Source organism: Amblyomma maculatum, unplaced genomic scaffold (genome assembly GCF_055883805.1).
Source record: "Amblyomma maculatum isolate TAMU_Amacu unplaced genomic scaffold, ASM5588380v1 scaffold_42, whole genome shotgun sequence".
Lineage (NCBI taxonomy): Eukaryota > Metazoa > Arthropoda > Arachnida > Ixodida > Ixodidae > Amblyomma > Amblyomma maculatum.
This window is the reverse complement of record NW_028146767.1, coordinates 23,499-95,587: the sequence shown is the minus strand read 5'-3', so window position 1 is coordinate 95,587 and position 72,089 is coordinate 23,499. Positions and strand designations below refer to the sequence as shown.

The following is a 72,089-nucleotide window of genomic DNA, read 5'->3' as shown; positions in this document are numbered from 1 at the left end:
AGAATCGTAGCGACTGTTGCGGTCTTCCGGGCAGACTTCTGCATTGAGATGAGCACGATGACGACATCGAGCGACACGGGATACTAACTGGGCAGGTACTGATAATTCACATCAAATTAATTGCGGACGGAATTATTATTAACAATGCTTAAATTATTCTGTCGTAACAGGTAGAAGTGCAACGATTGGTTTCTGAAGGAAGTTTCTGGGAGAGCAGAAGTTTCCATCGAAATGAAGTCGCTTGCTCATGATTCTTCTTATCAATAAAAAAAGGTTCTCTATGAATATGTTTCTTTGAGTTTTGTGAGAGTAATTATGCATTTAGGAATTTTTGTGTCAGCCCTTAAACACGCTTGCATGCATCATACGCTGAAAATGAACGAAATTATTTTTGGATCATTTTACAGGGTAATATAAACGGGAAAGTAATTGCTCTCTATGAACAGCATGCGTGTTTCTAGCATTCCTATTTTAAGGCACTGTCACTTTCCTAAGCTTTCTAACGTTGGAGGATACGAACTGCAAAAGAATATTTAGCATCTCTGGCATTAAGCTGTTTTCTTGCGGAGCACAAAGACGGCATATGTCAGATTTTATAAATTGTAGACAGCGAAAATAAACGGCATGAAATTGTCACAGGCTGGTTTCTTATGCGATTTACTTTATAAGAGCGAAACGCATGAGCTAGGTGCCTTTAAGACAGCTGTGCCGATGATAACTGTAAACAAAACATGCTCAGACCTTATAAGAGCGTACATTGAGGCGGCAATCCACTCAGAGACTCTCGTAGGAAGAAGCATAGCCTTTTGCAATGAAGCGAACACAAGCACGAGCAGTTCTAGTTACTTTCGTTCTTGTTGGTAAGCCTCATTTATATCATTTTTCTAACTGGAACTCTTATGTATGAATTGCCTTATATAATAACGTCGTAGTAGAATATTTTAGTGTTTACGTACCAATGTCTAGCTTACGATATTATTGGAAAAATGTATTCGCACCTGTAAACGGCAATGATGCTTGACAAACGAAGGAGTTTGTATTCATATCACGGATAAGCAACAACTGATGTTAAAGCAGTCGGGTAACTGGTGATATATTTCATAATCTAGACCTTTTACTTTCACTCAGGCTAGTCAGTACGCAGAGTCTCTTGTGACTTCGGCCACAAGGGGGTCTTTGACAACTTTTTGCTACAGCGCATTTTCCTAGTCACGAATTCCTGCTTTAAGCCAGTACAAAAATGTAAAATGTAGCTAACAAAATATTTTAGATTCCGTGAGGCAGCATCGTTATGTCGATACGAAAGTGGTATGGGTGGCTGCCAATGTATTTCTTTTCTAAAGCATGACACAGGGAGTAGAAAATGGATATTGGAAAAATTCAGAACTACATGCTTCATGGCGAGATAAAATCGAGATGGCTTCTGAAAAAGAAAGCAAGGGCACCTAGAAGACATTTCTAGGCTGCTATAAAGTGGCAGCTGAGGACCCAAAACTACACAATATATACTAGCCCTTCTAACGTGTATATAGTGTATTGTAAGCCGAAATGGAAATCTAGGCTTGCATAGTGTTTCAGGGGTGATGCTAATGTGCTTCGCGCGGACCAGTGGGGTGCTTTATATTAAAGTCATTCTTCTATTCAATTTCGAAATTAATATAGAAGGTTCAGAATCGATACAGCGTACTCAGGCGAGCAAGTTGCAAATTGATCAATGAAATTGCAGCCGAAGGGCGCTAGTATGGTCTACGCCTGCACATTATCTGACAGTGTTGAGGGCCTCCAGACAAAATCAACTGGACAGTGAGAATTGATCGAGGAGTACGAAGCATTAAACTCGCAGAAACCACTGAGCGGACAACAGAGACATATAGACCACTTAATATGCCGTTAATATGCCGTTCATTGTAGGAAGTCGTTATTCGCCACAAGGAAAGAACGCAGGAAAGTCTTATTGTTCTTTAGCTTATTTTCGTAATGTATTCTTAATGACTACCGTTGAAAGTCGAGCTAGTTGGCCAGATGACATGATGCACCATGCAAGAGAGGAGGCGGCGAAACACAGGAGAGGCAAATAATACACAAATGCACATAAACAAGAACAATGCTGCAAGGACAACTGATTAAATTTAATACCAACATCCTCTTTCTTCTCCACCTCTAAGGACACTCACCACTTCTACTTCGATGGTCCTCCCAATGATCTAAAACGTCTCTTTCTTTCTTCGACAGGAGAACAGAATGCATGCTAACGCAGTCTTCACCAGCTAAAAATATCTCCCAAGCTTTGGAAAATCTGTCTCGTTAATCTGTCCTTGCTCTTCCTCAAAACTGCTACTTTATTAAGTTCCGTTCAAGACACTCCTTTTTCACAATGAGTGCAGTCCTTGCAGTGTATCGCAAGGTTGGTCCCGGACGTATCCAATATCGTAGAGGCATGTTCTCTAATCCTATCATTTATGCATATTCCGGTAAGGGCCATATAATTCTTGCCACAGGACAAGGGGATGCGATAACCAATCTCTTGGATGCACTATGAGTATTTTGTTCTATGCGCTCTTTTGCATCTCGATCGATTGTCATTCCCATTTACTCGTGCACACATACTTCTAGCTTTGTTGGGAGCAGTAGGAATGATATGAGCCCCGTACTTCTTCCCACTATTTATCATGTCGTGGGTGAAGCCATGGATAGAGGGCACCAATCAGCCCTTCTGCCTCGGCAGCAGACGTCCATTCTCTATCCTTTGTTTCTTATTCTGTGTCGACACGCTTCCGGCTATTTGGCATATGAATTCATCAGGAAATCCTGCGTCTATGAGCCTCTCATACTGGTGTAAGAAACTTTGTCTACTAGTGCGATTGCATGAATTCTTAAGAGCTAAAGCAAAGCATCCTTCTCTATGCCTATCTTCACTGTCTTTGAATGATATGACGTATGTGGCAGGAATTGCTTCTTTGCCCGGGGCTGATAGCTCCAACACAGATGTCCAGACAAGAATTCAAGCCCCAATGTAAGGAACCTTAGAACACCTTCTTCTGTGAGTTCCGAAATGAATCGAAGATCAGGGCAACATCTTCGCAAAATTCCCAGCGCTATGTCTTTGAAGTCTTTTGTGTAACTTCCCTCACACAGCACCAAAAACCGTCAACATAACGCAGGATCGTAACAAAACACTTGCCTGTAAATTCGTCCCTTATCCTTCTATCGAAAGCTACAAGGTACACATCACTCAAGGCCGGTACCACCCTTGACCCAATGCAAACTCCACTCTTTTATACATATAGTAATCCTTCATAGCTGGCAGCGGTTTATTTAAGGTAAGCTCCTAACAGTTTTAGGAACATGTCCACAGACAACCGGCTGAATTTTGGAAAGAGATGGCGCCATGATTCTCAGTCATGTCCCTTAGTTCTCTCAACAAACCATCTTGTGCAATCGAATAATACATATCTTCAATATCTAGTGAAAATCCAGATAAAGTCTTGTTCTCATATTTCTTAATGTCAAATATGAACTCTTCTGAATTCTTTATCCTAGAAGGATCATGCACTTGAACTTTGCCTAAATGCGTCACTGGGTAAGCAGAGATTACCATATGCCAAGTGTGTGCTTCAGATAAAATTGCCCTAAAAGATTATATCTGCTTGTGCGTCTTCGCACTAAAGAACACTGATAAAGTATCTTCTTTTGTACTTTTTCACAGCTACTTCAAGTTTCCTTCATCTAGTATTCCTATAACCATCCTCTTGGTAGCCTTCAAATCTTTTTTGTTTACCTCACGAAAGTTCTTGTTCATGGCATTCAAAGCTCTCTCTCTCCATAGTTGGAAGAGTCCAAACCTACAAAGCCCCCTTCTTTGTCTGCCAGGCACAGCTTCAGGTCCTTGCTTCAAAGTTCCTTAACAACCTTTTCCCAACTTAACTTGCACCTTCCCTTTTCTTGTGTGCGATTCAAATCGTCAGTGACTTCACCCAAAACTCTACTAGCATCCTCTTCCTCCGCTGTTTGGGCGATATGTCTTACAATGGCAAGCTTGCCTGCTGCATCAATCTTCGGGGGTATGGCAAACTTAGGCCCGGGCTCCAGAACTTCAGCAGTGTAAGTAGACCAATCTACCTCACCCACACTAACAACGTGATGTTTGCGCGGTAAAACTTGCTCTCTGTTCATAGTGCACATTCTTACCAGTGGTAAGAACCAAACATGCCACATATGCTCAGTGCCGAATCTTAAAGAATTAGAGTCTTCTATAAGACTTTTCGTCCCTACTTCTCACCTTAAGGAATGCATTGAATGGTCGAATCTGTCTCCATAACTCAGACCGTAGTGTTCTCATAAATTTTCTTGCATTTCCCCTTGAAGGCGAGGTTATTCCAAAGAGAAGCTTCCAATCTTCAGGCAAGACAGCTTTCTCAATGCAACGCGAAAGAAAACAGGTCCGGCAGGTGAAGAATGCCATCCAGTGGCATAGGTGTTGAGGATGTTAAAGATGCGGTAGACACATAGAAAGGCTCGAAGTAAAAAGAAAAGATACTACCGTTGAAAGTCGAGCTAGTTGGTCAGACGACATGATGCACCACGTAGCAGAGTAGGCGACGAAACACAGGAGAGTCACAAAATACACACATACGCATTAACAAAGACAATGCTGCACTGACAATTGTTGTTGTTGTTCTCCTCTAATTCGGTGGCACATACCCACACAGGGGGATCGGGCAAGAATTGGGGTGAAGAGATATTAGATTTTGAGATGTATAACTACATCGCAAATATAAATAGAAATAATTGCTAAGGAATAGAGAAGGAAATGTCAATATGAAAAATCAAAACAAAAAGGGTAAATACTAACGCACGCAGTAGGAAAATACTAAGATATATATGTAGAGAATAAAAATTCAAACCATATTAGCAAGGGAGACGTTTTGTTTCTGTTAAGCAGGTTTGAATGGCGTTAAAAAAAAAAGACCTGCGGCTGTACCCAAGCATGGTGGCACTGAACGATAATAAAATCTGGTTGCTCAAATTAAGACCCAGCTGTTGTAATGGCGTCTCCAAATACCGTTTTCTCATCATGGTAAAACGGTGGCAAAATATCAAGAAATGATCTATTGTTTCCGGTTCCCCGCTGAATGCGCAGACGGGATAAAGTGCCAAACCAGACCTGTGCATATAGAAATTTAGGGGCGGAATACGACTGCGTAGCCTTGTTAGAGAGACCTCCGTCTGCCTTGATTGACATGATTTCCTATTCCAGGAATACTTGAGATGCAGGTAGTCGCCCTATGATAAAACCGATCCCGACTGTGTGCTTAATAAGGAACGTCTACGAAATCGTGCTGCTGTTATGTACGCTGTTGATGGGAGGATGGGCAACACATGGACATTCAGAGATTATTTAGCTAGTCTATCAGCAACCTCATTAGCTCTCACATTACTGTGGCCTGGTACCCACACTATATGTATGAGGCGAAAATGTGAGGGAAGCAATGAAAGAAAGTTGTTTGATATTGGCGAATCCACATTCGAAGAAAGCGACAAGCACAAGGAATAATAGTCTGTAATTACAGTCACTGTTAAGTATGGTGGGTCTAGTTTGCGCAGACAAAACACCACCGCCAGCAACTACGCCTGGAAAATTGGAGTAAAATCCAGAAGACGGACTGAAAACGCGCAGTCTAAAAGCGGACAGTATATTCCAACGCCAGCTTTTTCGTGAAATTGAGAAGCGTCAGTTGCTATTATTTTGCTAACCGGAAGACATTGTAAATGATCTTCTAAAAATCCATTTAAAATTTGAGGTAAGTGTTTTGCATTATTTGGGAAAATGTCATCATAGACAATCTGAACCGTAGATGCACTTACTTTTGTTGGAAGGATGTTAGAAAGGACTACGTGCAAAGGTTGTAGCAGATTTTGCACTAGTATTACCTGCGGAGTATGAAACCGAGGCAATCTGACTCCATAAAAGCAGTCTGGCTCACATAAAAAAATTGATAAGGAGTGGTGGAATGGTGATTCATATATTTTTAGATACGTCTGGACAGTCAAGAATTGTAATCTAGCTAACAACGGTGGTATTCTGGCTTCAAGGTATAATACATTGTTAGCCACAAATTTGGGGAGCCCTAGGCATAATCTAAGCTCTGGCCGCTCTAAAAGAACAAGCGGACGAATTTTGTAAGCAGGTGAACCAGAAAACAACACAGATCAAAATTCTGTAATTGATCGGACACACATAAGTCGTTAAATGAGCGTCTCGCGGTATCCCAGACCTTCGATTGCTTAACCTGCCCATCATACCCACAGCACGAGCCCCTTTCGCTGCAAAATGTTCAATGTGATCCCTCTATGCCAGATAGTCATCGAAAATCCCCCCTTGATACTTCAAAGACTTAAACTGACAAATTATTTTCTGCTTAAATGTTAGAGAAAGGTTTACCGGATCCTGAATTCGGAAAACAAGGAAAGCGCACGTTTTAACGTTTAATGTAATTCTAAGTCACATAACCAATTCTGAAGGGAGCTTAGGTACGATTGCAGGCGCCTATAGAGGGATTGAATTTCAGGTGCTGCCGTAAAGGACGCGATGTCATCCGCATAGACATACGTGCCAACGTCTTGATGAGTGGCAATAGAACTGATTAAAATTTTAAAAAGCACGGGCGAGAGAACTGCCCCTTGAGAGACACCTCTGGTTTGCTGATATTTGCCAGAATGCACACCATTCAATAAACGGTAACATTGTCTGTTTTGTAAGAATGTAGATATCCACTCAACTAATATTGTGGCAAACGTAGAGTTTCGAATCTGTGCAGAAAATTCGGGGCTCTACACCATCTTAAGCCTTCTCTATATCGAGAGTCACCAATCTAGCATGCATGTTTTTGCGCCGCGCAAGAAGAATTCGACTCTCAAGGTCGGTACGCGCATTCCATATTGAAACTTTAGCGCGATATGCGATTTGACAGGGACTAAGGATATGTTTTTGTTCCACAAACTCGGTAACCCGTTGTAGTACGACCCTTCAATTAATTTTACCAAGTTTGATGTTAAAGATATTGATCTGATATTGTCCAAAGTATAGCCAACACTTTTATGTTTCAGTAAAGGAATCTCTTTCGCTAGTGTTCAGTCACCAGGTATCTAAGAATGAATAATTGAGTAATTTATCAACTCTAGCAAGAAATTTGGAGCCACCTCAAAGAGAATTTTTAAGATTTTTTGACGTTACTCCATCAGGGCCAGGCTCAGCAGCTGGCAATATCATTACAATCGAACAAAGCTGAGAATATAATTTTAGGGATATCCTTAACCGTATCTACTGGGCCTACAAACACAGGGGATTTGGGAAGTGTTGACAGAAAACGCTTTTCTAAACCTTTAGCAATGTTTACTACTATTTTTAGAGCTTCTTTAGGAGTCGAAACACATGAGGGTAAATTTTCTGAGACAGGAATCTTTTTCCGTGATTTTAAAAACCTGAAAAGTGCACGTTGGTTATTATATTGTGAAAGGTAATTGAAATGCTCAGTATCCTAACTATATTTCGCTTGTGCGACTGTGAGTTTTATTGTAGCTGCAAAAAATTTATAACCATACCAATTTTGGGGGCACTGGTTGTGAAGGAGCCTCTTCCATGCGGCCTTTCTTCTATAATCACGCGAACAATCTGCATTCCGCCATCTTGTTGATGTATTGCCTTTTAAAGCACGTAATAAGAATTTACACTTCTTACGACAGGATGCAATAGTCTGGCATAATGTTTCCGATTTCAACTCTTCCGTAACCTCAACCACTGACTCAAGAGACGAAATCAAAATTGAGTGAAACTGGTTATAATTAACGTTTGATCGCAACTGAGAGGTCAGCGGAGTTAAGCGGCAGTTAACCTCAAAAACAATAGGTATATGGTCGCTAGAGATGCCAACATCAAATGTCGACCAATTTAGTATAGAAACACTTGTGCTGGAAAAAGTTAAATCTATCGCTGATTGACTGTGAGCATGTACAAAAGTAGGTAAACCAGAATTCAGGCAATTTAGGTTATTATTTGAAAGCCAATCCCACAGACGCTTGTCGCAGGGATCACTCTTGTAACCCTCAAGAAACATGGTGTGAATTAAAATATCCAGCCAAAATAATTGAATTTTGACAATTAACTAGTAGGTGGTCTAGAGGTCTGCTGTCCAGAACACCATGAGAGAAATAAACATTCGGTAATGTAAACGGACTGAATCCTGGAATTTCAATATCTAGAGCCAATGATTCAGAATCTAAAGTAGAATATTGAATAGAAATCTTAGCCCTATGACAAACATTTGAAGAAATTAGAATTAGTAACCCACCACCTCTTGAATGCCGATCTTGTTGGAATGATCGATAATTTTGTAAATTAAAATGTTTTTCAGCTGTAAGCCAAGTTTCTTGTAAAACAATTAAGACTGGATTCTGTTTTAAAGAAAGATAAACTAAATCTGTAGTAGCTGAAAGAAGAGATCTACAGTTCCACTGAACCTTTAACGTTCCTATGGTTATGTAATCCGGGCAGCACCAACAGCCTGCCTCAAAATGGTTTCCTTTGGTTTAGAGCCTAGCTGTTGCTTTTTTTTTATTTTGCCTGTGGACGAGGTGGTGACGGGGTTGACATCGGGGATGCACTACGTTTTACGATCCTCGTCCTACACTTCAAAAGACACACACCACTTCTTCTTCGGCGGTCCTCCCAATGATCTAAAAAGAATGCCTTCTGTTCTCCTGTCGAAGAAAGAGCAAGACGTTTTAGATAAGACCTTTTAGGCAAGCTTGCCATTGTAAGACATATCGTCAAAGCAGTGGAGAAAGAGCATGCTAGTAGAGTTTTGGGTGAAGGCATGGACTATTTCAATCGCACACAGGAAAAGGAAAGATGCAAGTTAGGTTTTGAAAAGGTTGTTAAGGAACTTGGAAGCAAGGTCCTGAAGCTGTGCCTGTCGGATAAAGGGTGCTTTGTAGTTTTTGAGTCTTCAAACTATGAAGAGAGAGCTTTGAATTCCATGAACAAGAACTTTCGTGAGGTAACGAAAAAAACATTTGAAGGCTGCCAAGAGGATAATTATAAGAATACTCGAAAAAGGGAACTTGAAGCAGCTGTGCCTGAAGATAAAAAGTACAAAAGAAGATACCTTGTCAGTTTTTTATAGTGCGAAGACACACAAAGCAGATATACCTTCCAGGCTGTTTTATCTGAAGCGCACCCTTGGCAGACGTTAATGTCTGCTTACCTAGTGACGTATTTAAGCAAAATTCAAGTGAATAATCCTTTCAGGATAAAGAATTTCGAAGAGTTCACATTTGACATTAAGAAATGTGAGACAAATACTTTATCTGGATTTTCTCTAGATATTGAAGATATGCATTATTCAATTGCACAGGATTATTTGTTGAGAGAACTAAAGGACATGATTGAGAATCATGGCGCCATCTCTTTCCAAAATGCAGCCGGTGTGTCTGTGGACACATTCCTAAAACTGTTAGGAGCTTACCTTAAATCAACTTACTATATGTCCAAAAGAGTGGAGTTTGTATTGGGTCAAGGGTGGCACCGGCCTTGAGTGATGTGTACCATGCAGCTTGTGATAGAAGGATAAAGGCAGAATTTAGACAAGTGTTTTGTTAATGTCGTGCGTCATGTTGATGAAATTTCGGTGCTGTGTGAGGGAAATGATACAGAAGGCTTCAAAGACATAGCGCTGGGAATTTTTCAAAGATGTTGCCCTGATTTTCGATTCACTTGGGAACTCTCAGAAGAAGGCGTTCTAAGGTTCCTGGACTTGCGGCTTGAATTCTTGGCTGGAGATCTGTGTTGGAGTTGTCAGCCCCAAGCGAAGAAGCAATTCCTGCCACATACGTCATATAATTCAAAGACAGGAAAGATAGGCATGGCGATGGATGCTTTGCTTTCAGCTCTTAAGAATTCATGCAATCGAATCGCACTAGTAGGCAAAGTTTGTTAAACCAGTATGAGAGGCTTATAGACGCAGGATTTCCTGATGCATTCATATGCCAAATAGCCGAAAGCGTGTCGACACAGAATAAGAAACAAAGGATAGAGAATGGACGACTGCTGCCGAGGCAGAAGGGCTGTTAGGTGTCCTACATCCATGGCTTCACCTACAACATGATGAAAAGTGGGAAGAAGTACGGGGCTGATATAATTCCTAGCGCTCCCAACAAAGCTAGAAGTATGTGTGCGCGAGTAAATGGGAATGACAATCGCGAAAGATGCCAAACAGCGCACGAACAAGATACTCTGAGTGCGTCCAAGGGACTATTTATCGCATCCGCTTGTCCTGTGGCAAGGATTATATCGGCCAGGGCGGAAGATGCATAAAAGTAAGGACTAGAGAACATGCATGTACGATATTGGATAAGTCTTGAACTAACCTTGTTTAACTGCAAGGACTGCACTCTTTGGGAAAAAGGAACATCTTCAACAGAACCTAATAAAGTAGCAGTTTTGAGGAAGAACAAGGACACATAAACGAGAGAGATTTTGGAAGCTTGGGAGATGTCTTTAGCTGGTCAAAAATGCGTTAGTAAGCATTCTGGACTCCTGACAAAGAAGGAGAAAGACTGTTTAGATCACTGGGAGGACCGTCGATGAAGAGGTGGTGTGTCCTTAGAAGTGATGAAGGAATAGGACGTTGATATAGATTTAATCAGTTGTGTCAGGTCATCTTCATCATCAGCTCTTGTCAGTGCAGCGTTGTCATTGTTTATGTGTATGTGTGTATTCTGTGCCTCCCCTGTGTTTCGTCGCCTATTCTGCTGCGTGGTGCATAATGTATCCTTAATTTATCCCGTTTATAAATATTTGTATCTCCGTGGTGTTCAGTAGTTAGGAAAAATTCACCACGTGTCACCAGCGCCACTCTGATCGCATGACACTCGAGCGTCACATACGCAAGTCTGTGAACAGGGCAATTAGGGCGGCTGACCAAACTTCTGCTTTCGTCAAGGCATGCGTGCGATTAAAATAACTATGTGATCATCCATTTATGCTTTCAGATAACACTTGCGGTATATGGCTATTTCTTCAGCTCTGAAGTTTTCGGCAAACGGAAACATCGTATTTCTAACTACTTAACTAACCACCTATACAAGTTAAGCCACTCTAATAATGGTCAGCGGTAGATTGATTATTTCATCCTAATAAACTAAGTTGTTTGTGCCTTCTACTCCAATACATGGAATTTATGTACATTCAAGCTATATATATGCAGAGAAGATTACTGGCATCTCATATTTAAAACCCTTTGCAGTAACCGCAGCCCTACCATCAAAAATCAGTGGTCCCTGGCAGCAGCCCGTTGTTTTTCATCTCAAACTACTCTCAATTGCCAATACTACCGGCGATACTTAAAAAGCATAAAGACCTCATGTGTAGTACTCTCTTTGTTTCTACCAACAGCGAAAATTTACGAGATCTGTACATAATATCTATTGATCTTTCCACCATCCTCTGCTGACATATGTCTATGGATGTTGAGTTGCTTATTTTGAGCAGACAAAGCATCACGGCTTTTTTATGAGTGGTACCCTCAGGGTAGACCTTTACCGAGTTGAGCGGGTCAGGATCTGTCATTTGTATGTACAGCTGTAAAACTAACATATATAACTGAAAATACAGCAGTGTTGTACTATGCAAATATTAGTTCGCATTATGCAGTCCTTTAAAACATAATAATGAACTTGTCATGGCGCAGGGACACTGCATATTTCATATGTGCAAGGTAATCATAGTGAATACGACCCTATACTGCGCGCAGATTATATTTCACTTGCAGATAGCTGGCTATAACGTCTGGTAGACAAAAAGTTAGCTATTTTTCTCTCTGCGCCCAAGTTTCCTCTCCATCAGTAAACCCGCGAGAGAGCAGGTTGTCGCACAAGCTGCTATCTTCATGCTCCCTTGTGATCTACTGCATGTAATCATTATATTTAGGAATTTAACAAGGTTGTTTGTCCTACATTCTATATCTTGTTTCACGCTTTTCATTTTTTTATCCTTCTTTTGACATCTATAAGTTAGCTGCTGATGTCACCGAGACAACCTTTCATTTTTTTTTCTGTCGTTCACAAGTTTCATTCGTACTCTTTTGCACTTCTGTGTTGGTGGTCACCGCTTCAGCGAAATGGCTCGATTGATGCTAAATATTCAGAATCAGAATTAATTGATTCAATGCAACTAATGAATACAAATATTGGTAAGTACAGGAGGAGGTCCCAAAGCCAATGGCTGCACAGAGGACCTCTGAGTATTTTGCGATTGTCTTAGTCTGTGAAAGCGAATTTTGTTCTCTAGGGTTACGGTAGATTCTGATTTGCCAGGCCAATTAAATGACCAGTCTCCGCAATCGAGAATAGCATAAAATCGACATATATATGGCCGGAGTTTTCATTATCTCCACAGACAATAATAAATAAAGCTTATTGTTGGAAATTGAATAAAAGGGGCAAAATGCCGTGGGCACAAACAGCAGCACAAAGTAAAGGTTGAAATTTATTTTAGCATGCAAGTGTAGATGTTATACACCTGCAGCAGACAAAGTGGACGTCGCAGAGACATGCAGGCATGCCCACTGTGTAGTATGAGGCGGTGCGAACATTTTATATCTGGCGCTGCGGAAGACGTTGATGATCATGCAGGTTGGCTGGAGTGGTGACGACATTCTTGATATTGCTCTGAGCACTTTCGCGTAGCCTCTCGGCGTAAATATTTAGGTGTTTGTTGGACTGGGAGAGCAATGAAAGCACTGCCGTCGGAGCAGCAGTACCATTGGAAGGCACCGCCCACCAGGAACACAAAAAAGATTTGTCAGTAAACGCATACGCCGCTGAAAAAGGTTGTCGCTGTGCTGCCAATGTGCCCAAAGCCTAAGGTACATTTTCCGGCATTCACCTACTTCTGCCGCTTCATTGAATCGGTTCTTATGCCTAATAAAAGATTAACAGCACTTATGCTGTGCAAAAAGAATACAAAATTCGAATGCACGACCGCACTAGAAACCAGACGGAAAGAGCGGAAGCCACTGTAATGAATTTAAATGGATACCGCGAATGCTTCTGCTGACTGAAGCCAGCGCTTATGCTTGCGTTCACTTTAGACTGGATCGACAGGCACTAATATTTATTGGATTCTTTGTTTTCTCTCATCAAAAGTCCGTAAATAATGAGTGCAACTTTTTTAATAATAGCAGCTCACATAACGCCGAAGAAGAGGCGATTCTCTTTCTAAGGGTAGTAATATCTGGCGATAAAAATTTCCTATGTGCCTGAGATATTTTTCCATCGATGTGATGAAGGGACTAAGCAAATTGCCCGCGTAGCTCCTTACAGCTTGCAGCAGGTACGCGAAAGGTACTCCTAGAATGTTGTTTCAAATATGCCTTATATCAGCAGAATAAATGTTTCCACTCTTGTAGAATTTGTATGCCCTTATACAGGAAAACAAAATTTTAATTCGGTAACTTACTGTCAGCTGCTTAATGCTCTGTCCGCGTCTAGTTAGAATCATCTAGGTATTTTACATTACACTTGCTCACCTGCCTTCACGAAACATGTTTCATAATGTTTTTATTCAAATATGATGCCATTACCACTCCTCTATAGTTTTTCCTCCACCGACGCTGCATTCTTCTCGAGTGTAAACGCAGGATTGAAGATCCACCGTCTTAGCAGAGGTAAAGAGGTGAAACTCATTGCCGTTAAGGGACAGGTAGACGTCTTGATCATGCTAATGTTGCGTAGGTGATAAACGCGACGAAAAAAAGCATGTTAACAGCGTCTCGTGCACTCATTGTAAAGGCGACGGATAAATAAATAACATTATAATTATTTGCTCGCATGCCGGATGTTACATCCCTCAAATCGGGAAACACCTTCAAAATCGTAAACGTAACGCCGGCTTGATAGCGGAGCATGGGTGTGCTAAATTTGGTGAATGATATTTGTTCCGAGCTCAGGCCAACTCAAGTATATGAAAGCAATGAGCAAAAGCACTCAGCAAAGCAAAACAATGAAACCTTACTCTATACCAACCATTTTGTACATGTTGAAACATACCCAGGTAGCACGAAGTGGGCTATGAAGGGTAGGTACGGTGTAGGCAATGCAGGACAGCTCCTGTGGGCTCAATGTGGGTGCTGCAAGGCGGTACGACGTAGGCCTGAAAAGAGCATTCAACAAAGTCCCGATGGGCCCCACTAGGGACCGATCCAGGCAGCCCTTTTGGTGCTGCCCACATTTTTCCCGCATTGCCAAAGTTGCACATCCGCCCAACTCCCCTCGATGACTTTGGGCAGATTCGGGCAGCCACTCTGGATGAACGTATATCTTTTATTTCTGTCCGCCCCTCAAATAATGACATAGGATTGATGCTGGTTCCATAGCGCAAACCGCACTTCAGCTTGCCCACATTATAGGGCAAGCCAATAGGAGTCCGACGCAGATAATTGATTGGAAGCCCTAGTCCAAGTCTCCCAACAATATTTACGGCCATAATTAGGCAATTAATTATATATGTCTGTCCTTTCAAAACAGCCACAATAAAAATTTTACAATAATTTAGAACATTACAGTAGCCTAAATGACTTCATATCCATCTTGTTCAGCCTGTGGAGATGTGTTTTCTAAACAGTAATGTGCTGCGAGTTGCTGGCTATCCACCGCAAGCACATAAGGAGCAACAGTTACAAATCGGTATGTGTCAGTATATTTAGAGCAATTTTCATGAGGGCGAGAACTAAAGCCATGCAATGTTTTAACCGAATAAAAATGCTAATTATATACAAATCACCTATATTAGTAGTTTAGGGCAACGTCTTATACAAATAAAGGATTGAAAAAATGCTTGCACAATAGTGTGAAGAAACACCGGCGTGTTCAGCCCCGCTACAGCCAATAAGGACCCACAGGGGCAATAATCCTGCAGCCCTATTGGGCTGGCGCTATTTCTTGCGACAAGAGCCCGCATCTACGTTGCGTCAGCAATCATTCTCAGCAAATGTGAGGAATATACGGCAGCTCTAGTTTCTGTCCCCGCCAAAGCAAATGTGGGACCTGCAGCGGTTCTGTGTGGGCAGCCCCAATAGACCTCTCCCTGTTGGCAATGTGACCCCAGGGCGGCGCGTGACGATGGGGGCACGCCAGGCTTGGTGGACACAGGCGGTCCTTTCAGCCGGGTCTCCCTACTGCAAGGAGCCGCGGGAAGCTGCCCGCTGCTTTGCAATGTTTGCTTCAAGTCTTGCGATAGCCATATTCGCATCCGGCACAATATGCGGCACTTCTTAGTACACGCATATATTAGCAATGTTGCCTTGAAAAAGACGTCTCGGCAAGCATGCATGCAAATATTTTTGTTCAGTGAACTGGCACGCCGTTTGCTGACGACCTGAAGTCCTACCAAACACTTGAAATTCATAGGACGAAAGCATGGAGGAAAAGTGGTTAATACAAGCGTAGTACAAGCATCATTTTCTTTTCTTTTTTTTAATCTTCGCAAAATCGACTGTGAGCCCCACGAAGCGTAGGCAGCTATGAGCAAAAACAACAGCGAAACCATGAGCTCCGTGCTTGGCTGGATGATTTCCATCCCAAGTAGAAGTAGTACGTGGTTTTATTATAGAATAAAATAAAAATAATAATGTAAGAAAATATTTTTTCCCTGCCCCGGTATCTGCTTTTGAAATGAGCTGAAGCATCTGAACTGGAGCGGCGGAAAATACGGGATAGAAAGGAGACGGGTAGGTGAAATCGAAGAGGTGAGCGACAGGAAGAAGGGACAGTTACCCAAGTACAGATGTTTTTAGTTTTTGTTATGTTCGGCCAGATAAAGTGAAACAAAATTATTTCCGCCTATTCGTGTTATTTCCGCCTGTAGTGTGTTACAAGGAAGCTAGCAGTAACAAGCAAATTAGTCTCGTGGTATGGTAAGTAACAAAGCGCGATTTGTACCACAATATAATATTCATGCAAGGCGCAGAAATATTCATCAGGGTGCTTAAACGATTTCAGTAGAAACACTTTCCGCTTGGGACGTGAGAGCTTTTGAACGAGCTATATAACAATTCCCCCAAGGGATGCCGTCGTACTTCCGCAATCATACCGCGGACATGACCTTGGGAGCTGTTCGGTGAGAGAGCTAGCTTCTTCAAAATGGTTTGGTTTGATTTGCAGGGTTTAACGTCCCAAAACAACTCAGGCTATGAGAGACGCCGTAGTGGAGGACTCCGAAAATGTTGACCACCTGGGGTTCTTTGACTGGAATAAATTCAATGCCGAGCAAAATCTATAAAAGCGCTGCAATGGATCGCATGCCGCCCAGGCGTTTTAGAGCGTGATTGGCCAGCATTCAGCACAATTCGTTCGGAAGGGCAAGAAAGCAAACCAATAAGTGCTTGTTCTTTTTCCCAGAATTACGCGAACTTGCTTGTATACCAGAAAAATGTGCTTACGGTCGAGAACAATGTCGAAGTCTTCCGGCGCACGACGTTTGTCGCTTGGCTTTTTCCATAGCTGAACAACACACTTGGACCGCGTATAGAACGGAAGAAACACGTAGGTGGTCATATGCGATCGAATATCGCATCACACCACGCGGGACCTTGACGGCGTTGAGAAAAACACAGCAACGTGTCACCAGACGAGATCAAATCCTCCATACCATGCCACCAGTAGCGGAATGTTTCACCCACCATGGGGCGGGCGCCCCCTTCGCCCCTCCTCCGAAATGTCATTCGTGACGTAGGACGGGAGAGGTCTATTGGGCTGGGTGCTTTTTAACCTAAAGCCCACTAGATACTGCTCGTGCTTTCAAAGTCCCCACAAGGGACTGACTGTGGTATCATGCGGGCATGCCAGCCTTCCAGCCTCATTTCGGCCGATGTGGGACATAAAGCGATTTTGTGTGGGAAGTCCTAATTGTGCCTGGTGTTGTCCTTGAACCCAGAGCCCAGTTCCTTATTCCACGTGCCTTAAAAGTCCACACAAGGGACCGATTTTTGTATCATGCAAGTGCGCCCACCTCATAGCCCCATTACGGCCAGTGTGGGACCTACAGCGGATTTGGGTGGGCAGCCCCACTTGGGCATGGGCGTTGTTTTTCAAATTAGAGCCCGCTTGGTGTGGTATGCGCCTTATTTAATTATTCACATGGGGACCGAATTTGGTATCATGCGGGCCCGTCTGCCTTCCAGCCGCATTACGGCCGATGTGGGATCTAAACAGTTTTGTGTGTGCAGCAGAATGTTCATTTCGGCAAGTTGGTAGATGTTCATAATTTTACAACCGCGCAAACAACGGTAGACAAGAACGAGAAAGACACGGGACGAGCGCTGACTCTCAACTAAGTTTTTAAAGCGAACCCTTGGCGCCTTTAAAAGAAAGACAGTAAATTCTACGTCACACTGAAGTTGATAAAACCAAACCAAAAGGCAAAGACACGTGCGACATTCAAAGGTCGCCAATAAAAGCTACCTCTTTTTCATTTAGAGTGACAGATGGTTTGCTTATACATTTTGAGTCTTGACTGATATGGAAGGCTTCCATTATTTCCCGCGTTGTCTGATCGCAGTGCTTGTCAAGTATATCTGTTCTTCGCCATAAGGTGGTGCCAATTTCCTTCTTCTTTTTCATTGTTTCACACTTCTTGCGGTGGATTACTAGGTACTGTCTAGATTATTTTTGTGCTCGAGCAGCCTTTTATTTATGCAGCGTCCCGTCTACCCAATGTACAGGGCTCCGCAGGAGAGGGGAATCCTGTAAAGGACTCCTTTGCGACAGGCGACGAACTTATCCCTGTGCGCGATGCCACACCCGTTAATTTTTCTAACCGTTCCCACTCCTTCTGGATTGCCGGACATACCTGTTTAAGTTTGATTGGTGCTGATATGGCTACATTCACATCGTACCGGCCTGCCACATTTTTTAGCCCATGGGTGATGAGAAGAGCAGTAACTTTTTTCCCCCTCGATGGTCAGGAGTTCGCTGAGTATCCCGCTGTTTCACCCACTTGAGCAATCTATAGCAGGCCTCCGTGACCCTAAACATTGGATACCCGGCTAGCCTTATCCTGCTGAGTTGTGAATGAAAACTATCACTGATACCGTGTTCGCAGGATTTTGTCAAAGAAGTCCAAAGGCAAGAACCTACAATGCCGTTTTTAACTATTTTTGAAAGTTTAAAGTTTCTTAGAACTACTCCAGTTTACCTATGTTCGACGGTCCTGGGATCGCAGGGAAAACTTTATTCACAGAAAGCAGGAGTGTGTATCGGATCCAGTGTCGGGCCGGTCGTTAGTGAAATTTTTCTTATGTACGTGGGTAAGGACAATGGAGAGGGAACTCTCGGAAATGCGCCATAAGACCATGAGGTATGTGAACGACTACCTGGCGTTTACGGACCGTTGTAATTTGACAGCGTGGATGGATGATATTTTGAAGGTCTTTACACTTTGTGGTTCAGGCCTTGAATTCACCTTCGAGGCACCATTCAACGACGAGCTGCAATTCTTGAACGTACGGCTACGATTCGGTCCCGGGCATATTTGCTGGATGTAAAACCCTAGATCAACAAAAACGCTCTTTAGCTCCCACTCAGGTTGTTCAAAAATAGCTAAAAATGGCATTGCAGATTCGTGCCTTCGGAATTTTTTGACAAAATCCTGCGAACACGGTATCTGTGACAGTTTTCATTCACAACTCTCCAGGATAAGGCTAGCCGGGTATCCAATGTTTATGGTCACGGAGATCTGCTCTCGATTGCTTAAGTGGGTGAAACAGCAGAATACTCAGCGAACCCCTGACCATCGAGGGGATAGGGGAAACACGTTACTTTTCTTCCATACCTGCGTCGCATCAACCATGGGCTAAAAAATGTGGCAGGCTGGTACGATGTGAACGTAGCCATATCAGCACCCATCAAACTTAAACAGGTATGTCTGGCAATCCAAAAGGAGAGGGAACGGTTAGAAAAAAGGAACGGATGTGGCATCGCGCACAGGGACAAGTTCGCCTGTCGCAAAAGAGTTGTTTACAGGATTCTCCTCTCCTGTGGCGCCCGGTACATTGGGCAGACGGGACGCTGCATAAATAAAGGGCTGCTCGAGCACAAAAATAATCTAGACAGTAACAAGGGACTATCTTACCTAGTAAGCCACGGCAAGAAGTGTGAAACAGTAAAAAAGAAGAAGGGAATTTGCACCGCTTATGGCGAAGAACAGATTTACTTTACAAGCACTACGATTCAGACAACGCGGGAAATTATGGAAGCCTTAAATATCAATCAAGACTCAAAATGTATAAGCAAACCATCTGTCACTCTAAATGAAAAAGAGGTAGCTTTTATTGGCGACCTTTGAATGTCGCACGTGTCTTTGCCTTTTGGTTTGGTTTTATCAACGTCAGTGTGACGTAGAATGTACTGTCTCTCCTTTAAAGGCGCCAATTTGTGGCATTAAAAACTTAGTTGAGAGTCAGCGCTCGTCCCGTGTCTTTCTCGTTCTTGTCTACCGTTGTTCGCGCTGTTTTACAGTTATGATTGTGTGTGCAGCCCCAACTGGGCAAGGTGTTCTTTTTGAACCTAGAGCCCACCTGCCGTTGCAGGTGACTTCAAATTCCCCACAAGGGACCGATTTTGGTACCATGCAGACACGCTCGCCTTCCAACTCCACTACGGCCTATGTGGGACCTACAGCGGTTTAGCTATAGGCGGCCTCATTTCGGCTTCACGAAGGATTGCCCAAATTGAGTTTTTATTGATATTGCACTTGCCCGCAAGTAAACTTTAAGGGGCCGAGTGCGACAGCATGTAATCATGCCCGCTTACGTGCCCCACTACGGCCATTGTATGTCCAATTTGTATCAGTGGGCACGGCGGACCGAGAGCGACCATGTGGCCTAACAGACCATTCTTCTGCCTTGTGCAGGTCCTTGCTTTTGGTCTCGTCGGAAAGCAAATCAACCAAGCTGACGGGCAGATCGACCTTCAAAACCTGCCAGATGCAGTTGCTGATCCACGATCTGCGGCTGCGTCAAGATTATCAAGGAACCGAAGCTCTCTTCTTCCTTTGGCGATACCTTTACTGTTCCGTGATGCACCGACAGCGCCACCATCACGACACGTGACCTCGTCGCTTTGGGATATAAAAGAGCAGCTTCAAGCCTTCGACTTCAGTGGGCACGGCGGACCGAGAGCGACCATGTGGCCTAACAGACCATTCTTCTGCCTTGTGCAGGTCCTTGCTTTTGGTCTCGTCGGAAAGCAAATCAACCAAGCTGACGGGCAGATCGACCTTCAAAACCTGCCAGATGCAGTTGCTGATCCACGATCTGCGGCTGCGTCAAGATTATCAAGGAACCGAAGCTCTCTTCTTCCTTTGGCGATACCTTTACTGTTCCGTGATGCACCGACAGCGCCACCATCACGACACGTGACCTCGTCGCTTTGGGATATAAAAGAGCAGCTTCAAGCCTTCGACTTCAGTGGGCACGGCGGACCGAGAGCGACCATGTGGCCTAACAGACCATTCTTCTGCCTTGTGCAGGTTAGTGCTTACTACAGCTCTGTTAAAAGCGACAACCGTTGTCTTTTGGTCTTGCCGTGCCCACAGCAAGCTGTATTAATGGTGTATGACGTGTACTGCGTATGCTTGCTCCTCTTGAGCGGAGATATCGAGTTGAATCCCGGACCTGACACGGAAGGTTCCAGCACAAATGAACTACTTGAAAAACTGCTTTTGGGACAGAATAAATTAATTGAGGATGTTGCAGCACTTCGTATACAACAAACTAGCATGGAAACACGTCTGGCGGACTGGGAGACTCGATTTACAGAAATGGAGAAACAAGCCGCGCGCGTAGAAGCACTTGAAAGCAGGGTTAAAGCCTTAGAAGCGAAAATTACGGATTTGGAGGATAAAAGTAGACGCTCGAATTTACTGGTTTTTGGGGTACCAGAGGAACCAGAAGAGACAGAGGCTGTACTGCGTCGTAAAGTTCTAACTGATATATTTTCTACCAAGTTACAAATCACGTGCAAGTCTGTAGCCCGAATACATCGGATCGGCAAGAGGGATAAAACGCGGCCAGTAATTTTATATTTTCAAGATTACGAAGAAAAGAAAAGTATCATGCAAAATGCTTTCAAACTCAAAGGTTCTAATACTTCTGTTCAAAACGATTACTCACGAAACACGCTCAGGAAGCGTAAGCTTTTGTGGGACAGTACTTCAGAGGAAAGGGAGCACAAAAGAAAAGTTCAACTAATCAACGAGAAACTTCGAGTCGACAACGACCTTTACATCTGGGATGACGCTAACAACTGTAGGCAAAAAATTGGTAAATATAACAGTGCTAAACAAGACTGACTTCTCCGGCATGATACGAAAGATATGCGCATATTAAATATAAATGCACGCAGCATTGTTAACAAAAGTGATCAGTTAGAGGCTATTATCTTAGGTTACAACCCGCACATCGTTGTTTTGACCGAAACTTGGCTACACAGTGGCATAGATGATGAAGACGTCTTTCCACCATCTTACAGTGTTTTCCGTCGTGACAGATCAACGAGGGGAGGCGGGGTGGCTGTGCTGGTAAAGCAAAACTTATCAGCAACTCTCTTGTGTCAGGCTGATAACATTGAAACTATTAGCCTAAAGATTTCTTACTATGGACATTCATTCTTGCTATTTGCCGTTTATCGAGCGCCTGGCTCACCACCCCAATTCCTGTGTAATTTACGTGAGCATGTCAATTCATTCGTACATAAAAAAATTTTTTTAGTGGGGGACTTTAATCTTCCAGCAGTTAACTGGGAACATTGTTCTTCTAGTGGTGAATTTAGCACTCATGTTAATTATATGCGTGAAATAATCTTATGCCACAATTTGCACCAAGTTGTCAACTTACCAACGCGCGTGCATGGTTCTTCATCATCAATGCTTGATCTTGTCTTCGTGAGCAAAACAATCGAGCATTTTTCAGTATCAATTGAACATGGAATGTCTGATCATGAGATGGTGTACTATTCGTGTCATTTAAAAAAATGTACCGCTAAGAAGGCAAAAACTGTACAAGTGAAGGACTTCACACGTGCCAGAGACGAAAGCGTGTTAGATTACCTCGATTTACACCTAAGCAACTTTCAAGAAAGCAATGTAGTAGAACTTTGGGACAAGTTCAAAAAAATCTGCACTTATTGCATCGAAAATTTCGTTCCAACGAAAACAAAGAAAACAGGAAATGAAAACCCTTGGATAACGCGTGAAGTCATTCACTTGAAAAGAAAAATAAAACGCTTAAGACGACGGAATGCCTCACGAACTACAGTACAGAACTTGCAAGCTACGCTGAGCTCGTCAATTGGGCATGCCAAACGCCATTATTTTAATAACACTTTGCCGCACTTTATTCGTACGGCTCCAGAAAAATTCTGGAAATTTCTGAGCAAAAAGAACAAGGCAGTGGATCAAATAATTAAAGATGGCATCCCCGTTGTCGAAAAGCAGAGTATCGTCGAACACTTTAATGCATTCTTCCACAGTGTGTTTATTAACTCAGAAGAGCTTGCACTTCCCTTTTCACCTTTATCAAATGTATCTCCTGAATTTGTATCCGCTCAAGGTGTGCTTTCTATGATCCTTAATCTAAAAACAAAATCTACCCCAGGACCGGATAACATACCGAATGTTTTTCTGCGCCGATACGCAGAAATGCTGTCACACTTTCTGGTAATTATTTTCGGTGCGTCACTGTCCACTGCAGCCCTTCCCCCTGACTGGCGAACGGCACGTGTAGTACCAGTGCCTAAGAAGGGAGACCCCACAATGATTACTAACTACCGACCAATTTCGTTAACATCATCTTGTTGTAAGATGCTTGAACACGCCATAGCCAACTTCATCAGAGATTTTCTGGAGGACAACAATATACTTTCACCTGCGCAGCATGGTTTTCGTAAAGGATTTTCTACGGTGACACAATTAACAACGGTAATCCATTCCCTTGCTAGAATTTTAGACAAATCCGGCCAGGTGGACGTTATTTTTTTAGACTTCAGGAAAGCCTTTGACCTTGTTTCACACTGTAAGCTTATTGAAAAACTTAAAATGATTAACCTTCCTCCTTTCATTATTAACTGGGTTGCTGCGTATGTCACTGATCGTAGACAGTTTGTTAATATTGATACGTACTACTCCCATGAACTTCCAGTTACTTCCGGCGTTCCTCAGGGCAGTGTGCTAGGACCACTGCTGTTTTTAATATATATTAATGACATTGTGAGCGTTACTACCGAACCCGTCCAAATACGATTGTTTGCAGACGACTGCGTGCTGTTCAGGGAAGTGTCAAGCGAGGATGACCAGATAACTCTTAACAATAATCTACAAAATATTCTTTCCTGGTGTCATTGTTGGGATATGCAATTGAACGCTGACAAAACAGTGTATATGAAAATAACCAAGAAACTTAATAACCTTTCTTTTCCCTATGCCCTCGGGACAGAACCACTAACCGAAGTCAGCGAGTATAAATATCTTGGCGTCACACTAACAAACAGCCTAAACTGAAACACTCACATAACTAACGTATGTGACACAGCTTTTCGGAAACTTTGCCTTCTCCGTCATAAATTGAAACATGCCCCCGCCGAAACTAAACTTTTAGCTTATACATCATTAATAAGACCAAAACTTGAATATGCATGCGTAGTATGGGACCCTTATACCAAATCTAACATTGACGCTGTCGAAAGAATCCAGCGTAAGGCAGTCAGGTTTATTTTTTCGAAGTACCGTACAACTGATTCCCCGACAGCACTAATGAAACAACATGGTATACCGACACTGGAACTGAGAAGAAAAATTCAGCGCTTAAAAGTTATGTTCCTTCTTAAAAATAACCTTCTTGCTCTAACTCCTGATCCGTACATAACACCACTTACTGCACGCCGAACACGACATCGACACGATGACTCTCTAACGCCATACAGCACCAGAACTAATGTTTTTAAATATTCTTTTTTTCCTCGCACGATAACAGATTGGAACAACTTACCTCTGCCTCTTCTAGCCAGTGTTGATTCAATTGAAACCTTGAATTGCTCTTGAATATTTTCTTGTCTGCTTTTTGGTTGCCCAAACTGATAGTGTTTTTGCCTTACTGCAAGTTTCACATTTCATTTCATTCATTGGCTTACTTCTGTTGTTTATGTTTCACTTTCCCAAATGAAGAGCTCGGTTTGCATTTCGTTTAGTCCTTGTTTTGCTCATGTTCTACTGCCCATAGAACAAGTGTTTTGAAATTATTATTTGTTATCTTCGTTCTATACGCTGATGTCATTTGTATGCCCCTCCTGCTTGGGCCGTAAAGGCCTGCAGTATTGAATAAATAAATAAATAAATAAAATAATTTAGATTTAATGTGGGCAGTCTCGTTTCGGATATATGAGGACTTTCCCATAAAGAGCCCACTTTTAGGTTGGATTGCCCTTAAATATTAGACATGCGACCTTTGTGGCCTGGATGCAGGAATGAGCTCTGCACTAGCATGAGCAGCGCTACTATGGGACCCATGCAGGAGGAATAGGGCAAGACCAAATGGGGCTTGCCCACTTTCGCTCCATTGGCAAGCGATGCAGGATTTATGACGGTTGCCGAGCCCAACTTGCCTATATCGTACCTACTGGGGCCACACATTCTGTGCTGCCTAGGTACATTCAGTTGTTTAAAATACATGATCTGAAGTTCCCGATTTTCGATGTTTCAGTGTTTATTTCAGATATGGAAAAAATGCACATTTATTTGCCTAAGGGACTGGCATCTCGAAAAACATGTTACAGAAGATATGAAAAGGCCTGGCCTGACATATTAAGACGTGTCCTTGCAGTTTGGACAGATAATCTCACAATGTTCAAACATTTTGTGGGATATGTTAACATAAATGTCCGACCATACACAAAATATCAAAGGTATTTCAAATGAAAAAAAAATATGAAAACGGAGCACAGAGCTGATGTGGCCGTAAAACTTGTGCCAAGGCTCGAACGATCAGCAGGCTGGCTACTGCGCCCTACTGCCACATTATGCAGATGGGCATCATTCCTCAAGCTCAAGGTCTTGTCGAAGATAAAAATACGAAAAGAAGATTATTATACTCCATATAACAGACATCATGACTTCTAAATAGATACACAACCAAAACAACGAGACAAAGAAATCATTTCAGTTACCTTAATCTCACCGATGTGGTACAGCGGCATGCCGCACAACACCGGCCATGAACAGTGACTCGGGCAACGCAAAGGTATATGTTAGGAAATGCCATCTGCGCCCCTATAGAAGTGTCTCCCTCTTATCTACCGATGCCAAAATAGGCTATGCGTCACTTTGTATCAGAAGGTCGGAGGAACTCTGCCCATGAAGCGATTTCTGAAAAAACTAAAACCCTGCCTGTGGCACTGTCTTCTTGCAAGCCTGAAGAGGCGAGGCAACCACATACCAGGAACGATGTGTGGTGTCACCGTCAAAATCAAAGCGCAGCTCCTTATAGCAACCCGAAAGTCACAAGGCTAGCATCACGGAGCTGAAAAAGAAATCAGCTGACATTACTTTTTGTTACTAAAATGTTAGTAAAATAACACCGTGATCTTAATGCGTTAGAACTGGTGAAAATATTCGAAGTGTCATACAAGATAACCTTCCCGCTACTTATATAAAGGAACATCAAGTCGCAAACATGCGAATAATTACAAAAAATGTAGCAATCTTCCACTACGACAGGAAATGAAACAGGGGCTCTCGGGAGGGTAGCCATCCTAATTAAAACGGTATCGCAGATTGTGAGAATAAGCTATGAATACTGTTTAATGCCATATATTATTGCCTGCAAATATATAGTATCATTAAAGTGTGTCTTTTATGTCCTGAACGCATATTAATGTACTTGATGGTAGAAGAACGTAAGTCAATGATAAGAATCATACCTAGGAGATAGATATTTTAATAGTTTAATAATTGTTTCACAGAAAAGAAAAGACACATAATCTGTCACAATTTCTCTGGGGAGGAAGGTTGGAGTGAAAGTGGAAAGAAAGAAAGCGAAGCTGTAGCGGAGGGCTATGGAGTAATTATTTATTTACCAATCTGGTTTTAGGGTAGATGAGAAAATCTAACACCAGTCCTGGAGTTTCAGATGCTTTTTTTATTAGAATGTTTTTTTTTGCTGAAATCAGGCCAACACTGCTACTTTTGGCCAGGCAGTAAAAGATGGGCTGCTACATGTTTATTTTATTAAAACATCTATTATGACAGATTTGAAATGGAATGCTAGAAAGAGCCTTATAGCAGTTATCATCTGTTTATCATATACAACATCAATTATATTACTGAGCGACGCCGTTGGAAATAACATTAAGCCGATTAGGCGCTCTTGTCACAGAAAGCAACGTTAAATACAAAATGCTCGCATATAATATCACTGCAGCGCTGTAGGATAATCCTCGGTCTTCTGGAGCGGTACGTCAAAGTCATAAATTCTGGTATCCCAAAAGTCGCAGAAAAGCAACAACTTCTAAAAAAATACTATAGAATTTGTGTGGTGACTTTTCACAAATGTATAACATAATTTTTATAATAAAAATAAACCATGAAGACTTTTTGAACTATTACTTTTATTTTTTGCATATCAGAAATAACTGCAAAGATGCATTTCAACCTCAAATGAAACTGTATCTACACCGTTTTCTTCCTTTTTCTACTCGAATAAAAAGGGATGCTTCAAAGAAATGCAGATTGTGGTAAGTACTTCCCATTATTACGTTTTTCGTGAAATAAACCTATTTGTTTCACCTGAGTGCGGGAAAACTTCCAAAAAGGGGTCAGACCAATTTGCAACGCAACTGCACCTATAACGACTAGATGGCTTATATTTGCGCTTTATATTATAGCGAAATATCTACTCTTGGGCTACAGCTTTCTAGACGAGCCAAGCCGCTAAATGGCCTTCAAACCTAGAGAATCAGTTGCGCGCGCATGATATCCTACCACTTGAGCCGCTGGGCCTCACCGCAGCTGCGCTCCTGCTGGCGCTGCTGTGTATTGCCGTTCTCCGAAGTCTCCTGCATCGGAAGTGCTGAGTAAGTGACTAAAAAGAAAACAGCAAAAAGCAAATCAATAAAGGCTTATGTTTTGTTCGAGCTTACAGCGGAATACAAAAATTTAATGACTAAAATTACAGTAGAGACGGTAATACATCATGCGTCCGTCGCGTCATCTGCGGCACGTTGAATTTAACTTGGATATTAGCGAGGCGTAATTGCATTTTCTGAACATTAGGGCTCCGCAACTTCTTTCTCCCCACAGGCTGTCTCTCAGAGGGTTAAACGAGGATTTTCGCTGAGAGGTGGCTCTGAACGTAACCTAAAGGTACCACACATTCACTGAAGACGAGAATTTCATAGTGTAACCATCGTCATACCTTCACCGCTAGGCTGCATTCAAGGCTGGTATTTTGGCTATTAAGAATCAAGAACATCATATTATGCAATCTAATGGGAAACTCCCCTTCCCCTCACTCTAGTAAGATGCTTGTAAATTATTTTAATGCTCTGTATAAAAAAAAGTTACGATCATAAGATTCTAACACACGTTTTAGTGCTGAGTTAAGTGGTGTTATTATACATAGCGCCACAAAAGCGACGGAAATAGCGGGCTTTAAATGCGCTCCTGTTCAACATATTCAACATTCTAAAGATGGCGCAATTGACGCAACTGGCGCGATCAGCAGATTACTGCGAGCAATTTGAATCTATCAAACTATTTTATTTCGTATGAATTTGATTTGTGTACTGCGCTGTATACTCAACAAAATATAGGGCGTTATTTACCAGTTTTTGTAGTGCTTTTTGTTAGTCATGCACCCGGCACTTCCGTTGCTGCAGTTTTCGGGGAATGGCAATGCGGGTCGCTGCTACACCTGGTCACCTGTTTCTCTACAGCCACCTTTTCTCCAATCACGTGACTAGCTGCGTCTCGCAGCGGTGAACTTCGATCTGCGCTCCCTGCACTCTCGTCATGGTCGCGTGATACCCAGGCCACGTGAGTAGCCGTATATAGGCAGTGGCAACTGCATTCGTTCGTAGTTGCTTCGCTGTTAGCGTCGTGATGGAGTGCCTGGACCGAGTGCATGAATGGTTGTCAGCGCTTAAAAGTTAAAGATTATGAGATAAAGAATTTGGATCTGAACACGCCTCCCGCCCCCCCCCCCCCCCCTTTCCGTGTAACTAAAAGTCGGCATGCTAAAAAGGGCTTTTGCTCGTATGATGAGGTATGCAGGGTTAAACGTGGCAATATTTTATTACCACCATTTGTAATTCAGAACCGGTCTCTAGACTGTAACATTTAGTAATTAATGAGATCGCATTCTGAAGCCCGTAATATTCGAGCAGAGGCGCCATTTAAAGAAGGCAAAATAAAAGCGAATATACCCGGCAACTGGGAAAGGTAATATCCCCAGGGTGAATCACCTATTCTCGTAATGATATAAACTTTAGAAACTGGTCTTAGATGGCGGAGGATATAATCACGCTTGCACGTTTATGTGAGCGCTCGTGTGCATAATTGCAATGATTGAACAGCTAAAGCAAATAACAATTTCTATTCACCACCTTTAACTTAGCCCTAAAATCTTTACTGGTATTTTTCAGCATATTCTCCTCCCCCTAATTCATTATGAGCAGGGAAACTGCCTCCAACTTCAGGGTGGAGGAAAGCCCAGATTATGTCGCGCATAAAGGTCGACCTTGCACGAAACATTAGCGCTTTTATCTCAGTTGTAGAGAAAGTAATGGAGACCCATAGCTGCATAAACAAGAACCCGGGTGAAGAAGAGTATGCACCATAAGAAACTCTGAAGAGCGATGGTGCGTTTACGGAAACACAAGGCTTGGCATCCTGTGTATTTATGATATCAGGACCACCTAAATACATAATAAGTAAAGCAAATGTGATCTTATTTCACAAGAAGGCCACTGCAAAAAAAACAACAACTTAAAAATAGGATACGGAGGGTTATTGGAAAATATTCAGCCAATAAAATCAAATACGCATATCTTGGATTTCAGTCTTGACAAGGGCAACATAGGGTCTTCCGATGACCACTGAAGGACCGTTGATATTCACTCAGTAAGTACAGTCGCAGAGACACGCAAGCCTTGGAAAGGCACCAATTACCTTTAGCTTCTGTTTCTGCAAGACATTGTTTTTTTGTTGCGGTCAAGAAGTGAAGGTGTTAAAGAAAGAAGGAAATAATTAAAAGGTTTCGGTTATTTGAAATCCATTTTTTCAGTCGAAACATCAGGAGCAAAGGAAGCGTTGGAAGGCCTGTATGCGGAAGCGGCTCACGCACAAGCACGTGAAAAAGTGACAGATAAAAAAGCAAAAAGAGCCTGAATAAAAGATAATAATTTTGTATTTGAAAGAGTTTTAATCAGGCATTCCTATACATTGAGAAGGAAGCGCTTAGTGTAAACTTACCAAGACAAATTTAGCAAAGCCGTAAGTTTGTTATAATATGGTCTTCAAAAACGAAGTAACAAAATTCGTAACCTCGATCGCACACGCATATGTCTAAGGAAAAACAATGGGAAACAAAAGTGCTTAACAAATTGAAGTACTATACTGTAGTTTGCGAAATACAAAACCTTTGGAAACAGAGGAAAGATCGTCAATTAGGCACTGTAGCCGATTAGGAAAGGAGTCTACGTTACCTGCGTGAAGATCTTTGAGTGAAAAACAAAACTGCATGATGTGCGGGAATAATTGCAGTCTGGGGGATTGGCTGGCAGTCTGTCACTGACGAAAGGTGTTTAACGAGCATATCTCGCGAAAGAAGCATGTAGTAGCTTTCTCTTCCCTATGCTATTCATGTTGAGGCTAACGACGAAAACATCAACTTAGGGCAGCGCAACGAGGTACCAAATTTATCATGAAAAATGTAGTGGTGAAAAAACAAGACAGCAACGTGGCTGATAAAACAACTCAATAAAATGATAGCTCAACTGAAATGAAGAGTAAGTAGTAATCAAAGAAGTTTCCATCCCAAAGAAAGATTACTGGTGCTCGTTTTGGTAACAGATTGGATTCCCAGAGAATGCAAGACAAACCTGACATTAAGCTTTAGAGCGCGTAGTGATCGCGCAGGTTTAGGTCGCTCGAGTAAGAAGTGCCCTAAAATTTGGAAATCGAAAGGGCAATGTACACAGCTAATAGGAAGGCCTGTATTCTGTAGGAGGCCTCGTTTGAATGCTGATGTTTGATGGAAACATGATGTGGAAAAGTGTACCTGGTGAAGTCAACTGATCCTCTGTGGCTGAAATACTGGTGTTTATTTTTATGGCGTTTCAACCACAAAAACTACCCTCAGACTTTCACTGTTATTTTCTATGGGGATATTATTTACGCTATTTCTCGTCACCACCGTCATTGTCACACAATAGATACTGATTTCGCAATACTGACCTAATCTGCATGCGATAGAAGAGGCAAGGATAAATATAGGGGCTCCTCAAAGTTACAAGAGAGCCACGAATTTTATATTCAGTGCTACTTGATTCTTTAGGACGACATAGTATGATACCGGTTTACCCACGAAATGCGCTTGATGGTGTTCGATAGCAGCTAACATTCGCAAGGCTTCTGATAATGTTACTTTTTCTTTGCAGTACTTTTCAGGCAATCTATTACTGATAGCAAGATAGAGCGCAATTTCATTCTTCGTGTGTTTTGCTTTGGTAAAAAATAACCTTGTTTTAGAAAATGGCTAACATAGCATAAAACACTATTCCCATGTAGTACCACAGGCTTGTGTTTCACAAGAAAGTAAAAGATATATACTCGGGGACAGCAGATATGTTTATACACGTACATTGCTGAGGTTGCAATATATCAGCTTACTGCAACGTTCTAAGACAAAGTGAGACCAAGCTAATTAGATTTACAGATAGATGTCCTCTCTTACCAATTATCTGTTCCCATATTGGGTAAATTGGAAACGGGGAATGACGCCTCAAGCACCAATATCTATATAGGCTTTGTGTCATGCATATTTCATTCCGTGCGGCAATGCTTGTTAATATACAAAATATATCCGTGGCTATTTGTTGCATCAGCATTAGCTGACAACCATGGTACTTCTGCTGGAAGTCTTTTTTTTTCGCTTATACATGGTAGTGCTTTCTGACGGAAGCAATTCGAATGTCATTCCGTTCGTACCAGAGTAATTATTCCTTGTCTTGAAATCAATTTTCAACAAGAAAATGTTAAGCTGTAACAATTAAGTCAAATAAATGTTTGCTTATCTTATTCGGCTGATAATAAGTGCTAAACCGTACTCCGTCACAAAATGTGTGCCACCGCGGTAGAAGCTATGATCGTAGTAGATAACCAAACGTCGATCATTAAAATGTTTAGGAATGTGATGATGATGATGATGATGATGATGATGATGATAAACTCTTTATTTACTCCCAAAGAAGGGGAACCAGCTGAAAGACTGGTTGCACTGCTTAGAGAAGGTCAGCAGGGATCCCTTGGGACTCTGCGGCCTCCAATGTGTGCAGAATGAGCTGGCGCTGTTGGGCGAGCGCGGTGTTACGCAGGAGAGACTCCCACGCATCCACTGTAGCTGTATTGTCTGCGTTGTGTCATGTACATGTCCACACCATGAGAATGAATGTGGCCGGTTGTGAGCAGTGTTTGCAGCTAGGTGCAATAACATTTGGGAAAATTTTGTTATATAGCCATGGGGGTTTGGAAAGGTTCCTGTTTGTATTTTGCGCCAATGGACGGCCTCGCGCCGGGATAGTTCCCGGTGCGCAGGGGGCTATAGACACCGTTCGAGCCGATAATGCTGGAGGATGTCCGTGTATGTAACAAGGCGTGAATGAGTGCCTTGGGGAATGTCAGAGGAAGCGGCAGGCTGAGGAAGGTGCTCCGCCCTGTAGCTGAGTTTTCGGTCTAGAGCATGCGCCTGTGCGTTCGCGCTGAGCGCCTCATGAGCTGGGGTCCATATGAGAAGACGAGGTGTAGACGGTAAGGGGATAAATCGGAGGATAGTTTGCGCCTGTCGGGATATACGACCTGCATCGAAGTTACGAATTGCCTCTTGGGAATCGCTAACGACTACTTTGGTGGAGGGGTCGGTCAGAGCTAACGCGATGGCACCCTCTTCCGCGGTGGTAACAATTACGGCGTTGTGCCAGTTTCGGTGCGGTGCCAATGCAACCGCAACCATAGCGGGGCGACTGGGGTGGTGGGAGGCATCTGTGTATGTAACGTCGGGGCGACCGGTAAAACATTTGTGGAGTTGCTGGGCTCGGTCGGTTCTGCGCTCTGTATGATACTCTGGATGCATGCGTTTGGGAAGCGGAGGTATATGAAGACTGAGTCTCTGCTCAGGCGTGAGGTCCCTATACGTAGACGTCGCCCTCAGAGGAGTGATTCCTATCTGGCTCAGTACTGCACGGCCCACATGTGTCAGCAAGAGGCGCTCATACTGGGGAGATAGAGTCGCTTCAATCAGCTCGTCGACTGTGTTGGAGATCCCGAGGATCATCAGTTTGGTGGTGGAAGTGGACATGGGTAGACCCAATGCTGTCTTGTATGCCTTGCGCAGTGATGCATCCAGTCGCTCCCGATCTGTTCGCGTGAGGCGAAGGTAAGGGCAACGTAGGCAATGCGCGTACAAGCGAAGGCTTGTACGAGGCGCAAAAGGTTGGATTCGCGCATGCCCTTATGCTTGTTGGCGACTCTTGAGCAGGCGGTTGACCGGGATTACAGATTGATCTATTCGCTGAACAGTAGTGGCGTTTCCTCCATTATATTGTAGATGAAGGCCCAGGATACGGATTCGGTCGGTACGGGGTATGGGAGCGCCCTGTAGTTGCAGATTGAAGGATGCCGGAGGTGATCTGGGGTGTCTTTCCCGGGTTGGGACAATGATGTATTCTGAATTGTGGCCGAGCAGGATAGGCCGACTGTGGCCAGGCTGGTACCGACGCGATCGATGGCTGTCTGCAGAGTCTCCTGATCTGGCCGTCACTGCCGTGTGTAATCCACAGAGTGAGGTCGTCGGCGTATAGGATGTGGTGCAAGTGGGGGATATCTGCCAAAAGATTGGGCAGGCCAAGCAGCGCAATATTGAACAGGAGTGGGGAAAGCACTGAGCCTTCGGGTGTACCCCGGCTTCCAGGAGAGATGACGGAAGGATCTCCTGAGCCAGTGTCCAGTTGCATTGTGGGGGTGGCGAGAAATTCGCGTATATATGAATACGTTAGTTGTCCCACCCCTAGGGTTGGAGGTTCTGCAGAATGGCTTCGTGTCGGACATTGTCAAAGGCCTTCGCCGCATCTAGACCAACTATGACTTTGGTGTCCAAAGTGCTATGTGTCAGCACCTTATGTTTGAGCAAGAGCATGATGTCTGGGGCCGCAAGGTGTGGTCGAAAACCAAACATCGTGTCTGGAAGTAGGTGATGTTCTTCTAGGTAACGAAGGAGACGGGTCTGAATTACATGCTCCAATAGTTTTCCTACGCAGGACGACAGAGATGTGGGGCGGAGGTTCAAGAGAGTAGGTGGTTTGGCCGGCTTGGGGATTAGCACGAGGGTGGCGCATTTCCACTCTTGCTGGATGGCGCCCCGCTCCCAGCATTTTTGCAGAAAGTCTGTGAGAGCATGAATCGAGGCGTCGTCGAGGTTCCGAAGCATACGGTTAGATATTCAGTCTGGGCCTGCAGCTGAGTTTGTCTTGAGACGATCGAGCTCAGCTCGTACCTCCGCTAAAGTGATGGGATCATCTAAACGGACGTTTTCCTTCCCTTGATAAGGAGGTAAAGATATCACCGGTCCTGGGCGGATGTAGGTGTCTACTTGCTCCTGTTTGAGGGCGTCTGAGGTGCCGGGAAATTGGTGGAAGATACGCTGGAGCTGCTGGCGAGCTTGGAACTTGCTCCCTTCAGGGTTGAGGAGGTGACGGAGTAGTTTCCAGGTGCTTCTGGTGTTAAGAGCCTTAATCATCTGGTCATACATATTGTGCCGGTTTGGCGTGTAAGCTCTACGGCATAATTTTCGATGTTTGCATGGACTCGGGCGAGCAGTCGTCGGAGATTCCGATCCCACTTGCGAATTTGCATCAGGGCCTCCAGCTTGCGCTTGCGGTCCCACAGTTGGGCATAATATCTGTCGCAGTTTGCTACGGAGTCTTCCAGAGAAACTTCAGCAGTGACATCTGCAACTTGGTTGAGGATGTCGATTGACCAAGCGGCGATGTCTGTGATAGGTTGGGAAGAGCCTTGCTCTTTTCGCTTGGCGCGAAAGCAGTCCCAGCTCACCACTTTAGCTGGTCGCGTACGTGTTCAAAGAGGCTCCTGAATGACAATCTCCAGAATGTAGTGGTCGCTTCCGAATGTCGCTTCCGAGCTGCAATCCCCGGTCCCGTAAATGCGAGATCCGGGGTTTTGTCCCGCGAGACGCCCGTTCCTCTTTGAGTGGGTTGAGTGATATCCGTTAAGAGGTTTAGATGGAGTGTGTGTCAATCGTCCCAAAGCAATCGGCCTTTAAGCGTGTCGTAGTGGTAACCCCATGCTTCATGTGGAGCGTTGAAATCACCGAGAATAATTAGAGGTTGCCCTCACGCTAGCTGCTGTACTCGGAGGAAAAGTGACCCGAAGACGGCCTTGGGTGATCGGGGTGGGCTATAGACGTTGAGCACGAAAAGGCATTGCCTGGTCGCACAAGAGGGCCGGGGGAGAATTTCGAGAAGGATATGGTCTGGAAAGTGGAGTCTAGCTCATCTAAGTTAACCGCAAGGTTTCACCTAACTAGAGTAGCCACCTCAGAGTTTGCTCTTCCCAATGTGTATGTCCGATATCCAGCCAATTTCGCATGTTTCCCTGCTTCATGAAGGGGAAAGATCTCTGGTGGGTAGTGTTACCCCCCAGTAGTGCCAGATGGTAGTGTTACCCGAGCGAGCAGCCATGATAAGGTTGGAAGAAGTTCGGAGTGGAGGTCGTCGGGTGATTTGGCGTCTGAACTGGGAGCGGGGTCATGCCTTCATGTTTGCAGAGGGAGTCGATTGCCTTACCAAGAGATTCTAGCTGTAGAGTAAACTGAGAGCTGAGGGTGCGGAAAGAGTTTTCAATATGTTCCTCCAGCGATTGGATACTGCCATGAAAGAAGACGCGCTGTGCTCTGAGGCGCGCTATCTGTGCGTGTATGTCTTCCGTTTGCGTATCGCTTGCGGCAAGAGCCTTACGTTTGTGGGCAGTGCCAGCTGGTGCGGGGGAAGTAGGAGGAGGAGCGTCTAAGCGTTTTTCGATAGTTTCGACTCTATGAACCAGCTGTGTTACGACGACCGTGAGGTGTGTAATGGCTTGTTCGAGTGCGTGAGAAGTGGGAGTCCCTCCTAGCGTACTCACCTCTTGAGGTTGAGCCGGTGGCGGTCTCGGCGGAGCCGGGCCCTGGAGCTGCCCCGGTGGAGCAGGTTGCTGCTGCTGGACGATGCCTGAGTGCCAAAGCGAATTACGTTCATGACGTATTTAATTTTTACACGTTGGCGTCAAAGAGCCAAATTGGCTGTATCGGCATAGGAACAGTAGTTGGTATGCAAGGTGGGCAGTTAGTGTAATTCGCAAGGAGCATTTTGGTGCACTGCACAAAATATTATTCTGGACAGATAACAATGGCTCAGTGGCATTATGAGCCACTCTTGCGAACAACAGTATGCATATTTTCTAAACAGATTGATTCCAAAATGTGATCTGCGTCTTGCGCATAGAATAGAAGAGTTCCGAATATGTCATGTCGCCCGATGTCGTGAAATGTATTGGCTATACTGATGCCAATACTCCTCTTTTTACAAATAAAAGCGATCCACATGCCCTGGGAAAAAAGTCAGTATCTCTTGAACTTAGTTAATACCCTCACGCTGAAAAACATTTTTCTAATAACAACATAATCTTTGCTTTTAAAGCTTGAATTTTATAGAACTCGGTGACTTATTTTTACCCCTCTTTTCCCGCTGGGCAAGGCAAAAAAGATAAACACTCAGATAGGCGATAAAGAGCGCAGGTGTAGGCTCTCGGTAGCTGGTATCAGCTGTTGTCCACAGCTGCCGCCCGCTGTATGCAAAGCAGAGCTTGGTTTGGCAGCACGGAGTAGAACTCTGAATGCAGAGTAGTTGTTGGTTTCTATACTACCGCGGTGAAGGGATATGCTGTACTTGGCTGCGATGGGGTACGCGCAAAGATCTACGCCAACCGAGAGAGCGTGCTTTGCATAAAAGCTATCTTCCGCGCCCGCCACTTAAAGTAGCAATGATCAACGTGAGGCAGCTGCACCTAGAAAGCCTATAGGTCAGATGCAATGACTGTAGACATCGGCGCACCATATCAAAAGAGCCTTACGGCGCGCTGTGTTCGTGCTGCGTTCTCTAATTTAGCACTGAATGAAATGATATTTGCAGGTGCCGAAGCTACACTAGGTCAAATTTTTTAACTTTTGCGATATTAATTGAAAAATAATTCTGCACTGATGAAGTACTTATACTGTTTGTCGTGACATGCGCGCCTTTTTTTGCCGAAGAAGTGTTATCTCCCTAGAACTAAAATACTTACCAGATCGAGTCTCGAGGTAAGAGTGCCCAATTTTCCGGTCACTGCATTGCACTGCGTATCGAGGATCGCATCGTTAGAGTGGCATAGTAGCAGTGCAGTTAAAGGTGCCGTAGGCGAAACTTCACCATTGCTATACCTAAGTAGCCAAAGCGAAAGCGGTGCCACGTTTGGCTCCACCCGCCTTCGTTTCTGTGCGGAAGCCTCTTGGCGAGCTACGGCCACTGGAAGATCGGATTCAGCCTTTCGTCTTCGCAACCTCTAGTCAGCCGACCGTCACGAGGCGTCTCGCCTGGATCACCCATGAAGACTGCTGCCGTTGTATTGCCGAGAGCTGTTGCGATCCGTTGGCACCGCAAAAGCATGCTTAACCGTCATTTAAAGGTTCCAGCTTGTGCCCGTATTTTGGCACCAATTGATATGGCGGAATAAAATAATTACGCAATCAGCTGTCGGGCCCAGCCATCTATGGAAGCATCTGCCAGAGCACATGAGCGCTCTACCTAGCTAGCGCCAAGTCGCCTTTTTTATTTTCAACAGCACCGGAGGCTCTCCAGGCCGAGCGTGTGCCACGGCTCCTGCATAGGTGTGGTTATATGACGGCATAGTTGTGAGGTGACTAGTCAGTGTTGAGCGCACGAGGACCCTTAACCTAGGAGGCAATAAATTACCACGGTTTCGGCTGCGCCACCACCGCCGGTGATGGCGGCTGAGGGATGTCATAGTTGGTACACGGTGTCGCGGCGAAGATCTCAAGGAGGCGAGTACTAAAAGCCTTCGAGTTTACAACTGATACTCGACACCGGGATGGGCGAATTTGCCGTCTCCATGTCAGCGCGTGGGCACACTGTGCCGAGCAACCGTGGAAAGCGGTAGGCTGTAGATGATACTCCCGGTACCAGTACGTTTTGCGAATCATGCGGTAGGCATCAGAAGTCCGAGTGTCGTTTTTCACGTCTTGCATAGTGCGGCTCCGATTTGTACGATATGTTTCCTATTTACTTCATGGCACTGTTACTCAGTATGTTACCCTGCGCTTGATCAGGCTAGCCATGGGTACTATTGTCTAATACTGCCTCATGTTGTTATTTTACAGTCTATTAATTGGCATAATTCTGGCCACCTGCTCTATTGTATTAATTAGAAAAGCCATAATTCTGCAGTGGTTCGTATTTAGCTCCGACATTACAAGTACCTGACTTCCATTTTTTAACGTTGTGTTTCGTTTGCCAGTTTGTGTGATTTCCGAATCGTATTTCTATGATCCTTCCTTTATTTTTGCGTAATTTGAATTTTGTGCTGAGCACTAATTGGCCCTGTCTTATTTCTCGATGTTGTTGACAACCTTTATCCGCTCTCCCTTTGGTGCCACAGAGGCTGTATTTGTCCATATTATTATTCCATCTCCGTAAATAGCGTTCGTGAACTTTTATATTTGGCAGAACTTTTTTATTGGTCCTACAATAGCTGATTTGCATACCACCGTCAATATTAACGAGACGAGTGATGACAGTACTATTGTATGTCAGTTTGATGCTGCCAGCACTCATGCTACGCTGCCTATCGCAGCCATTCGGTCCGCCAAAAGGCTTAGACGTATTGAAGAGCTTTGTATCCCAAGTTCACGTCATGGAGAGCTTCCAAGTAGGCCGCATGCCCCTCGTTACAAATATACAGTGACGTTTTTTTTTCATAGATGGCGCGCTTAAACATTTTGACGGAACATCATGGGATACGTGATGGCAGCAATGTGATGAGGAAGGTCGTTCAAGTCGGCTGCTATTCTAGAAAAGAATGAGATTAAAAAAACGGAAGTACTTGCGCTTGGACGTGAAACTTGAAGAGGGTGGCCGGTGCTGTAAGGAAAGCAATAAGCAGGTGCGTCGACGTATGGTTCCTGATGAAGTGCCGAATAGTAAAACTTTCGAGAAAGACAGAGACTCGCGATGTGAGGGTGCACTGTGTTACGTTTCTCCACCGAGAAGTGGGACAGCTGACGCGGCCACCGCATAGCAACAGGCAGAACCGCCAGCGGATGGGCCATTTCGACGCCGTTCATCGGCCGCGCAACGCTTCCTCCCGCCGACAAGTCTCAGCGTGTTCCTGTGCGTGCGTGTGTGTGCAAAAGCTGGCCAAGCCTGGAGCTCGAGGGAAAGTGCGTCGCCCTCTCCTGTCTGCAGGAGGTGGAGGAGATGAGGTCGGAACACCTGCGATTGAGTCATTCGTCGTGAACCAACATGTTTGGCTCTCCCTTTCCTGTGAGGGTTTACCCTTTCCCTGTGAACTGGAAAAACTATAAAAAGCAGCGGCCGACTCCGCTGAGAGAGAGACTACTTTGACGCGCCGTTGTTACGACGCTAGACACCAGCTGTGTGAGAGTGTCTGTAATCTCTCCGGGTCAGCTTCACTGCCCGTTTTTTCCTGATGTTACAGTAAAGATTGCTTCGTTAAAAGACGCCTCGTCTTTGCTGGCACCTTTGATGCCGTCCGCCGTCCACGGAGCCGCCAGGCTAACGCTACCGAGAGGCCGCGCGCCGCAGCGGTACGCTACCCCGGCACTCGCGACCCAAACGTAACAATTGGTGAACAGCGGTGGGACGACGACGACCAAGCTGTAACCGTGGTTGGAGGGACGAGCCAGGCGATACCGTCGTCCAACAACTGGTGAACAGCGGAAAGCGGAGAGACGAGGACGACCAAGCAGTGACCGTGGTCGGTGAAACGAGCCAGGCCTGACCGAGGTGCAACATCTGGTGGGAAGAGCGGAGATGTCCGAGGCGTGACTCGTGAATCAAAGCAGCTCAGCGGAAAAGGCGGGAGCAGTGCAACGAGCCCTGTGTGATGACTGGTTGCCTGCAGCGGAACGACTGCGTTGGATTCTTGGCTGCGAGGTTTGGTGAGTGCGGGACTTTCTTCTGCTGGGTTTTGCCAGGCTTTTGTTAAGTAGAGAACAGAGCTGGTAATTGTGTTGTCGTTGTTGCTGGGTTAATTGCAGCAAGGCAATAGTAAGCAGTAGAGAAGGCAGCACTCGGAACAGCCATGGGTTTGGATTTGAAGTCGCTGCGCAAACCGAAATTGCTGGAGCTTTCGGAGGAGTTGGGTCTGGATTTGTCAGACAAACTCAGAAAACCAGAAGTGTTAAAGGCTATTCTTGAGTTGAAAGCTGAAGATGACGAGCTTTTGGAATGCCTTGAGATCATTGAAGAACGTAAGGAAAGGCTAGAGAAAGAGGAGCGTGAACGTGAACGTAGGAAACTGATGCAGCTGGAGATTTCAGCACATAGAATGAGCGTGGAAAGGATTAAAGCTTGCAATGCCATTCAGTGTAACGGTTCAATACCGCGAGATGGTCCGTCACCGTTCCTCATTGCCGAGGATGTGGCTGAGTATTTGGCAGACTTCGAGAATGTCTGCAGAAGTAAACGTCTCGAGCGAGATACTTGGGCGCAGAAGTTGGTAGCTCTTCTTTCCGCTGAAGCGTCGGAAGAAATCAAGCGATTGGTTGGCGACCGCTTGAAAAATTACGATGAACTAAAAGAGTCATTGCTGATACGATATCAGATAACGCCTCAGGATCTTCGGAAGAGATATGAGAGCGAGAAACATTGTAACGAGGCATACTTTGATTTGGCCTATCAGTTGAAAGCCGCTGTAAGCGAATGGCTAGACAGTGCGGAAGTTCCGGAGAAAATCGAATTTGCACCGGAGTGTGAGAAACAGCTTGGGGAAGCGGCCGAGCAAGGTGACCGCAGTAGCGAGCCGACCGAGCCTCTAACAGAAGAGCATCGTGTTACCTTGGTCGAGCCACTAGCTGAGACGGTTAGCACAGGCTTAATCGGCGAGAAGTCCGAAGTGACGCCGTTAAGCGAGGTGAACTGCATGCCGACCCAAGTAGCTGTAGGAGATACAGTTCCATCAAATGAGGGTGGGGAACTGGTAATAACTGAACCGCCTCTCAATGCAGAAGCTTGTGTAGAGCGTGGCGGAGAAGGAAACCAGCTAGGAAATGACAGAATTTCGGTTTCCGAAATCAGCTTCGTCGTAGAGCAGGGCACGCAGAAAAACGAAGTGCCGATCAGGGAAACTGCGCAGCCCGCGAGTTGTGATCAGCCAGGGCAGACCGACGAGGAGTGTGCGTCCGCTGTAGAGAGCGAGACTTGCGAAGGCGACAATGAACGACCAGAGCAAAGTCAGAATCGTTCGTGCCCCAATACCACGCTAGGTTGTATTCGCGAAAGCAACCCCGGTGCGAACGCGGACGTGGCACATATGGCCCTCACGCAATCCGAAGCGCCCCAGCTGTCGAAAGAGCTTGATCGTGCGCTGGTTAGCTCTGAGCGAGGCGACGCACTGAGTGGCGAGCCGCCAGAGCAAATGCCTAGAAGGGGGACTGATGCGACTGACGTCAGCCGTTGCTGTTCGGACTTGACTGAAAGTGAGTCATGCGCTGCTGGCCGCGATGCAGACGCGGCGCCGCACTTTGACCACTTCGACGACAACCATGTCCTACTAGCTCCGGTTACTGCTAGAACATTGACCGCTAGCCTGCCAGAGCTCGCGCCGAAAGAAAGTGGGACTAGAGTATTCAAGTGCTGCCGTAGAAAAAAACGGAAAGGCAGGCGCAAGAAAGAAGCGAGAAAGTTGAGGCTATCGCGAAAAAGAAAGCGACTATCCCAAAGGCACAAATGCGCCCGTGCCCAGAAAATGCGTGACTGGTGCGCAACCCGTAAGGAGAGGGATAGGTTGTTCCGAAAAGTGAGTGATTCATGCTCATATGTTTCTTCGCACAGAAACAGGAAGGTAAGGTTGCTCCGTGAAACGGACAACCGAAGTTTTAGTGAAAAGGGTGATCTCAATGGTAACGCCGATGGCTTAAGTCGGAGCCCATAACGTGAGAAGAGGCTTTTATTCACTAGTTGGTGTTTTTCTTCCTGACATAGGATTTTGAATAGCTAGATTGCATTGTATTATTTTTGTTTGAGAATGGTGTTTTTGAAAGCACGAATTTCAAATTTGTGGACGCGTTCCAAGTGCTGCTAAGCTGCCCTTTAATGTAGATGGGGGCATAAGAGGGAAATAGTCTGGCAGAACTTAGTGAAGTTTGTGCCGTGCTTGCTGGCTGACCAGTTGAGTTTTTAGCGTGGTTGTGATGTTGTAGGTTGTCAGAAATCTCTCCTGAAGACAAGTTGCAGAGTGCCTTGGAAACCCTGACTTGCCAAGGACTTCTTCAGGCTGACTGGCTCAAGAGAAACAGAGTCGGACGACCCTGGTTAGCAGCAACATCCCGATCCCTCCGGACAGCGGATGCAGTCCCCTGCCCTTCGGGATCTCCCTTCCCCGGCGGGGCAGTCTGTTACGTTTCTCCACCGAGAAGTGGGACAGCTGACGCGGCCACCGCATAGCAACAGGCAGAACCGCGAGCGGATCGGCCATTTCGACGCCATTCATCGGCCGCGCAACGCTTCCTCCCGCCGACAAGTCTCAGCGTGTTCCTGTGCGTGCGTGTGTGTGCAAAAGCTGGCCAAGCCTGGAGCTCGAGGGAAAGTGCGTCGCCCTCTCCTGTCTGCAGGAGGTGGAGGAGATGAGGTCGGAACACCTGCGATTGAGTCATTCGTCGTGAACCAACATGTTTGGCTCTCCCTTTCCTGTGAGGGTTTACCCTTTCCCTGTGAACTGGAAAAACTATAAAAAGCAGCGGCCGACTCCGCTGAGAGAGAGACTACTTTGACGCGCCGTTGTTACGACGCTAGACACCAGCTGTGTGAGAGTGTCTGTAATCTCTCCGGGTCAGCCTCACTGCCCGTTTCTTCCTGATGTTACAGTAAAGATTGTTTCGTTAAAAGACGCCTCATCTTTGCTGGCACCTTTGATGCCGTCCGCCGTCCACGGAGCCGCCAGGCTAAAGGCACGCTCACACTAGCGGGAAAACGCGCAACGCTGGACGTTCTCCGCGCGCCGCTTCCCGCAGAAACTGGTTTTTTTCCCGCAGGCTGACTTGTTTGACGTTCCGCGGAGCGATGGTGTCGGGAGCTATTTTTCCCGTCCCGCAGAACGGAGTAGCCAATCGGAGCGGAGCACAGACCGTGACGTCAGTCCAAGTTCAATGACTCCCGGCGGTGGCTGCGCGGGCGACGGGAGCATCGCTGGTGTCGCTTGAGTAGCCCGCTCACTTGTGCACGAGAAAAGCGCGTGCTTTCCCTTCGCTCTTGTCACGTGACTACTCTTTCTCGCTCCGCTCGCCTTCGCCTCCTCTACGTTCCACGATAAACGCAGCGGGAAAACGGGCGTAGTGTGAGCGTCCTTCTGAGGAGCTGCGACGCTGCAGCGCCATGAACGTTGCGCCGCTGCGGGAAATTTCCCGCTAGTGTGAGCCTGGCTTTAAGCCAGGCTCACACTAGCAGCGGTACGCTACCCCGGCACTCGCGACCCAAACGTAACAACTGAAAGATGCTGCAGATCTGATTGTTTCTTCAGGAATGAAATGATGACAACGCGTGAGTTGAATGACTGTATAAATTTTACGGCCCTGTCTTGAATGTCTTCGAGGGCACTAACGTGACATAATTGGGGGAGATATTAAACATTACAAGAATATTCTAATTTCGATGGGCCTAATGCTATGTAAGCAAATTGTCTTACATGTGGAAGGGCACTACGGCGCACTACTAATGATACGTTAGCAGATGAAATAATGTTAATTACCTGTACCATGTGCATGTTAAATCAGAAGACAGAGAGATGCCCAAGTGCTCATGATCATTTTCAATAATCTGGCAGCAAACCTGTATGAAGTGACTACGTGAAGAGTAAGCAAGTATTTAGCCTTTATATGTTTACTGTTCTCTTGATCTTCGGTTTAATTTCATCCAGTCTAGTAGATGACCGGACAAAATAAACCGAAGCATGGTCTTACTGATTGGTTCCCGATGGAGAAAAGACTGATACAAGGCTGCCTTGCCTATTTAACCTATATGCTGAGTGCATCATGAGGAAGGCCGGTTTGGACGAGTCTTCAGTTAGAGTGAACATTGCTGGAAAACGTATCAACAGCCTTAGATATGCGGATGATACCATTTTAATGGCAGAAAGTGAAGTGGAACTCAAGAGACTTCTGATGCGCGCACATGAAGAGAGTGAGAAGTTTGGGCTTAAAATGAACTATAAAAAGACAAAGATCACTGCGTCGTGCCCTATCAAGTCCTGGAGCATCAAGGGACAAGAAGTAGAAGCTGTAACAGATTTTCTCTTTTTGGGTTCCAAGATTACCCCGGAAGGAGACTGCAGCCATGAAATTAGGAGACGCCTGCTTCTGAGAAAGAGAGCCATGGCTAGCCTTGACCGCCTAGTAAAGAGCAGATACATTAGACTGCCAACCAAGATCCGTATAACTCGTGCTATGGTCTTTCCAGTTGTGATGTATGGATGCGAGAGTTGAGCAGTGAAAAAGGCTTGCCGCCGAAGAATTGACGCGTTTGAATTGTGTGGCTGGCGGAGACTCTTGAGAGTTCCTTAGACTGCCAGAGGATCACATCAGTCGATATCGTCGACCATAAACCCTGACTGCTCATTGGAGGGTCAAATTCTAAAGTTAAAGCTTAGCTATTTTGGTCATCTGATGAGAAGAGAGGAGTCGCTGGAGAAAGCTTTGATGTTGGGAAAGGCTGAGGGTTACCGAAGAAGTGGTAGGCCGCGAACACGATGGTGAGACGGCATCCTCGAGGCGCTGCAGATTAAGTTATGTGATGTTAGGAAGATAGTGACAGACCGGAAAGCGTGGCGTGATATGGTCCAAAGGATCATTTGTTATGTATACATCTTTTGGTATTGAATAACGGATCGAACATCTCAAAACCATCTTCATTTGCTCAGTTCAGTCGTTCGGACACGACTGAACGACTGAACTGAGCAAATGAAGATGGTTTTGAGATGTTCGATCCGTTATTCAATACCAAAAGATGTATACATAACAAATGACATGCAAGGAAATGCATTAGGGCTTACAATGAAACACGATGCATAGGTTTCCGCGGTAAAAACTTATGAAAAAGCTGCTATAAGTATGTTAACGAATTCGCTATCAGTTACCGTTCATCGTTACCATTTGTTACGGAAACACTACGAATGAACCTGAAGGCCCAACGTGCCCTGGTTCAGAGAGCTCGGGCAGCGGCGGCGGCCAATGGCGTCTTGGAATAATCTGCCATTCAGCTCCACAACCATACACATCTCCCTTCCCAAATCATTTCATTGTAAATAAATGTTTTTTCCTCCTCATTTCCAGATTTACTAGCTAATCAACATTGGTACGTCAGTATAAACAAAAAGAACGTTTCGGTTTTTAGTTGCATATAAAAGCACGCGATCACCTTCATAGCACGTTGCACACAGATTGCGGTTATAAGTTTGTTTCGCAGCGCGAAAAAGGCGGTTGTTCCTGTTATCAAAACTTATCAGATTATTCGTGTACAGGGGTTTTTGCTGAAGCGGAGGTTGTTTTTCGGTATAAATCTATCGTTTTTTTCACTATACTATTGTTTAAAAAGAAAATATTTTTGTCAACGCAGTGGTCAGTGGAAGAAGATTCAAAACACGAGAAGTTGCTCAGTTCAGTAATAATAGCATCGTAAGTGCCTTTATTGTTTAGTGGTATGGTTTCCTTAGTAAAATTCTTTACTATTGACTTGGAGAAGCAAACGGCATGGAATATTTCTTTTCGAGGATTCCCCGAGTAGGAATATGACCATCTCGAATTTCCAGGCCCATTTTGGTAACTCTGAGTATAGAAAAATGTCTTTTTTGCGCTTTGCGTCTTTAGTTAAAACCGCAGCCACAATTGTAGAAAGCTTGCTTATGTCCAAAGTTAGCCTAATCTATGCCACGAAAAAAGGCTGGGCACGGTACCCTAAACGATTCCAGCAGTCGGAACGAATCAATAGAAAAGGACCACAGTGGCAGTTTTCCTAGAATAGTTAGTCAGGTAGGTTTCCAGACCAACAGGAGGCTTAAGGCCGTCTAGCTAACAAGTTGGAGAAGACAATCAGACAACGTGGATGGTCGCGGAGTTTACTAGGCCAGCGTGTTGGAAAGCGCGCAGGAACATTTTCATGTTTTTAATATGCTATTGTTATCACGTTGGTACTTGCCATTGCTGTAAAAAGCATCATTTCCAGAAATTTGATATCAGCTCCGCAGCGCACAGCAATCATAATCCCGCGGGCGGCTCGGTGGATGTGGCACACGAGCTACGCGTGCTTCACTTTAGAACACGTGACAATTCTTTGCTTACTCACAGCTAAGTGTTGTATTATGCAAGGGCCGGATATTCTACAAACATTTAAACCTCAGCTCACAGTCTTACTGCATTAAACTTTGAAATGAAGTTGGGATTATTTAGGTAAAGCCCATGTACGGTAGGCCATTGTGCTGGCTGGAAAGTCAGGTCCATATTGCATGTTTCGCAGAGCCTCCTCCGTTCTGTGTTTGATGCTGTTGGTGGCAAGTAAGGATGCCCACTAGGAAGTAAGCCAGCCTTGACGTAAACATGTATAACGAAATTGGTTGAAGCGATGAGGCAAATAGGCAAACCAGACTCTCTCTTCCTATAAAAATGAGAATCGCAGTGCCAGCGAGCTCTTGGGCTCCGAGTTGAGGCTTGCCACTAGTCGGCCACCAGGGCCAGGATGGCCGACGCAACACGATTTGGTCCGAGAATGTCGGGGCGTGGGGCGACAGACCGTCTCGACAATGCTGCCCGCCAGAAGCTTATCTATGAACAGCGGGATTCATATGGAAAATCCCCCTTGGAGGCTGCTTGCTCGGAACTTATCAAGCTTCGCCGCCGCGAGTTATCAGATATGCAACAGCCAAGCATAAGCGGTTGAGACTCACTCGAGTGCACTCAGAGATGGAAGAAGAAAAGAAAGCGCGCTAGAGCGCGCGGCTGAAAGGCTTGTGCGCCTAGGGTGTCAGTGGGCAAGGATCTCACACTCCCCCACTCACCCTTCCAAGACTGGGCACGGGTGAGTGCATAGTAGAACAGCAGGTAGTGGTTACCCCAAACTGTCTGGATGTTCACCTAGTTCTGCGAGAACTGCACATATATATAGGCGTCAGTGGATTTTGCCTTAACATGCATGGTAAGGCCACACTCAACTTACCCCGTTGTACCTCCAATGAACGCCGTCTTCAGATGGGCATCCTTAACTACCTGGCTGAGCCCACGGAAGGCCACCGCTCAGGTCAGTTGGAGCGACTATAATCTATCCTCACCGGCCGCAACATTCTTGCTCGCATCTACCTCTCAGCTCTCGGTCACTGCTCTACACAACACATACTTCCCCCTGCGATACACCGCGTTCTTACAGTGCATCTCCTCATAATATAAACCCAGAGCTCCGTGTCGCTTGCCTCAAGGCACCCGCAGAAGCTTTCACAAACACTATAGCTTACAGCCAGATACCTTTTACGCAGACGCTGCCTCATACCCTCCCGCGCTGCGTTCGCTCTCAGCGCTGTCTCCAACTGCATGCAACAGGTTTCGGCCAGCACAACTCATGCTTCCACTTCCCTAGAGGTGGAGGAGGAGGCCATTTCCCGCACCATATTTACTACCTTGCCATCATCATCTAGCGACTCTAAATCCACCGTAGGAACTTCGTATGTAGTCGGATCTCCGCACAACCTTCTAGGTCCTCGCATCTATCCCCCCCCCCCTCCTAGCACCCTATTCAAACAACATGGACACCAATGCAGCAAAGCAGCGCACTCTACTGCTCGAGAATACGTCATCCAAGCAGGGACTGCCACCGCCTAGGGAAACACTCGCGAGCGCATGGCATCGTATCAGAAATCTCTCTTCATTACCGTGATCAACAAACCATGCACCTCAGAAATCTCTGAATAAGCTGCAACAGGTGATGAGGCGTCAACTTCAGTCCCATACATTCCCATTCGCTGCTTTGTTAGCTTTAATTCATTCAGGACTATTCTCGATACAGTAACCTTATGTGGAGCACCTAAAGCTGATTTCGAACATATGATTAAACGCTCGGATTTCCATCAGCCACTTGGTAGTTCCGAACTTGAGCAATGGAAGGCTGCGCTGTTCAAAAGCGGCTTGCGAACTCGACTTTGAAAGTCGCCGGGAAGCAGCAGCTTCCGTCCACAACACGTATCCAAGAGCCGACCCCTCATTGGGATGTATCCACTTAACGCTCCCAACATGGCATATTGTTTTTCATAACCACCGGGCATGGTCTAACCCGACAAGTAAAACGCCACAAACATTGAGGATAAAACGCCGGTTAATTGCAGGTGAAAAAAAAAAGCACAAGAAGGTGCTACATATGTATTATAGCAAAAAAAAAAAAGGAAAATGATGTATTCAGTGGCACTTAAAAGGAGGGTCTGATTGCCGAGATGAGAAGCTTTACGATAACAATATCTAACAGCACCGCATAAATACGAGCGGCGGGTGAAGCAGTCACTCACACCGGGTAACAGCAACAGACTCCGTCTTGAGGCTTGCCACCGACGCGCCTCCCCTGCGGGACCAGGATGAGCGACCCACCCTGCCTTCGTCCGAGAGAGTCGTGGCGGGCTGCGACGGGCCCTGGCAACAACGGTGCCCGCAGGCAGCGTGTCCAAGAGCAGCTAAGTGCCTCCCAAAATATCTCCCTGGCAGCTGCTTGCTCCGCGCTTATCAAGGCTTGCCGCTGCGGTTCATCAAATATCACGCAGCAGCCAGGCATACGCCGTAGGTGCGCAGCTGAGTGCACACGCACTCGCAAAAGAAACCAAAGTGCATCAGAGCGCATGCCACATAGCGTACCTAGGGCGCTAGAAAAGAGGACATAAAAACAAGACTTTCAAAACAGACATCAGCTATCAAAGCCTGCTTTCATTTAGCACGCTGTTATTCTTTTGGAAGTGGTTTGGCTTGGTTTGTGGGGTATAACATCCCAAAGCAATTCAGGCTATGAGAGGAGGAGGACTCCGAAACTTTAGACCACCTGGGGTTCTTTAACGTTCACTGACAGCGCACAACACAAGAGCGCCTTGCTTTTCGGCTCCATTGAGAAGTGGCCGCCGAGGCCGGTATTCGATCCCGCGTCCTAGGGAACAGTAGTCGAGCGCCGTAACCACTGCGCCACTCCGACTGTTTTTTTTTATTGCCTGACTTCGGCAGGGACCACAATACACAAAACCACTTACGGGGCACAATGAGCATTCATTAATACAACAATCCGCCAGGTGGGTTGTGGCGTCGTAATGCTAAAATTCTCTTAGGGTCACTAATGGCTCCAATCTTCCGAGCCACTCGGAAGCTTCAGGAGTAAGTTTCTGAATTTCAATATATCTATTCATGCCTTCCCGAATGTAGATCCGTGCTTACCGTGCGTCAGGATCGCCATGGTATCCTGCCATTCTCGAGCGCCAAATACAGTGGAGGGCCATTAGCATAATAAGGTCAAATGGCACCCCACCCTCATTCTCTACTGGCAAGTACGGGGTTTTTTTGAAAGTGACTACCCCTAAACTGCCGGTGAAGATATCCGGAATTAGGCATACTTTAGCACCTAAATGCTACATGCGTCTTTTTTTCTTGCTCCCTTGCGTATTTCCCGCAATTCGTTCGGTAAACAAGAAGGGCAGCACTGAAGGAGTCTATATATTCAGCCACGAAGGCGGATTTAACGAGGCCTGCAGTAAGCGGTAGTGCAGGAAGCATGCACGGTTGCTGGTTTCACAAACATGATCTTACCCTTTGTCATATCATTTCTTGTTTTTAATTAAAACAATGCGAATGGGGTCAAAAGCATGTAGAGCACCATTATATTTTTCCAACCAAGCTTTCTTCGCTACGTTCTACGTTCGTATGGTGAATAACACAAAGGGTCTAAGCGTATGCATCCACTTGTTCGTAGGACTCTTTGGCGTGTGTCCTTCGCATTGTGTTGCAAGGGCATGCATCATAGCTTATGCTGCCCTTAGACGCTCCCTCGTACGGCGTGACTTCTCCCCAATGTCTGCAGCCACTAGGCATGATCGCATGGGCCCCACAGGGCCAACCACTACAGCGGTGAGCGTACGTGCTTTTGTGTGTTTCTGATCTGATAGGCTGCATACTGTCCTCTTGTAGTAGAGAAGCTTCTTGTGTCAGCCTCTTGTATTCGCTATGAAACGGGTCAGTTGAAGCCACCTTCTGCTACAAAGGATTGTTGAGGACCCGAAGTTGTATTCCGGTGTAATGCGCTGTTTGCCTTTGAGCTGAGCATTGCGTACGTGCATTTCTGAGAAGGTTCCGCCACTCAAACAGGCCAGTAAAAAATTTAAGGTACTCATGAGAATGGGCGTCTTTCGGTCTGAGTCGCTTTAGTACCCGATAATACAAATGACACCCATTCATGTGCATTATGGTAGAAAACATCGACACCGACAAATTCTTATATCCAAATTCGTAACATGTATAATATTTGACAGCTTTCATTTACTCCAGTATTTAATTGCTAACAATGCATCACTCAGTTAATCAAGACTTTGTTCACATGCTTCAGCTTGCTGCACAACAAAAACAAACTGCCGCCTCTAGTTCTGGCATCATGTAACAAGAACAGCAGGAAGAAAAGATCATTTGTTGAGAAACGCAGCTGTATTCGAGGGCTCGTGCTATTGGCAGTTTGTGAATGAAATATTCGCAGTGGTTGCTTTCACAAGATTGATATTGTGATCTTCCACACTCTCCATGCTCGTTTTAATTTCATGGACGTAGCGCTACTGCAAAAGTACACATGTTTCAAGAACGTTGTTTTGCTCCTTTCATGTTGTTGTTTATAAAAAACTACCAACAAGTTACTGAGAACGCTGCTTTTGGTGTAGTGCCAGCCAAATGCAAGCAGAATATGATCTCGATGCAGCATGTTCGTGACATGAAGCTTCGTGAGTTCCGAATATGAATTTTTTTTTTGTGCGAGCCCTTCAAGCAATATGGCCACATTGTACGTCTGCAGCATTCTATATGAACCCTGCTACAAGAAGATCTCAAAAAGCTTGTTAACGGTTGCGGGCAGTACTTACCATTCCACCTGTAATTACGTAATGCATGCGGGGGATAACAAATTAACGTGCATAATTTTAACTTCCTGAAAATTCGGGAAGCGCAAGTGCGACAAACAATATTTCTGAGCGTTCAAATAAAATGTACGTGGTCAGCCATTTTTAACTTGAAAACGTGTCGCGAGATAGATGTCCGTGTAGGCTGCGCTGGATGCCAAACATACCACCTATGCAGGACTAACCCTACGCACATATCCGCTAAACATGTATCAAGTAACAAATTTAGAATAGAAACGGTGCCAGGAAGGGCCACTCGAAATTTTCGTTGTAAGATGTTTTATCTGCTGGTTTCAGGTAGTCTAAAAAGGTACTACCCGTGGCGTCAGAACTGCGGGCATATATTTATAACCAATTGTTGAAAGAACAGTGGAAAAACGTGGTTGTGCTTCCGAGATCACATCTATAGCTGCGTAGCTCAGAAGCCAAATATAGCGCTTTCGCAGGGCGTACATAGTCCGTTTTATGGTCTTTTTGCATAGCGGATTATAGGCTTTGTTTTATTTGTTTTGTATGGCTTCACATCAGAAAGCTACTCTGGCTTACGTGATGCCACATTGCAGGGCTCCGGTAATTTCGACCACCTTGGATCCATAATTAGGTATCGATTGCCACATCTAATCTTGTACTCGCTGCGGTGTCCGAAACACTAGGCGACAACTGCTCCGTGGTGATATATCAAGTAAAATGGTACAGTTAGACTATTGTTTTAATGTGCCCAATGGTTGCCTCACATAACTTAGTTGCCTTTCCAAATTTGTATCCTTTTGCAGAAAACAAAATAGAAATCGTTTAGCAGATTATACGCTCAATTTTTTGCTTGATTAAACAATTTTCTCTCCTTCTTCTGCGCTTTATTTTGCGCAGGATAGCAAAATGGCACACCTTTTTTGATTAAGGTAGCATTATATACGCCACAACACTCAAATCTGCTCTTCCACCTAGCAGAGACTTGAGCTTCAGATTTTGTTTTCGCACAAATATTTCAACTAACGTTGTTCTATTTCTCAATGCCTAATCATGTTTTGTCTCGCTACACGCAGCTGGCCCAATGGAATGTGCTCCCAACGGGGGATCTTGTGTGCAGAAGAAAGATTGCAATGGCAAAATAAATGAAAATTTGGTCTGCAACCCTGGTTTATTTAAATTGTCCCAAGTATGCTGCATTTATGATCCGGCTAAGGCTAAATCGGGAAGCAGACGTCGTCAACGCTGACCGTTTTTAGATGATATGCCATAATAAAGTCGTGATTTGTGCATTCCTTGTGCCATGTCATACCTCCGAGGCAAGACGAGCGTTTTGCAATTATTGGGTAATTTATATTGTTATGGTACGCAGTCAGGGAGACAATAACGAAGTGCTCGGTTAGGGAACTACGACGACGCTGAAGCTAGGCTCTAGTTGTCCTGCGAGTGTGCCCCTTGAGTGTGATACTGATGGCGAACTGTGGCGGCTACAACGGAGTGTGCCTCGTAACATCTTGGTGGAGCATGCTGAGTACGACATCAATACTAGAATCTAGATCTCCTCAGTTGCCGCCAGCTTGGTGCTAGCACTATGCAGTCCGACGCAGCCCCTTCTACAGCGGCACAACCAGCGCCCACTGTCGTCATGGCGCTGCCTCGTGATCCGGGCACCTTTTGCGGCACCGATGACGTCGACATCGAAGACTGGCTCGCTACGTATGAGCGAGTCAGTAAGCACATCCGACAGAACGCAAAATTGATGCTTGCGAACGTCATCTTCTACCTGTCTGGTTGGAGACGCACGAAAAAGACGTGACATCCTGGGACATGTGCAAAGAGAAGCTTCGGGATCTCTTTGGTAAGCCCATCGGACATAAGCTCGGCGATAAAAAGGACCTAGCATCGCGAGCACGACCGACGACCGAATCGTATCTGTCTTACATGCAAGACGTACTAGCTCTATGCAGCAAAGTGAACAGCGTCATGCCCGATTGTGACAAGGTGGGCCGCATCTTAAAGGGAATTGCTGACGACGCGTTTAACCTTCTCTTTTGCAAAGACTGTACGATGGTCGACTCCGTCCTCGAGGTAGTCGGCGGTTTGAGCAATTGCTAAACATTGTTGAAGTGCTTACCGCTTCGACCGCTTGCCAAACACATTTGCTACGTCTTCGTACGAGAATCTGCCAATACTGCAGAAGCCCTCCCATCAGCAAAGCTGGACCAGGATTGTTCGCAGAGAGCTGGAGGCAATGGCCCAGTCGCATTCACACCTAGCCGGCGGACGCTAGTACAGCCCTAATCCAAGTTGTCGTTCGCCAAGAATTCGCGAATGTGGGACCTAATGCGAACGTAAGCTTCAGCTCTGGGCAGCCGCCCGAACAGACATCTGTCCAGCCCACCGTTCCGATGGTAGCTGCTGCGGTTCCGACTGCGCCCTTCCCGACGCGATACCGCTACCGCAACCCGGAAGAATGGCGGACCTCGGACAACCGACCCATCTACTTCAACTGCTCAAGTGCCAGTCACATTACTCGCCATTGCAGCAGTCGTTTCGATCCACTACCACGACCTCGCTACTATCAGGATCGCAGCGCCGCCGCCAGCGGACCTCACCCAAACTCTCTCCGTGATACGCCCTCTCGTGTATTTAACTCGCCATCCTCGCGCACGTCCAACCGCTCGCTGTATCTCTAAATCCGCCGTTCCCGCCCGATCCAACCCCGCCGTTCATTGTCCCCTCACTTCTCTGGCCCTCTCCCGGAAAACTGATCAATGCACCTTCCTTAGGTGAAGCTGCATTGACGACCCGGTCCGAAAATCCTCTGCTGACCCTTGCTCATCGCCGCAATTTTCTAAATATCTGTGTAGATGGTGTCCCTGTTACCGCCCTCATTCACACTGGTGCACAAATTTCCGCCCTCAGCTCTTCGCTTCACCGCCGACTCAAACAAGTTGTCACACCCGCCTCTTCATCAGCCGTTCGTGTCGCCGATGGAGGCGTCGCTGCCGTCGTGGGACTGTGTCGAACTACCCCTGTGCTCTTCACTGTAATCGACCGCTGCCCTCACGATGTGATCCTCGGCATCAACTTTTTAACTGCCCACTCTGCCCTGATTGATTGTTCAAGTGGCCTCCATCGCTTAGACCGCCTTTCTGCTCCGACCACACATATACCAAGCCACGCATCCGCTCCATCAAGTTTGTTCGCCTACCGCCCGAAGCTGCCATGTATGTTCCTTTTGTCCCGTTTCCTGCTATTGTTGACGGTACATACGTCACTTGTGCAATCACCGATGTTGTTCTCCACAGTAACGCCATCCTCCCTCGCACTGTCGTGACCGTCACGGATAGCAGAAGCTATCTTCCCATCCTAAACTTCAGTCACTGCATGTTTTGCCCCATGGCATTGCACTCGCTGACTTGCTTCCGTTGGCTGACTGCGAAGTTTCTGCCCTCAAGCCTGGGCTTCCGTCTGCGCCCCCCGTATCAGCTTCTCGTTCGACTCTTTTTACTACCATGAAAGACGCGGATTTGACAACTGAGCAAGCTAGTGCTCTCTCCGACCTTTCGTTTTCGTAAAGCGACATATTTGATTTTTGGGACCGACCTTTAGGCCAGATATCTGTCGTCGCCTATCGTATCAATACTGTTGATGCCAGCCCCATTCACCAAAGGCAGTATGAGTCTTCCTTGCTGAGCGCCACGTGATATAGAAGGAGGTCGACGAGATGCTGACAAACATTATTATTGAGCCTTGTTGCAGTCCCTGGGCGTCCCCTGTTGTTTTAGTCAAAAAGAGAGATCAAGCTTGGAGATTTGATATCGACTGCCAGCACCTCAATCAGATAGCTAAAAAAGACGTTTATCCGCTCCCGAGAATTGACGACGCCCTCGACTGGTTGCATGGGGTCAGCTATTTTTCTTCGACTGACATGCGTTCCGGCTACTGGCAAACAGCTGTTGACGAACGGGATCGAGAGAAAATCGCATTTGTCAACCCTGACAGACTATACCAATTCAAGGTCATGCCATTTGGCCTCTGTAACGCTTCTGTGACCCTCCAGCGCATGATGGACGCGCTTCTCCTTGACTTCAAGTGGACAACGTTCTTATGCTACTTAGATGACGTTGTCGTTTTCTCTTCCACGCTCACAAGTCACCTTCAACGGCTTTCTATGATACTGGCCGTCTTCCACCGCGTCTGTGTTCAACTCAATGCAAACCAATGCAGCTTCGGCCGCCGCCAGATCAAAATCCTGGGACATTTAGTTGACGCAAATCATGTGCAGCCAGACCTGATAAAGTTCGTGCAGTCCGCGACTTCCTTGCACCATGTAATACAAGTAATGTGCGCAGTTTTCTCGGCATCTGCTCTTACTTTCGTCGCTTCATTCGGACCTTGGCTGGCCAAGCACGTCCCCTTACCTCCCTTCTGCAGAAGAACGTGAATTTCTCATGGAGCCGTGAGCATGCTCAGTCCTTCACAACGCTCATTTCCGCCCTCATCGCTCCTTCTGTGCTGGCGCACTTCGACACGTCTGCAACTACAGAACTGCGCACCCACGCTAGCGGACTTGGTATTGGCGCGATCCTTGCCCAGTACCAGCACGGCCATTCTCGTGTTAGTGCCTATGCCGGCCGCCTCCTATCTAGGTCCGAGCTCAACTATTCCATTACAGAGCGCGAACGCCTCTGACTTGTTTGTGTGTTTACCGAATTCCACCCTTATTTGTTTGGGTTGCCCTTCAGCGTAGTGACGGACCATCATGCCTTGCGCTGGCTGTCCCCACTTAAGGACTCTACCGGCCGCTTAAGTCGCTGGGCCTTGCGATTAGAAGAATACATGTTTACTGTTGTGTACAACATTAAGACGCCGACTGAACTTCCTAACAATACTGCTGACGACTGCGTTTTGTCCATCTCGGACTTTCTCGACATCGGCGTCGAACAGAGTCGTTATCCTTTCCTGCGCCCCATTATTGATCGGCTGCGCAACGACAGCTCCGATCCGTACATCAGTATGTTTGTGCTGCTTAATGACACATTATTCCGACGCAATATGCACCCAGATGGTGTAGACCTTTTGCTTGCGGTCCCGACACTTCTACGCTCTGCTGTTCGTGCGCACCTTCATGATGCTCCTACAGTAGGACACCTGGGTATGTCAGGGACATACAACAATGTTCGACGGCGATTCTACTGGCCTAGCCTTTGCCGCTCTGTTCGTCGCTGCGTCGCCACGTCTGAGCTGTGCCAGTGCAAGAAGACACCGTCCCTTCACCCTAGTGGGGCCCTGCAACCACTCGCTGTTCCGACTGATCTCTTTTCTCGTGTTGGGCTCGACCTGCTTGGGCCATTTACCACACCGATTTAAGGGAACAAATGAAATGCCGTAGCGACCGATTACGTCACCCGGTATGCCATCACAAGAGATATCCTTACCAGCGGTGCCTCCAACGTTGCAGACTTTCTTTTGCATGGCGTCATCTTGCTTCATAGCGCTCCTCGTCAACTGCTCATCGATCCCGGTCACTGCTTCCTTTCTAAACTTCTTCATGGACTTCTACGCTCATGCGCTACACGCCGCAACTTCACAACGGCCTACCATCCACAAAAGAACGGCCTTTATCGTACACTGACCGACATAATGTCAATGTATGTTTCTGACCATCACCGTGACTGGGACGTCTCTTTACCCTTCATGACATTCGCCTATAATTGCTCACGGCTTGATACCGCCGGATACTGTCACTTTTATCTACTCCTCGGCCGCCACCCTCCACTTCCTTTCGACAACTTACTGCCTCTTGACAATACATCCTTCAGTGACGCTTCTGATGCCATTGCCCCTCGCTGATGCCGCCCATCATATTGCTCGATACCGGCTTGGTGCGTCTCAGCGTTCTCAAAAGCACCGTTACGATTTTCCGGCACCGTTACGCCTACTACCCTCCTGGCTCCCTCCTACTCCTGTGGCTCCCAGGCCGACGTGTAGGCATGCGCTTCTACCACGGGGGGGGGGGGTATTGTTACGGTACGCAGTCATGGAGACGATGACGAAGTGCTGGGCTAGTGAACTACGACGACGTTGAAGCTAGGCTCTGGTTGTCCTACGAGTGTGTCCCTGACGGCGAACTGTTGCGGCTAGAGCGGAGTGTGCCTCGTAGCAATATTTGATTTCAGCAAAAATCCTCTGTACCGGCTCGTTCAAGCTCGTGCCGTAATTTAGAAATAGAGGTACGGTGCCAATTTTGACGCTACAGTGGTGTTGAGGTTTTGAGATGGCCTACAACGACAGTTGAAGTTAGTGGTGGTGTGCCTCTTGTAGGTACGTTGAAGTTTCAAGAGACCAACAGCAATACCTGGTGTGCTAGCCAGCCTCTGTTATGCTACGGAGAAGCTCGCAACACGTTTCCGAAGCGAGGCAAAAACTTTTAGTTGGATGCGCAGCGCGAGTTCATTTGTGTTAAGCATTGTGCATGAGAAAAATCACATTTCCTGGGAACAAGGAATAACGTATGCTTACGAATATGCCCATGAAGCTGGATCTTGAACTGTGAGATTTATTAAGGGGTGAGTATAGTACACGTAAACTGTTCAATCTGAAAGTTCAACTGAAAATGGAGATTATAATTGGCCCAGTATCCGAAAGTGCAGCAACTATTCATGGACTAGGACGAAGAGCAGATCTCAAAGGATCGAAAAAGAGGGCACCCAATAAAATTCAGCCGGGTTTCTGGGTTAATGCGGCGTTTTCAGTAGCCTTATGACCCGAGAGTGGTCAGCGACAATTCCATTCTTATAGCATAGAATTGAAGAACGAGGCACTCTTTTATACTACCTGCAGCTAAAAAGTCACACACAGAGAATAGATGATGCATATTCTGGTATCAAACACACAAACACACAAACACAACACACTTTATATATATATATATATATATATATATATATATATATATATATATATATATATATATATATATATATATATAATATAATATATATATATATATATATATTGCCGCCAAACCTTCAAAACAGTATTTGTTGTTTTTTAACAGCCGCCGGCATACAGGCTTATCAGTCGGATTCTGGACCGCGTATCAGTTCCGTAATCTTTGTTAATGCTCGATGTCGCGAGTCACACCTTTATCAGTTTTGTTGTAGCGCAAGATTCAACGAGATCTGTCTCGAAGGTTCCGGCCACTTGGGTGTCTTTCCACAATGTTCCAGCCCGTGCTGGTAGCTGCTTGCGACGTTATCTAGATTGTTCTGTGCAGCCTTTAAATTGAGCGTTGCCGAGTGTGACGGGCATTCTTTGTCCGACGACCGACGAGCGCGTTTGTTGCTATCGCCGCCGACGAGTTGCTTAGTTCTTTTGCGGGCGCAAGTCAGCCCAAATAAAGAGTTTCTTCAGTGCAATCATCGACCCTTCATTTGTGTCGTCGACCTCGTCACCACTACGTGACATCTGGTGGAGGTGCTGCCTTTGATCCTTCAAGCGAAGACCCAAGCCGTGTTCCTGACGCCCTGGAAGACCAAATTACAGGTAACCGAGCCAGCCGCTGACTTCAAGGCCTACAACCCGAACACGGTCTGCTGCCTGACTCCATTCGATCTCGGAAGGCATCGACGCTGACAATGGCCCAGCCTACAGCACCGGTTGTTTTCGTCCAACCTCGTGAGCCCCCCTGCTTCCATGGACGATCGGATGAAGATGCGGGTGACTGGATGGACCTTTTCGACCATGTGGCAGAATTCAACGGTTGGAACGACGCTGCGAAACTCAGGCAAGTCTACTTTGTTCTTCAAGGACATGCCCGAGTTTGGTTTGAAAATCACGAGACTTCTTTCAGGGATTGGGAGATATTCAAAGCACAGTTCTTGATGGCCTTTACAAGTTCTGTCAGAAACGAAAGAGCTCAGGCCCTCCTCCAATCAAGAATTCAACTACCAAACGAGCCCGTCCTGGCCTATGTAGAGGAGATGAAACGCCCGTTTCGCCGTGCCGACCCTAACATGACCGAAAATGACAGAGTGAAATTCCTAATGCGAGGCATTAAAGGGTCGTTTTTTGCGGGGCTTGTCCGGAACCCGCCGAAAGATGTGGAAGAATTTGAGAGTGAAGCATCGACCATCGAGAAGACGTTGGATACCCGGATGCGCCACTACGAGCGACCACTTCAGCCAAACTACTCATGCCACTACCCCAGCACATCTGCAAGCGGAGAGATCCTTCGGGACCTAATCCGAGAGATCGTGCGAGAGGAGCTCCGCCGAATGCTGCCATCATCGCAACAACTCCAGGTGGCGACGCTCACGGACGTCGTCCGTGAAGAAGTTCAGCAGGCGCTGGGCGTTCCTGAAGCGACGGCTGCGACTGTTCCAGCACAAGAAGCAACAGCGATGAACTACGCTGGTGCATTACGTCGCCCTCCGCCCCGACGTGATGACTTTCCCAGCCCTCGCCGCTACCGTCCTGTTCCTGAAAACCGCCCCTTGGCCCCCGCCCGCCAAGCCTACCAACGACCCCCAAACCCCAGGAAGTGCGACGCCTGGAGGACTGCAAACAGCCGGCCATTATGCTTCCACTGCGGTGAGGTCGACCACATTCTGCGCCACTGCCCGTACCGACGAATCGGTCTCCGCGGATTTGCAGTCGACGCTCCACGACCACGCCCAGGTGAACGACCACTAGAAATTGACAACTACCTGCGTAGCGGTGAGATTGCGCCACCAAGCCGTCGGTTCAGATCTCCATCGCCGTACAGGGCCCGCTTTGTGTCGCCAGGCCGTACCTATGATGAGAGTATGCGCGGAAGGTCCTTAAGCCCGCGCAGGGGAAACTAAACAGAGCAACCTTTGGAGGTGAGGTTGCTCAACGGCGAAAAGACGAACATCCTCCGCCGCCGACGACCACTAACGACGACGCAGCCATTTCACTGCCGCTCCACACGACGTCGTCGACGACAACACGACCAGACTGCAAGCAGACACCGCCGCCCAGCGAAGTAACAACGGTATGCCCCGGCCATGACCTGAAGAAACGACGGAGCCGAGATCGGACACTAAGGCCCACGTGCAATGCGAGGACGCGAACAAGTGACCTTGAAGTTGATATCGACGGTCGCAGAGTCACTGCCCTAGTAGACACCGGAGCTGACTATTCAGTCATTAGTGGACCGTTAGCCTCTCAGCTCAGAAAAGTTACCACCGCTTGGGATGGCCCGCTGATTCGCACCGCAGGTGGCAACCTGATTACTCCATCGGGACGATGCACTGCAAGAATAACCGTAAATAGGCGTACTTACACCACCAGGTTTGTGGTCTTGCAGCTGTGCTCCCGCGACGTGATTTTAGGTATAGACTTCCTAAATGAACATAGGGCTATCATCGACCTGCGATCCAAGCTCATCAAACTCCCTGCAGACAAAGCCATTCCTGCTACGACGACGTCGATGCAACACATCGCTCTAAACGTCCTCGATGAAGAATTGACCGTCCCACCCCGATCAAGCATCGCAGTCTGCGTAGGTAGCGCAGACATCGAAACCGCTGAAGGCATCGTCAAAGGAAATATCCAATTGCTCTTAGAACGAGGTGTCGGCATCGCAAGAGGCATCGCGAAATTCCGGAGAGGTCAAGCTCACGTGCTGGTAACAAACTTCACCGAAGAATACCGGCATCTCAACAAGGGCACGACGATCGCTTTTCTCGACGAATTAGCCGACCTCAAAGATGTATTCGCCCTCCACGACCAAACGCCGGAAGACGCGTTTGGTCGTGGAGGGATCTGTCTCGAAGGTTCCGGCCACTTGGGTGTCTTTCCACAATGTTCCAGCCCGTGCTGGTAGCTGCTTGCGACGTTATCTAGATTGTTCTGTGCAGCCTTTAAATTGAGCGTTGCCGAGTGTGACGGGCATTCTTTGTCCGACGACCGACGAGCGCGTTTGTTGCTATCGCCCCCGCCGAGTTGCTTAGTTCTTTTGCGGGCGCAAGTCAGCCCAAATAAAGTGTTTCTTCAGTGCAATCATCGACCCTTCATTTGTGTCGTCGACCTCGTCACCACTACGTGACAATATATATATATATATATATATATATATATATATATATATATATATATATATATAAATGATACATATATTGCCGCGAACTGTTTAGATCTTCACCTGGTCCTGTTCGACAGCCGCTGGCATTTATCAATTATGTATCTCGTTTTTGTTCATGCTCGTTGTCGCGATACGACGCGTTATCATTTTCTTTGTGGCGACCGATTCACCGAGATCTGTCTCGAAGATTACGGTAACTCGCTTATGTCTCTACAATGTTCCAGGTTGTGCTAGTGGCAGTTTGCGACGTTGTCTAGATCGTTCTGAGCAGCCTTTAATTTGAGCGTTGACGAGTGCGACGGGCATATTTTGTTCGACGATCGACGAGCACGTTTTTTGCTTTTGCCGCCGCCGAGTTTCTTAGCTCTTTTGCGGCCGCAAGTCAGCCGAATAACGAGTTTCTTCAGTGCAATCACCAACAATTCATTTGTGTCATCGACCTTGTCACCACCTTCTGACATCTGGTGGATGTGCGGCCATTGATCCTTCAAGCGAAGACACCAGCTTTGTTCCTGTCGCCCTGGGGGATCAGCCAACAGGTCACCGAGCCAGTCGGCGACTTCAAGGGCTACAACCAGAACACGGTTTGCTGCCTGACACCGTTCGAAACCGGAAGGCATCAACTTAGAAAACGGCCCAGTCTAAAGCACCGGTTGTCTTCGCGCAGCCCCGGGAGCCCCCCAGCTTCCAAGGACTTCCCACTGAGGATGCGGAGGACTGGGTGGACCTGTTCGACCATGTGGCAGCATTTAACGGCTGGAACGACGAAGCGAAGGTATGGCAAGTCTAGTTTGCTCGTCAAGGATCTGCCCGTATGTTGTTCGAAAATTACGAGGCAGCTTTGAAGGATTGGGAGATCATCAAGAAAGTTTTTGACTGCCTTTGCAAGTGTACTTCAGTCAAGACATCAACTCCCAAATTAGCCCGTCCGGGTATACGTAGAGGAGATGAAGCGCCTCTTTAGCCGCGCCGCACCTTATATGACCGAAGGTGAGAGAGTGAAAGTTTAATGCGGGGCGTTAAAGAGTCGCTTTTTGCAGGACTTGTCCGGAACCCGCCGAGAACTGTGGACGAATTTGATAGTGAAGCATCGACCATCGAGGAGACGTTGGACACCCGGATGCGCTACTACGAGCGACCACTTCAACCGGACTACTCTAGCCACAACCCCAGCGCATCTGCCAGCGGAGAAAGCCTTCGAGACCTCATCCATGAGATCGTCCGAGAGCAACTTCGTCACTTACTGCCATCATTCCAAGAACCCCTGGTGGCGACACTCATGGACGTCGTCCATGAAGAAGTCCAGCAGACGCTGGGCGTTTCACAAGCGACGGCTGCGACAGTTCCACAACAAGAGGCAACAGCGATGAACTACGCTGCTGCATTACGTCGCCTTGCGCCCCGACGTGATGACTTTCCAAGCTCTCACCGCTACCGTCCTGTTCCTGAAAGCTGCCTCTTGGCCCCCACCTGCGAAGCCTACCAACGACCCCCAAGCCCCAGAAAGTGCGACGCCTGGAGGACGTTGAACAACAAGCCATTATGCTTCCACTGCGGTGCGGCCGGCCACATTCTACGCCACAGCCCGTACCGGCGAACCGACCTCCGCCAATTTGCAGTCGATGTCCGACATCCCCGCCTAGGTGAACGACCGCAAGAAATTGACAACTACCTGCGTAGCGGTGAGTTGCCGCCACCAAGCCATCGATTTAAATCTCCATCGACGTACCGGGCCCGCTCTTCGTCGCGAGGCCGCAGCTACGATGACAGTGCGCGAGGAAGGTTCCCAAACTCTCGTAGGGGAACGAGAGCTCTCGTTGCTAAACGGTAGCAACGTTTAGAGGTGAGGTTGCTATACGGCGAACTGACGAATATCCTCCACCGCCGACAACTAGTAACGACGACGCCGCTTTGATGCCCACATTACTTGTGAAGATGCTCTCGACACGCTCATACTTCAAGGTGACACCACCGCTACACCCGACGTCAACATCTAGGACGGCATGATCAAACTTCAAGCGTCGTAGTTTGCGTGGGTAGCGCAGACATATACACCGCTGAGGGCATTGTCGAAGGAAATATCCAATAGCTCTTGGAACGAGGTATCATCGTCGCAAGAGGCACTGCAAAATTTCTAAGAGGACATACTCGTGTGCTGGTAACAACCTTCACCGAATAATACCGGCATCTCTACAAGGGCACGATGATCGCTTTTGTCGAAGAATTAGCGTACCTCCGAGATGTACCCGCCCTCCACAGCCAACCCCTAGAGGACGCACCTGACCGATTTCATCAGCCCACACTTAACATCAACCCCGCATTGACCCACAGCAGGAAAGACCTGATTCTCAGTCTTCTTCGAAGCTACGGGGAGTGCTTCTCGTCATCATCGAAGGTGCGACAAACACCACTGGCCAAGCACCGCATTATAATGGACGAACACACCCGACCTCTGCGCCAAAACCCCTACCACGTAACGCCGCGAGAACGTCAAGCCATCCGCGAGCAAGTCGATGAAATGCTCTCTGAGAACATTATTCAGCAATCAAGAAGCCCCTGAGCGGCACCAGTCCTTCTGAAGAAGAAAGACGGGACACTTCATTACTGCGTCGATTACCGCGTCTAAACGGCATAACGAAAAAAGATGTTTACCCTGTTCCTCGCGCCGACGACACTCTCGACCGGCTCTGAAATGCAAGGTGCTTCTCATCGATGGACCTGAAGAGCGGATATTGGCAAATTAAGGTCGACGAAAGAGATCCCGAGAAGACCGCATTCATCACACCGGACAGCCTTTTCAAGTTCAAGATGATGCCATTTGGCCTCTGCTCCGCCCCAGCGACATTTCAACGAGTAGTGGAGACTGCTGGCGGGCTTGAAGTCCCAGATTTATCTGGTATACTTAGAGGATGTCGTTGTCTTCTCCTCGAGCTTTGAAGAGCACCTAAAAAGGCTTCGGACAGTGCTAGAATCAATCAGGTCATCAGGGCCAACTTTTAAAGCAGAGAAATGCAACTTTGCCTACGAGGAACTGCGGTTCCTGGGTCAAATCGGTAATAAGGATGGTTCTTGAGGTAAGAGCACGGAACGTGGACGGGAGCACAAGATTATAAGACGAAACAACGAGCGCTGCGCGTTGTGTCGTCTTCTAATCTTGTGCTCCCGTCCACGTTCCGTGCTGTTACCTGACGATGCATAACCAACATGCCCAAGCTGCTATTCTAAATAAGGATGTTGTTCGCCATGACCCTGAGAAAACGGCTGTGATCGCGCACTTTCCACAGCCCACCGACAAGAAAGCCGTGCGCATGTTTCTTGGGCTGTGCGCTTATTATCGCCAATTTGTCAGGGCCTTTTCGCGCATCGCCGGACCGTTGACGCAACTTACAAAGGCTGACGTACCTTTTAAATGGGAAGCGCAGCAGAAAGAAGCCTCTGACGAACTTACGTGCCGCCTGCGGTGCCCTCTGATTCTTGGCAACTTTCATAAAAATGCCGAGAGCGAAATTCATATTGATGCGAGCAGTGTGGGCCTAGGAGCCGTTCTCGTCAAAAAGAGCGCCGGACAGGAGGAAGTAATCGCCTACGCTAGCAGGTCCCTCACAAAAGCCGAAGTCAATTACTCAACGAACGAGAAGGGGTGCCGCGCGATCATCTGGGCCACTTTTAAGTTTGTTCCATACCTATACGGTCGACCATTCAAGGTGGTAAGCGACCACCACGCGCTCTACAGGCTGGCTTATTTGAAAGACTCTTCCGGCTGCCTTGCCCGATGGAGCCTACGACTTCAAGAATTTGACGTGACTGTAGTCGGGCCGCGAACATTCCGACGCAGTCTGCTTATCCCGCGTTCCCATCGACTTTCCCCCTAAGGATGATGATGACGACGCCTTTCTTGGGCCAGTAAACGCCAGCAGGTTTGCACAACAACAGCGATCAGTCCTCAGCTTAAGGATGTTTAGGCATCAGTTATTGTCTTTCGCCTTAATCAATGACGTCCTTGTAAAGTAAAGAAAAACTTCGCTCCTAACAAGGCCGCGCAGCTTCCTGTCGTGCCTAAAAGCCTCAGGCAGGAAATTCTTCATGCACAACACGACGAGCCAACTGCAGGGCATCTCGGGTTTGCGCGCACGTTGCATCGAATCAAGGAGAAGTACTGGCCACGACTGCCTGCCGACGTTGCTCATTACGTGAAAATGCGCCGTGAGTGCCAGCGACGCAAGACGCCGCCGATCAGACCAGCTGGGCTACTGAACCCGATACCGTCCCCAACTCTACCCTTTCAACAAATTGGGATGGATCTCTTCGGCCCCTTTCCACCTTCATCTGCAGGTAACAAGTGGATCATTGTGGCCACCGACTACCTGACCCGCTACGCCGAAGCAAAAGCACCGCCCAGTGGTACTGCGGCAGAAGTCGCTAAGTTTTTTGTTGAACAAATTCTTTTCCGACACGGCGCCCCCGCAGTGCTCATCACGGAGTGTGGAACGGCATTTACGGCAGAGCTGACGGAACCCATTCTGGAATACAGTCATACAAGCTATCTACGAACTACTACGTACCATCTCCAGACAAAAGGACTTGCGGAGCACCTCAACAAAACTATTGCGGATATGATTGCAATGTACGTCGACGCCGAACACAAGACATGGGATGCCATTCTACCCTACGTCATCTTCGCTAATAATACCGTCGTCCAGAAGAGAACCATGTCGACCCAGTTCAGCCTTGTGTACGGCAGGGAGCCCACGACGATGCTTGACGCAATGCTGCCACACTTAACTGATGAGGAGAACCTGGATGTCTCCGCCTACTTTCAATGTGCAGAGAAAGCCCGAAGACTCGCCCAAATGCGCATTGAAGAACAGCAACGAACCGACGCCCGACGTTACAATTTATGACGACGCGATCCTGAGTACAAGCCAGGCGATCAAGTCTGGGTTTGGACACCGATTCGCCGTCGCGGACGGAGCGAAAAGCGTTTGCGTCGATACTTTGGCCCGTACAAGGTGCTTCGCCGACTAGGACAATGGAACTGCGAGATCGTTTCAAACGGCGCGGCAGCATCGCAGCGGCGCCGAGGGCATCCAGAAATTGTCCATGTTGTACGCCTTAAGCCATATTATGCGCGCTAAAGGCTATTCATGCTTGCTTTGCAATGTTTATTTTAATCCATGTCTGTTTATCTTGAAACATTGGGGCGATGTTTTTTTTTTAAGTGGGGAGTAATGCCACGAACTGTTTAAATATTTATCGTTTCCTGTTCGACGGCCGCTGGCATGCGGCTTTATTATTGTGATTCTGGCACGCTTATCACTTCTGTATCCCGTGTTTGTTCATGCTCGTTGTCGCGATACGACGCGTTATCATTTCCTTTGTCGCGAATTATGCACCGAGATCTGTCTAGAAGATTCCGGTCACTCGCGTATATTTCTACAATGTTCCAGGTTGTGCTAGCGGCCGTTTGCGACGTTATCTAAATTGTTCTGAGCAGCCTTTAAATTGAGCGCTGACGAGTGCGACGGCATTCTTTGTATGATGATCGACGATCCACGTTTGTTGCTGTCGCCGCCGTCGAGTTGCTTAGTTCTTTTGAGGGCGCAAGTCAGCCCAATAAAGAGTTTCTTCAGTGCAATCACCGACTTTTCATTTGTGTCATCGACCGTATCACCACCGCGTGAAAAAAATATATATATATATATTTATATTTATTTTAGGGATATCAAACGTTTTAAAGGCAACTGATTAAAAGTAGTCTCTTCACAGCGTCACATTGATAAATTTAAACGAGATTTATTTCTACGTTTCGGTGGTAGCACGATTTTCTGAAGAGTTTCTGTACAGTGTGTTCAGCCGCCGTTTCAAGGCAAACGTTTTCAAGGCAACTGAGTAAAAGTAGTCTCTTCAGAGTGTCACATTGATTAATTTAAAATATATTTCGACATTTCGTTCGTAGCACGATCTTCCTAAAGAGTTTTTGTAGTGTGGTCAGGCACCTTTTTAAAGGTTCTAGAAGGACAGCGACAGAAAGACGAGGTAAGAGAAATGACGAGGTAAACTGACTAGATGGGCGAAAAAGAAAACATAGGGACATTTCGCCGCCATGCGAACATAAAACTGGGCGCGAACATCACAAAGGAGCGGATCCGCGCGCAAAAAGGAAGGTGGCAAACGAGCAATACGCAACCAGTGGGGGTGGTCAGCCCTTCAGAAACCAGCAGGATCAAAGGTCCAGCTTGGGTACATAAGTGAGCGAGAGACAGCTGGAAGGTTGCCCAATATAAATAAATCTGGGACCTGCACGCCCGAGTAAATAGCATATAATGGCTAAGAAGACGCAATAGTTTAAAGACCGCGAGATTTCAATACACGCTCTCATACAATTATGCATTAACATGCTTAATTTCTACCACTTTTAAAATAGGGCCCTCCCAATTGCAGGTGATTACATAATTTTTAAACGCTATAAACGTGGCACGCAGGGAGGTACAGTGCGCTTTTGCGTAGCATATAACGTAAAAGCACTTTTAAACTTTCATACAAGCGTATATTAAAAATCTGAATATACCGCCGGACTAGACTCAGTGACATAGCATGAAGTCTACATTTCGATAAAAGTGTCGGAACACAACATTCTGTCGTACCTCAACGTATTGCACCAGCAAAATAACTCCTGAAGGAGCTAGGGATGATCATGACTGCTCACTGCCGGCACGTCCGTATATAAACCAGCGGCTCATTATCGGTCCGGATTACGAAAGGCATCCGAGCGCAGAACGAAAGTATCGCAAAAATTCGGGAGCCTATCTATACACCCAGTGAAGACCATGCTTGTGCTTGCAAAAGGCTTATACGTGAGCTGGCGTCAATTTTACGCTGTTGCTTTCACAAACCTCTGACAGCTGAATAAAGATACACTTTTCACAGCACAAGTAGGGGTGAACTCCCGTCAATAAGATGTCAATCACACGAGAGCTGCCACCTGGCGTTTTGTCTTCGATCTGCGCCATTCATGGATAACTTGAGGGCACGAGCAGTAGTTTAGCAGCTTAAATGCCTGGTCTAAGAAATTGTCATGTTTCGGTGCTCTACCACAAAAGCAGCCTTTTCAAAAGAAATGGGGTACAGATCTTTGACCGGAACATCATCCAACCTGTGGTTCCGTTGTTTCGGTTCGGCTTTCTAATCAAGTGAATTGGATAGTTATACAATGACACTGAATTCTCCATGTGTTCTCTGTTTTTTCATATCGCGCACATCCTTCTTGATGGTTTCCGCTTATGAAGCCGTAAAAGGTACTGCTTGACGTGAACTGGAGCAGTCGTCAATAGCTGAATAATGCACTCTTTCGATTTAGTTTTTTGGGCATTCAAGAGAATCGGCCTGGGCCTCTTCGTAGCAGTCAAATGGGCTTTTTCGGGGGTGTTCTTGTACGACGATACGTTTATATCTTGCACCCGTTCCGTTTGCTCATGCTAGGGGCTCGGTAGACCTTTGTCTTCCAGTGTTTCAGTCATATTTTCAATTATTATTTATTGTATCTTGACTGACGCACATTACCTTTGTTCTTAGTTTTTACCACGCTGAGTGGAAATGCTTTGTCCCGCTGGTCGGCCGAAAATGTTAACTATATCATCGCCACAAGTCTGCATGTGGTCCGACAGATGGCCTTGGTTTTACTAAGCACGCGCGCTGATCGCCACACTGTCATTGCTACGCAAACTTATTACCATAGCCTGCCCCATCTTAAGGTCTCAAACATGTAAAGTATCAAATTACTCAGCAATGATACAATCGAGATGTGCCTTCAGCGCTGAATTTTTGCGCCGTGACGTGTATGCGGAGGCTATCTGCGAGCGATGCGGCGCAGGACGGACTCGTCTAAACCGACCGATGCTGCGGCAAAAACCAAGTTTGGTTAAAGCACGGCCTGCCGTGCAGTGTCCAGAGGCAGTTAAGAAGAAGCTACTCGAATGGGTCCCTCCCGCGGAAAGCGTGGCCACTGTTCACAGACGAGTACGTGTTAGCACGGACGCCGCATTTTCTTTTTCACGTCCACTGCTTCTCCGTGTCTTTTAACTATCACTTGACATGAATGTCCGGCAGCATCAGAGTGCTTTAATTATTTCTACAGGGTCTACTACAATGTATTTGTATGTAAAGTTAATATAATATTATGCGCTAATTGCCGACGCTTGAAGAGCATAACTCTCGCACTGACGACACACTGGATCGGCCTTGCAACAATAAGTGCTTCTCCTCAATAACCTGAAAAGCGGCAACTGGCAAAGAGAGGTTGACGAAAGAGATCGCAATAATACCTAGGTCATATAACACCAGTCGTCCTCTTCGGGTCAACAACCACGTTTCAGCGAGTAATGGATACAGTATTGGGAGGCTTCAAGTGGCAGATTTGTCTGGTAGACTGCTCCTCCTTCAGACGTATATCAGTCGTACTGAAAGGGTGCTGTAGGGTACTTTCCTACATTGATGATTTTATAGTTTGGGGAAAGACTGCCCGCAATCATGACGAGAATTTACGAGACGGTTCTGAAATGCATCGCTAATTCTGGCCTCACATTGAATGAAAAATGAGCTTTTGTTGTAGGCCAAATATTGTTTTTGCACATATGTAGTCAGTATTGATGGCCTTGCCTTCTTGCACACAAAGGCGGAAGCTATCACCCAAGCAACGACGCAAAAAAATTCACCAGCTTTCCCTATTGCAAAGCCGCAGAGTCTCCCAGCGTCTTCCAGTGCGAAACCATTACGTGTATCGCGCTGGTTTCGTTCTGGGGACACTGGAGGTCTGTAAACTCACTAGAGCAGTGACGGGAAGACACATGTTGTTCTGGTACGATGGGAAAAAAAACGCTGGGATTAGCTTTTTGACGCTGGGTGTGTCGCTGATATCAGCGATGCAGCAGGAGAAGAGCTGAATGTGCGCTGGGGCCGCACTGGTCCCGGTTACCATCCCTCAGGGGCCAACATGGCAACAACGTACTCTCAGTCGACCATCGGGGTGCATATAAAATATGTTTCAAGTAAGCGCTTTTTGCTGCGAAGTCGTTGCGCACCTGTTAGAAAACAAAGGCAGTGTCTTTTATCTAGTTTCCATGTTTCGATAGGCCGTTTCGAGAGTTTCAAAAGAGACCACGATCGTCACGCCTCTGATATCTCATGACACACTAACTATTTTGTACAGCACATGCTAGAATTAAATAATGTGGGCTACCATGCATATCAAACTTCACAGCTGATCGTGAGGGCACTCTAACACAATGATTACTGCAGAAATGTTCCATGCGGGCTCACTCGCAGGCTCCAAACAGGGCCTACGCATTAGCGAGCGTAGCCTGCACCGCGGCCTGTATAAACAGCAGAAAGAAAAAAATAAAACTACAAAGATAGTAGTTTACCGAGCGATGGGCCCATGAGAGAAAAAAATCAACATACAGCGCTTGAAATGCATGATATTTTGCGTGTTTCTCAAGCTTTAGAGTTCCTTCTTGCTCTGCGTATAAATTAACCGAGCCCTCGGTCTTCGCATCGCTTCTCGAAATGTTTATATACAAATAAGATTTAGTTACCAGCAAAATAGTGTCATCGCTGCTGCACTTGCCGGTATTGGAGCTTGGTCGCACTTTTTTACCTTGAAGGTTTGTGCTACAGCTCCTTGTTCAGCGAAAATTACGCCCACGGTAGCAGAGCACCACCGAAGAGCCGGTGCTGGTAAATTTGCCAGCGATGCGAAACTCGACACGTTAAAATGATTCCAGTGCACAAAATAGTGCGCATAGGCATCCAGAACATTAGTTGCAAGTCGTGAGAGCAGACAGCAAGCTCCAACGGTCAAGAAGTTGTAATTTTTAGTGCGCCAGTACTGGTCTGAGGCCGAATTACGGGCCGCTGCACCATTAAGAGCGCTCCAAAACACCCCCTCCTATTGGTCGCTGTCGTGATCTTGAAAAGTTGCGTCACGGGATGCTGCTATTCCGTCGCAGAGGCGGAAACACAGATTACGTCGCGCTCCTAATTAGGCCCGTGGTTTTACAGCCTACATGTACTTTGCTAAGGTTTAGGTATTATCAGCAGTCCCAGCAGTGTGTGTTTTATCGCCCTACGGTTTAGCGGTACCTTTTCCGGGTACCGACAAACCTTTAAATTCCCTTTCAATAGTCTAGTTCAATCATTAGTCGTTTATTTTTTTAGCTTCGCAAGTAAACCAGCTCAAACTAAAAGCATTTACTGGTTAAAGCTCTGTGTGTAAAAGAGTAGAATAAAAATGTAATATCCAATTTATTAGGTTATTGTCTTTCACTTTAGCTTCTCGTGTAGACATTATTCTGCTCACATATCCCTTCAATTCATATTCCATTTTATATTCAAGGCTCTTCTAGTGTTTTTAGCAATATATTTATTAAATGTTGAAAACGGCATTATTATTTCTGTCGTAATCGCCTGAAGAAATTTTATTGTATATGCCACTACACCTTGGCCAACCCCCAATGTGGTCATCTATCATGGTTCAAAGGCTAAGAAGAAGCAGACCTACAAGAAATAAGGTCACATGGTAGCCATGGGAGTCCTTTTCAATTGCTTTGATTGAAAATGAAGGTAGTTACGTGCGTGCTTCTACAGTTGCGTTGACTGGCAGTGTAAACCTTTGTTGTTCGTCGTTAAATCGCGATTTCCTCAGGATCTCCTGCTAGGCAAACGATTAGAAGTTGGTCTTATGATGTCTGTTGCAAATCGAGCACGTCAGAAGTTAGCGCTAAGGACGGACGGATGGTCGGACGGATTGATGGATGGATGGATGGATGGATGGATGGATGGATGGATGGATGGATGGATGGATGGATGGATGGATGGATGGATGGATGGATGGATGGATGGATGGATGGATGGACGGACGGACGGACGGACGGAGGGATGGATGGATGGATGGATGGATGGATGGATGGATGGATGGATGGATGGATGGATGGATGGATGGATGGATGGATGGATGGATGGATGGATGGATGCACGGACGGACGGACGGACGGACGGACGGATGGATGGATGGATGGATGGATGGATGGATGGATGGATGGATGGATGGATGGATGGATGGATGGATGGATGGATGGATGGATGGATGGATGGATGGATGGATGGATGGATGGACGGACGGATGGAAGG

General features: G+C 46.3%; 1 protein-coding gene across 1 annotated transcript; it reads left to right on the top strand.

Annotated features, from left to right (window-relative positions):
• Window positions 1–19,908: 19,908 nt before the first annotated feature.
• On the top strand, window positions 19,909–61,680 carry LOC146170802 (uncharacterized; the record flags this gene model as incomplete). Its single annotated transcript, XM_084586775.1, has 2 exons — window positions 19,909–20,917; window positions 61,573–61,680. Coding segments are annotated over exons 1-2 (1,095 nt in total), but the record flags the coding sequence as incomplete, so codon positions are not given.
• Window positions 61,681–72,089: the final 10,409 nt, after the last annotated feature.